Source organism: Cnephaeus nilssonii (assembly GCF_951640355.1).
Source record: "Cnephaeus nilssonii genome assembly, chromosome: 6".
Lineage (NCBI taxonomy): Eukaryota > Metazoa > Chordata > Mammalia > Chiroptera > Vespertilionidae > Cnephaeus > Cnephaeus nilssonii.
The window spans coordinates 46,011,853-46,083,209 of record NC_137077.1 but is presented as its reverse complement, the minus strand read 5'-3'; the positions used below and the strand labels follow the sequence as shown (position 1 = coordinate 46,083,209).

The 71,357-nt window shown below is 43.8% G+C and overlaps 2 protein-coding genes across 2 annotated transcripts; both read left to right on the top strand.

The window, feature by feature from the left end:
* The first annotated feature begins 17,255 nt into the window (after window positions 1–17,255).
* Window positions 17,256–25,703, top strand: ENDOU (endonuclease, poly(U) specific). Its single transcript, XM_079775428.1, has 8 exons — window positions 17,256–17,281; window positions 17,771–17,905; window positions 18,376–18,547; window positions 18,929–19,128; window positions 22,257–22,370; window positions 22,966–23,072; window positions 23,802–23,944; window positions 24,657–25,703. The coding sequence occupies exons 1-8, from the start codon at window positions 17,260–17,262 to the stop codon at window positions 24,775–24,777; spliced, it is 1,014 nt and encodes a 337-aa protein (XP_079631554.1). The 5' UTR covers window positions 17,256–17,259; the 3' UTR covers window positions 24,778–25,703.
* Window positions 25,704–28,153: 2,450 nt separating this feature from the next.
* On the top strand, window positions 28,154–67,201 carry RPAP3 (RNA polymerase II associated protein 3). The gene is made up of 17 exons (XM_079775712.1): window positions 28,154–28,237; window positions 31,914–32,072; window positions 32,820–32,960; window positions 38,654–38,776; window positions 39,617–39,744; window positions 43,404–43,525; window positions 44,219–44,289; window positions 45,333–45,458; window positions 46,401–46,528; window positions 51,833–51,954; window positions 53,283–53,353; window positions 53,471–53,572; window positions 58,593–58,831; window positions 60,519–60,705; window positions 62,509–62,606; window positions 63,075–63,175; window positions 65,560–67,201. Exons 2-17 carry the CDS (start codon window positions 31,920–31,922, stop codon window positions 65,643–65,645), a joined length of 1,998 nt encoding a protein of 665 aa, XP_079631838.1. The 5' UTR covers window positions 28,154–28,237; window positions 31,914–31,919; the 3' UTR covers window positions 65,646–67,201.
* Window positions 67,202–71,357: the final 4,156 nt, after the last annotated feature.

Sequence of the window (71,357 nt, the reverse complement as noted above, 5' to 3'; positions counted from 1 at the left end):
ACCGCCCCCTCCCTTACCTCTTATCCTTAGCCTCCCTGTGCAGGCCTGAGGCAGGCTGGGGACCAGGCCAGGACTCTAATTGTGGGGTGCACACCAGGGAGGGGCACGTCTCCAGCAGGCTGAGCAGGATCCGGTGAAGGGGTAGGGCAGGATGGGGAGCCACGCCTCCAGCTGCTGCAGCTCCTTTCCCTGGGAGGGAGTCCTCCCCTCTCTCCTAGTCCTGCCTTGGGTCTCTGGCTGCTCTGTTTTTTTGTATTTTATTTTGTTTCTTTGAGGGAAAGAGAGGGAGAGGGAGGGGCATGGATGTGAGAGATAGAAACTGATCAGTTGCCTCCTGCACACACCCAGACTGGGGATCAAACCCACAACCTGGGTATAATGCCCTGACTCAGAATTGAACCCACGAACCTTCAGTGCACAGGACGATGCTCCAATCAACTGAGCCACACTGGCCAGGGCAAAATTAACTTTCTTAATATAGCTGTCGTTCCCAGTACTTAGCATGCTAATCAACTTGGATTGTTTTCATCCTTTCTAGCACACTTTCACTTCTATTATCTTTTTACCCTGATGACAGGGCGGTATTTTTACCCCTGTTTACAGTCAGAGAAGTTGAGGCCCAGGAAGATTTGCCTGAGGTCACCTTACTGGTTAATAACAGGTGGGCTGGTGAAAGGGCTGGGTGTGTTTCCGCCATGCCTATGCCATGGGCCTTGTGCCTCCCGGAACTCTAGCATTTCATAGGCCCAGGTATATAAATTCCCCTTTCCCGTCCTCCCTTCATTGTGGAACCCTTACTACAGGCCTGGTAGAGGCTCTGTGAATGACACAGGCAGTCCTGGCTCCTCAGGGAGCAGACCAGCCAGCCGGGCAGATGGATGCAGAACAAGGCCAGCAGAGGGGACAGGATGCCTCAGAGGGCAAGTCCAGAGAGTGGGGGATGCCTCATTTGCAGGGCTCACCCCAAGCAATCAGGCCCACCACTGCTCCACGTTGGAATGCAGGTGCACAGCCCCAGTCACTGCCCACCCCCGCTCCCAGAGCCCTGCACACCAGTGTGCGATCCTCTGCCTCCCAGAGTTGGGGGCACTCTCAGCTCCCCACTGGTACAGACCACCAGAGTGGCCTGAGTGTCAGATATAGGGCTGGTGGCTCAGGCAAAAGCTCTTACCTGGCCGTTGCTCTTGATCCCTCCCTCCCTTCCATGGACGGATAGGCCAGAAAGTAGGTGCATTTCCAAATGTGTCCTTATACCCTGCCCCGTACACAGCATTCTGGGCTTCTCACATCTGCCAGGGCCACGGGCTTGAGCTACGTGGGTGTCTACTCAGGCCTGTCCAGTTGCCCCAGGCCCCCCTCTCCGAGGTTCTGGACTCTACCAGACCTGAGCCTCGCCCTCCTGCTGCCCAGCCTGACGGGGCACCTGAGGGCGAAGGGGCTTTCTTCCCCCGGGGGACCGGTGGCTGCCGTCCCTCACAGGGACGATGCTGACAGCAGCTCACTCTGGGAGCTGTGCTTGGAGAGCTGGGAGTCTGACTCAGCTCTGTGCTTGGAGAGCGTCTTCTCTCCCATGCCCGGGGCCTTCGGGCAGGCGGCCCATCTCCCACTGATGGAGCCGGAGGAGGCTGCTCTGCTGGTGGCGGCGGGTGGAACACGGAGGCAGGAGCCTGGGCCCAGGGACGCCCCGGGAGGAGGAAGAAGGCCAGACTCAGAGCCCAGGCCCACTTAGTTTTACAAGCAAGTGAGATTCTGGTGGCTCATATCTGTTTAGACTGACCAGCGTGGACCCCGGGCCAGGAGCCTGGACATGTAGGGCCTTGCCTGACTGTCACGCGCTAGGCTCTGGGGCAGCGCTCGGGGCCTCGGTGCTCCGGCTGGGGTGTGAGCTGTGGGCAGACCGATGTTTCCAGGCTGCTGAGTGGAGGAGAGGGCAGGCTTTCCTGGCACTCCGAGGACTCTGGGTCGCAGAGGGGTTGACAGAGGGTGACACTTTGCTAGGGCCACGGCAGCAGGACATGCTAGGCTCTTTCTGCCTTCCGGAAAAGTGCCCTGTGAGCCAGAGCGTGAGGCAGCACAGGCAGGTGTCCGGCGGTCCTCCCACGGCGAGCAGCGTGGGGGGAGAGGAGCTTGGACACAGTGGCCACGTGGCTTTGGGCAAGTCCCTTTCTCTCCCTGGGCCTTCGCTTCCTTGCTTACAAACAGGGATTTGGACTAGGTGGGTGAGGGGATGTGTTCCTGCATTTAGTGTCTATGACTTAGGCAGCCCAAGGCATCAAACGGGGTGAGGGGACACAGACCTCTCTTGGTCATGATGCTGGCGACTCCTCCAAGCATCTTCCCAGCAGTGGCCTCGGGGCAGATGGCCCTGGAGAGGGAGAGCCAGCTGCAAGCACGGTTTTATTAGAAGGCTTCTCAGAGAGTGTTCCCTGTGCCTAAATAAAACTTCCTGCAGCTTGCCCGAGTCTTTCTTGTCTGCCGAAGGCCTCTGTTGTGTAGATATATAACTTGGGAGACTTCTAATGGTCACTTTAAGGGGGAGAAAAGGAAAGGCAGAGCCTTGAGGCAATGGCACTGAGGGAGTTGTTATAACATGGGGCAACGGGCAAGGCCTGGAGTATTCCTTAGGGCCGTGGTCAGCAAACTGCGGCTCATGAACCACATGCGGCTCTTTGGCCCCTTGAGTGTGGCTCTTCCACAAAATACCACAGCCTGGGCGAGTCTATTTTGAAGAAGTGGCATTAGAAGAAGTTTAAGTTTAAAAAATTTGGCTCTCAAAAGAAATTTCAATCGTTGTACTGTTGATATTTGGCTCTGTTGGCTAATGAGTTTGCCGACCACTGCCTTAGGGCATGTTGCAGTGGCTCTGGGGAGCCACAGGGCCCCCAAAGGAGAGAGTTAGCGGAAGAGGTAGGTGGTCAGCCTTCTCCGTTTCTCCTCTCTCTTGGTTCTTGGATCCTGCACCCTATAGCTGCTGGTGATCTCATCAAAAAAGCCCAAGGTGCCAGAGGCTGGAGCTGTGGGCTTGCTCCCCATGGATGGCAGAGCAAGGCTCAGCTCCCCAGGCTGCAGCCACACCCCCAGAAAATGGGTGCTCACCTTTGCCATCCAAACCTGGTGAGCTAGGCAGTGTACATCATCAAAGACTGAGCCACAGGACTCGAAAAAAATTTAAAATGTACATTTATTTTTTGAATTAAAAAAACAATCACAGTATGGAGAAGTTGCAGAAGCTGCCACTTTCTGTGTCTGTTTTAAATGCCATTTTTCCAGGGAGTGCGTCCCTAATCATTCTATCTAACTTAGGTTTTCTGTGGCCCTATTTTTTTGTTTTTTTTGTTTAATACACACTTATCTTGTCTTATTAGGTGCTAAGCACTGTTTTAAGAGTTTTGTAAATATTAACTCATTTGGTCCTCAAATGAGCCTGTGAAGTACTCTTACTTGCTCTATTTTAAGTGGCAGGGGAAACTGAGGCATGGAGGTCAGGAAGATTGCCTGGGGTTGAGATAAACAGCTGGTGAGTGGTGGAGCTAGGATTCGAACCCAGGCCCTCTGTCTTTAGAACCAGTGGACTCAGCATTTATGTATTGCTGCCCCAATCATAGATTTAAAAAAAAAATTTTTTTATTGATTTCAGAGAGGAAGGGAGAGGGAGAGAGAGATAGAAACATCAATGATGAGAATCATTGATTGGCTGCCTCCTGCACGGCCCCCACTGGGGATCGAGCCAGCAACCGGGCACGTGCCCTTGACCAGAATAAAACTAGGGATCCTTCAGTCCACAAGCTGACACTCTATCCACAGATCCACACCGGCCAGGGCCCAATCACAGATTTGAATGTACTTTTTCCATCGTCTCCCTCCTCCTTCAGACGCTGAGCTCCTTGCCCAGCATCCACTTGGCTTCGCACAGCCCGAGAATGAACGAGTGAATGAGAAAGGGGGAAATGCCCACAATCCCACTACCTTAGCACTAAGTATGATCATTTTATTGCAGATCTACAGACCCTGGGTCAGGAAGGGCTCCTGCCAGTCCTGTCATCATCTTTGTGAGGACAGAGCAGCTGGCTGTGCCAACACACCTGGGCGAGCAGCCAGGGAGGTGGCCCATGGCAGCGCCCAGCTTTGGTTGGCCTCTGCCAGGCTCTCTGTCTTGATCTTCCCTCGCTCACACCCTTCCCGTCTCTCTGAGCCTCCTTGTCGCTGTCTGCCTGTCTCATCCTCTTCTCTTTGTTCCCGTCTGTGCCTCCAGACCCTCTCCAAAGCCGCTGGGGTTTGAGGACACGAGATAGAAATTTTATTTTCAATCACTGTTAGAAATGTGAAACAAACATTAGCATAGCTGGCAAAACATGGAGGCAGGTGGTTACGCTGGGATCCTAGAAAGCTAGATCAAGTCGAGTTATATGTTACATTGTGGATTCGGAACCTCCTGGAATCCCAGGTTCACTCTGATCCCTGTGATGGCTGCCCTTTGCAGTGGTGGTGCCAAGGGGTGGTATGGGGGCTTAGGTCCCCCAAAGTTTCCATTACTCCCAAATAAACATATAACATAGCTTAAAATCATGTGTTTGTTATGGAAGCACAACTACACATTAATCCCCAGACCCCATTACACCCACTGCCCTTGAAGCTCCCCTCCCGCCATGAACAAATTCTGGAACCTCCAAATCTCATAGAGGGATCCACCTGCTCTGTTTTGCTCATCATCTTTTCTTTATAACAAATGGGGGCTGGGGCTGAGATAAACAGCTGGTGAGTGGTGGAGTTAGGCTCTGAACCCATTCATTCATTCATTCATTCATTCATTCATTCATTCATTCCTGGTCCCAGGCACATGTTGCCGCTATCTAACACATATTAGATGATAATACAAAGCAGTAGAAGGGTCTGGCCAACATGGCTCAGTGATTGAGCATAGACCTATGAACCAGGAGGTCATGGTTCAATTCCCAGTCAGGGCATATGCCTGGGTTGTAGGCTTAATCCCCAATGGGGGGCATACAGGAGGCAGCCAACCAATGGTTTTCTCTCATCATTGATGTTTCTATCTCTCCCTCCCTCTCCTTTTCTCTCTGAAATCAATAATATATATAAAATCAATAAAAAATATATACTTTCTTTTTTTATTATTGGCTGGGAATCAAACCTGGGCCTCCCGCGTGGAAGTGCCCTTGGCCGGAATCGAACCTGGGACCCTTCAGTCCACAGGCCGACGCTCTATCCACTGAGCCAAACCAGCTAGGGCAATAAAAAAAATATTTTTTAAAAAAGATTCAAAGCAGTAGAAGGGACCTGTGAGGCAGGGTATCAGTTTCAAGGAATTTCAGAGGCGAGCTGAACAAACATCTATATGGATGAAAAGTTAGATGGCAGTGCATGGGTTAACTGCCAGCACATTGGCAGTATCTATCAGAGGCAGCTGAGATGTGTCAAAGGCAAACACAGGACAAACAAATATCAAGAACTGAGTCCATAGGCAGAAGGGATCGTGTGGGAGGAAGTCCGGCTTCGTGGAAGGTGGATTTGCCCTGGGGCTGAGGGATGAGCAGCAGGCAGACAGCTGGCTGTCTGTGGGGGAGGGCATTTCAGGCAGAGGACTGGCATGGGGCTTGGCCAGCAGAACCAGAAGCACAGCCTGGCACTCTGTGATGAATGGCTCGGCAGCCTGTCTGACTAATGTGCCCAGGGCTGGCCATGAGTGTGATGCTGAATGTCAGGGCTGCCCACAAACTTAAAAATAAATGCCTGGAAACCCACATGTGGTGCACAGTATACAAGCTAGTGTGGGAGAAAATCACACACGGGACCTGTGTAACACTCACTGAGTAAGAGGACACGACAGACTGATGTGGTTCACAAGCGATCAGATGCGGGTGACTGTCCTGGGCCTCTATCCAGGGCACTCACATGCCACAGTGGGATGGAGGCTGGAGACACAGGATCTTCAGGGAGGGGTCCCTGTGGGAGTGACTCCAGGCCTCACCTGAGCTGCGTCGGCTGCAGGGTCCCTCCAGCCTCTGGTCCTGTGCTGGAGTGACTCGGTCCTGGTTTTACAGAGGGCAAGGGTGGTGCAATAGGCTGGCCTGGGCCTGTGTCCCCTGTGCCAGTCTCTCTCACAGCCCGTTGGTCCTGACAGACCCCTGACCACTTCGGTAGCCCAGAGATGAGTGGGGTCTCCTTCAAACAGCGACCAAGTGCCTCGGCTTCCCTGTCCTCCGTCCCACCAGAAACCAACCAGTTCCAAGAATAGTGTTCCAGCCCAGCCTGAACCCTGCCAGTCCAGTAACAGCATGGACCAGGCACATAGTCAGCACCCAGGAAACATTTACTGCTGGCACCCCCACTCCTCACAGGGCTTGCAACTGACTGCCTCCTAGAGCCTGGCCTAGACAGCTTCACCCTCTTCCCCACCCTCCACCCTCCACAGAGGCAGCAGCTGCACCCTCCCCCCCGCCCCCCTCCCCCGGCCCAGGTGTCCGGGACCCCGCCTCCTGGGACTCTCACCTTGCTGGCTGCCTCCCATGGTGGCTCCTGGGGAAGAGCCTACAATGAAGGTGGAAAGTGGATGTGAGGACTAACTAACCGGTGGCGGGGGGGGGGGGGGGGGGGGGGAGAACTTAGAAGGACGAGCCGCAGAGTTTTCTGTCCAGACCAAGCTGGCCGAGAAGAGAAACTGTCCGCAATACAATTTAATGTGTCTGCCTCTCTGTACATACAGGGGTGAGCAAAAGCAGGTTTACAGTTGTTCATGTGGAAAAAGACATGCAGGTTAATAAATAATAACACAAGATTAAAATCTGTGTTTTGTGTGCTCACAACTGTAAACCTACTTATTTGGTCCACTCCAGTATATACATATATAGTGTGCCCCCCCCCAAAAGGTATATACACTTTAACATCCGATAAGTCATTTAATTTTCACTCCTTTTCAGGTTTAACTGGTTTGAAATCATGGGTGAAGCCAGACTAAGCTTTAAACAAAGAACATTTATCCTAAAGTGCCCCTAGACTTCTTTTTTTTTGGGGGGGAGGGGGATAAATAAAAGATAAAGTTTATGGTACAAAACCGCAACAGTCGATGAATTGAGGGCACACAAATACTGAACAAAATGATTCTTGATGTTCACAATTCCATTGCTTCGTGTTATCAGCGGTGCCTGGACCAGAATGATTATCAGTTTGAAAACAGGCTTGACAAAAAAAGAAATTATTCATTTCTGAGGATTCTTTTAAATTTTGAAAATGAACTGTACGTTAATAAACATTGACTTTATAATCATTCACAGTGTGTATCCACTTTTGGGGGACACCCTATATATGTGCATCCAAGTTTTCTGTGAGGCATCTTTGCACGAATGTATGGATGTATGCTCATATATCGGCTGAGTGGATTTTTTTTTTTCTGTTATTCTACCTGTTTTCATCCAGGCCAGCATGGCTTGGGTTGCAAAGTCCTGAGGTTTTCAAATAAGATCTGGGGACGTGGTATGAGCAGCCCTGAAGGGTGGGATCCCTCAGCACCACAAGTATTCAAGTGCAGGCAGAACACCCATGTAGGATTGTTTAGGGCGTTGCACCATCACATAAGAAGTGAAACTGGGTGACCTCTGAGGTCCCCAATTCCAGTGAATCTGATTTCAGGGCACTTTGCATAGGAATGCAGGCATAATGGAATGGCTGCTGCTGTACTTGAAGGCGTGATGTTTGGGGCTATGTGGCCTCGGTGTTTGCTAGGGTGGACTCTGGTCAGAAACTTGACTGCATAACTTAAAAATTGCATGCTTCTGGGCACATCTCCCTACCTTTCTGTGCCTCCATTTCCTCATCTGTAAAATGAGATGACAAGAGTCCCTGGAAAGGGCTGTAGTGAGAATGAAGGTGAGAGCACACTGGATGGTCTTTGTGTGTGACACATGGAAAGGGCTCCATCAGTGCTGGTGATGGGTGTTAAGTCGACATTGTGGTTCTCGTTGGAGGACCCCGTCTGAAACACACGGGTCCTCAGGGGATCATCTGGCTCTCTGGGGTCCGTCTGTCTGCCCATCGTTCAGCCTTGCTCTTGACCTAACATTCACCTAACGGAGGTCAACGCACCCACCGCAAAGCTCCGTCCCACAGTCAGTTCAGCTGGATAGCAGGGCAATGCTGGCCAGAACCCACACCCCCTCTGATAGCTTTGGCCTCAGCCAGGGTCCAGCCAGCCAGCTGGGCCCTTGAGAGGGACAGACCATCCAATCCCAGATCCCGAGGTGTCATTGCTTCCTGGCCCAGCAGTGACACTCTCCTTTATTCCCTAAACTAACTGGCATCTGAGAAGGAGAAGTCCGGCTGGCAGCCGCTCAGCAGTCGGCTTTCAGGTTGTGCAAATGAAACGTACAAACAAGCAGCCATTTCTGCTCCTACTCCCTGTAACCAGCTTCCTTCCTAACAGGGCCAGGCTTTCTCTTCAAGGTGGCTTGCCCAGGCTGGCCTCTCACTCCTGACCACGACATATTCGATCTCATCTCCACACAGCAAGGGGGTGGGAGGCTCTCCTTAACCCACTGACAACTGCCTGGCCTGGGACGTGGGCAGGAAGCTTCAAAATAAAGTCTGAGAACTTGGAAGGGAATTGTCTGATTCAACCCTATTCTTTCAAAGAGGAGAAAACTGAGGACAAGAGGGAAAAAGTTTCACTGTTAAACTACACTGGCTGAGGAGGACATGCTACCCACCCCCCAAAAAACACACACCCCAAAACAGAAAACTGTGGAGTAGTCTCAATTGTTCATAAGCTTTGCCTTTAAAAAAAAAGTTTTTATTGATTTCAGAGAGGAAAGGAGAGAGAGAGATAGATAGAAACATCAATGATGAGAGAGAATCATTGATCGGCTACCTCCTGCACGCCCCACAATGGGATCAAGCCCGCAACCCGGGCATGTGCCCTTGACTGGGATCGAACCTGGGGCCCTTCAGTCCGCAGGCTGACGCTCTATCCACTGAGCCAAACCGGCTAGGGCAGCTTTGCCTTTTTATATGAGAGTTTTCTTTTTCGAGGGAGCTGAGAACTCCCATGCAGTGCTCTTTCTGGAAAGGGCGTTTTACTTAGCAGATTTAACCTTCAGCAGGAGGAGAAAGCGTGGCAGCCCAAGCGGCTACTCCTGTTCTCAGACTTGGGAGGAAAGGAGCCCTGAGCGGCCTCGTCTCTCTGGGGATGGTCTTCGGGGGCGAGGAGACTGAGTAGGGGATAAAGGGAGTGAGGCCCTGGGCTCCCAGAAGAGGAAGGGTGTGTCCTTTAAGAGGCCTCTCAACCTTCCCTGGCCTCATAAACCTGAAATCCATGAGGACCTGAAACGTGTAAGAGCTGAGATGCTGACTCAGTAAGAGTTAGAGGCCAATTTGCATGATATTTATAAGGTGATTTAGCTACATGCGGCTTGATAGTAGTAAGAACAGCCTTTGTTTCCAACCCATGCCTCTTTTATCTCTCCTTCCACTAACCCCAACGCTTGCCTGAGCACTTGTTAGTCAAACTTGTAATGATCATCTTGTTCCTTATGCTGTGTACCAGTAACTCAACGATGAAGCCAGCCTGTAGCCCCTTCCCCGTAGAAAAGTCAGGCCTGTGGCTTGCAGGTAGGTGGGTGTTTGGAAGACATCACCCAAAGATGAGCCATGGCTGCCCCCGATTTGGACAGAACGTCCTCAACATAGGCCCATCTGCCTTGCCTGCTTGTATGACCTATTTCCTAGCTACAAATGGCTAGCATTACCTGTTCTAAACATCTGGCATTACCTGCCTGCTTAGTCACCTTCCCTCTGGCTTCAAACAGCTGGAGAACTCCACCCCCATCCACCTCCGATCCATCTGGGATCCCTCCCCATTTTTTGGGAAGGATCTGGAGGTACCAGATCTACAAGTTCTGATGTCTTTAAAAGGATGAGCCTGGGAAATAAGGCGCACTTGAGAGCTGTGACATTCATCTTGACTCTAGTGGAAGTCCGACAGCCAATCCCATTTTGGCCTCCAGCTGGGCACCATGAAGGCCTGTGTCCCCCTGATACTGGCCATGCTCTGCGGCCTGGCCTGGGCAGGTAAGTCATTATCTGGTGGAGGTAGAAGAGGTCCTGCATAAAGAAGCAGAGATTTGGGGAACTTGGTAGAAGATGAGAGTAGTGGGACAAGGGAGGGTCAGCTCCGTCCTAAATTCACAGAGCACCTTAGACCGGTCCTGGTCTGAGGTGCAGGAGTTGCCTCTGGAGAGGAGTGGACTGTGTGAAGGGAGTTTCAGGGCTGATGGACTAATGTCCTGGGAGACACTTCTTGACAGCTTGGAAGACCAGCCCCAAACAATCCTTAGTCCAATTTGACTTTTGATCTCACCCAAGGTTTGTTTTTTGTGGTCATTGTATGGTATAAAGCTGGGGCGGGGGTCTGCTGGGTTTGAGTGGCCTGCTGCCCTTGGTTACCCCCTCCGCTGCCTGGGAATAAATGAGGTTGTCTGGGGTGGGACCTTTCTCTGAGATGGGCAAGCTCAGGGGGAAACTGGAAGGAAGAGCCCCTGACCAGGAAGTGGGCCACGTGCTACCTGGGGCTATGCAAGTGGTCAGGGGAATCGGTCTCGCCCCAGTGTTAGGGGGGATTAACACATAGAGAAGGGTCCTGGCCCACAGCTACAGCGGTGCAGGGGATGGGATGGGACCAGCAGAGGAACGGGAGCCCTTTCCTGTTTAGTAGCTATGCAAACCTGGGGCCCTGTATTAATTGTGGCTAATGAGTGAGTGAAACCAAGTGCCAAGGGAGGGGGCTGAGCTGAGGTGTGTGGGGAGAACCTTTGTCTGCCTAGAGGAGAAAGAATCAGAGCTTGATACCCATCCCACCCAACCCAGGCGGGTCCTGTATAGGACTGTTGTAAGGACTAAATAAGATAATGTATTAAAAGCACTCTATATGGGGTGAGATCCGAATGAACTGGGGCTTTGATTATGACTATAGATATTCCTGTGAGAAGCTTACTCTTGGAGTCATTTCCAAGTAAGTGGTGGATAAGGGGACCCCTGGCAGGATTCCTAAGTGGAGAGCCTTTGGAGGGGAAACTGCTCCCAGGCGTCCAACCCTGGATGGGATCATGTACCTCCACCCCGGCGCTCATTGCAGAGCAGCCGGGAATCAGCTCTGGCTGGGCCCTGCCTGGCAGAGAGCCAGTGGTAGAGAGTGAGGGAGGACAGGAAAACTTCTAGCTTAGTGTGAAGGAGTGGCCGCAGGGTTGATACATCCCAGTCTCAGGAGAGGACAGCAGCTCAAGACTTTTGGTCTCTGCCCTCGTTGGTTTGGCTCAGTGGATAGAGTGTTGGCCTGCGGACTGAAGGGTCCCAGGTTCGATTCCGGCCAAGGGCACATGCCCGTGTTGCGCCTGGGTTATGGGCTCGATCCCCCCCAGTAGGGGGCGTGCGGGAGGCAGCCAATCAATGATTCTCTCTCATTGATGTTTCTATCTCTCTATCCCTCTTCCTTCCTCTCTGAAATCAATTTAAAAAATAAAATAAAAAAATACTTTTGGTCTCTGGTGAGGAGGGGGGCAGAGGCAACAGTGGTTTCGGACATGCAGGTGGAGCCTGAGGGTGGTGATCAGATCTGGCTGTGGGATTGCTGGGGAAGTGAGGGTGGAGTGGCTGATGCCACCTTCTTTCCTCAGGTGGGAGGGAAGAGGCGCTGCTCTTGTCTGTCCTATTTCAACATCTCAGAACTTTGATGCAAGAATGTGAATCATACTGGGGAGCCTTTGGCTGAAGTAGGAAGCTGGTCCTGGAAATGAATTTTCTTAGTTGACTAGGTCTCCATGGAAACAGCATCTGGGCCCCTGTAGAGGCACAGATGTAGGTTGCCCCAACCATCAGAGGGGCACAACACTAGCATATGGGGACGCCCAGGCTCTGTTGGTGGGCAGAATGGATAGGGAGTGAGCATTCATACTAGCATCTTGACATCTTGGAGGGTGCAGAGAAATTTAGTACTTTATTGGGGGTGGGGTGGGGTGGTCATGGCTAAGCTCTTCATGGGGAATGGAGGAAGAATCTGAGTCTGAGAAGAAAGGCCAAAACGAAGAAAGGCGGCGTCAGAGAAGGGGCAGAGGGACGAGGGCAGCTGGTGGCTGGAGCAGGGACTCAGGTGCCTGGCCGGTGAGCGAGGCCCACACAGCACTGGTGTAAGCAGTAGGCATCGGGTGGTGCCCTGGTGTGAGGAGTCAGGGTGAGTGTCCCCAGAGCAGCACAGCAGGAAAAGTCCCTTTGAGGAACAGCTCCTCCCACCCCTCCCCTCCACCCCCAAATCCCAAGGTCGTCCTGAAGCCTAAGCTTACTGAAAGCGTGCAGGATCCCGGGCCAGGCTTCTTGCTGGGGACACAGCTCTTGAACGGAGATGAAGACGTCCACTCAGCTGGGGCCGGGGGTGGGGGTGTTCTCCTGAGCACCACAGAGCTGCCTATTCACGCGCAGCCCGTCTCAACGGGTGCCAGCTGCTGGAACGAAGCGAATTCTTTCCTCGGACTCTGCTGATCTGGCCCATTAGACGCTGCCCTGTTTTGTCTGAATTCTCTCCTTCGGATTCTGGGTGTACTGCCAGGCTGACCGGGCAGGCAGCTGACTGAGCCTTCCTCCTGGGCTGAACATCTCTCCTTAAGGTCTTCCCATTCAGGCTCTAAGGGAGCATCGCTTAAGATTCAAGAGGAGTTCCCTTGGCCTGAAGGTACAGGGGCCTGGGGCCTGCTCTTTTTTTAGGGGCAATTCACTGGATCCAGGCCTACCTTCCCAGCCACACAGGAGGCCCTGTACAGAAGGTGAAGTTGCCTCAGGCCCTGGGTAACCTTGACCTGACACCTCTTTGATGTAAGGAAAACAGACTTATAGTGGGGATGTCAGCTGGGAGACTGCCAGCAACATTCATCGTGGGCACCCCGGCCAAAGGGGAGGCCTAGCTGAAACCCAGGGAGGGAGTAGCCGGTTAGGCATGTCGGTGGGAGGGAAGACGGCTCCAGCCAGTCTGAATTCCTGTCACCTTGAAGACAAGCATAAAACTTTGCCACTGTTTATTTATCTCACAAACACTTGCATGGCGCTAATCCGTCATGCACTATCCTAAGTGCTTTACAAATACTAACTCATTTAGTTCTTGTAAATATTCTATGAGATAGGCTCATTATCATTTACAGATAAGGAAACCGAGGCACAGAAGGTCAAATAACCTGTCCACGATTGCATAGCCAGAAAGCAGCAGAACCAGAATCCCAGCCCCAAGCAGTTGGGTGCCAGACTCCAGGTTCTTCCACCTCCCTGCTGTGTCACCCTCATTAGCACAATATAACCCCTAATCCCAGAATCCAAAGCAGTAACTTAACCCATATCCTAATATTCACCTCTGCCCTAAACCCCGGCTAAATTGAGGTGCTATACCTGCATGGGATCATAATTAGAACCAAAATCCCAAATCTAGTCTAAGGCAAAACTGGGCTAATTTCTTCTCTCCCAGTCCTGACACATTCCACAGCCCTGAATGTGGTCTTAAAGCTATCCCCAATGCTTTACCCAAACATGACGACAAAATTGTTATTTTATCAATAAATTTAACTCAAGCCCAAATCCTAACTGTAGCACTTAATCTAAACCTAACTAACCCCAACCCTGGCCCAAATTAGGTTTCCGTTTCCTCATCCACACAAATTCCGGCACCGACAGTAACTCTGACTCTGATCTTGACATTCTCTAACCCACAGCCTGACCCTAACCCCAGCACTCGCTGAATCCAAACCTCAGGAACCTCAAATGGAAAGAAAGGCTCTGTTATCCCCCTTAAAGCCCCGAGGGGAAGGAAGGGCCCGACAGCCAGCTTCACCCCGGCTTGCACCCTCCACTGTCTTTGCTGCGGTGGGCGTGGTGGGACTTGTTTTCTTAGGAGTGGTGGTGGGTTTGTACCATTTCTTTTAAAATTTCTTGTCCTTATGCCCCTGTGACCAAAAGCTTGTTTCTGCAAGCCCTTTGGCTGGAGTACGGGATGTGGTCTGTGGTTACATAACGGCTTATTCCAAAGGCCAATTCTCACCCACACCCGCCTCATTCCCCACCCTGAGATAAACGAATCTGAGTGCATTCCAAAGATTCAAGAAACAGAAAGATGTGACTGTGGGGGGAGTAGGATGCAGAGAAGACCAGATGAAGGGGAGGAAAGAACAAAGAAGCAGAAAAGGGACAGGATGAGAGGAAGGGGATGGGTCAGGGGCAGGGGGCCGGGGGATCCCTTTCATCTACAGGACAGGTGAATAGTGGCCTCGGGGCCGCGCCCAGCCCACAGACCTCTTTATCTGGTCTGCCTGAATTTTTTTTAAAATTGGAAAATTTCACAGAAAAATGAAGGCTTCTCTTGAAGAACTAGAGGTTGTGGCAACACTGAGCCTGTATCCCAACATGGCAGCAGGTGGTTAGAGCTGACGGAGGCTGCCAGTTTCAGGCTGGGCATTAGTCCCAAATTTGTCACAGTCCCCACCTCTTCCTACTGCCTTCCTGCTTCTTCACTCATTTATGTCACAGGCCTAGCCCCATAGGCATTTGAGTGTGTGATCCTGCAGTATTGGGTGGGTGCTGGGCATAGTGCATTTGGGGCTGTGGAAGTACTTCTCCCTTGCAGACAGCAATGACCTTCCTTGCCAGGTGGGGTCCCAGCCCTTGTCTGTGAACCCTCCAGCTAGGGGTGCCTTGATGAGGAGAAGAGGATCCTCAAAGGGCTGAGTTTGTGACCCTTACCGCCCATAGGAGAAATGGAGTCATGCGCATCGCGCTGTAATGAGAAATTTAACCAAGATGCTGCCTGCCAGTGTGACCGAGAGTGTCCCTGGTACTGGGACTGCTGTGACGACTACCAGCACCTGTGTACTGGTGAGGCTCCTTGGGGGGGACTGGCGCGGGGTAAAGGGTCTGGAAAGCACAGTGGGTTGAGCCACGTCCATGCCAAGCCTGCCCCAGGGGCTGCTGGCTTGGATGGCCAGCAGTCTAGAACGGGATTCAGGACTGATGCCGGCGCTCAGGGGGCCCGGGATGAGGATACTTGGGCATGCAGCAGGGATCAGCAATTTAGACACCACTTGTCCCAGGTATTCTAAGATGTCCCCAGTGTAAAACCCCAACTTAAAATAAAACAGATTTTTTTTTTAATTTAATAACCTGATGGGTGGTTCTGATGGTAATCACACAGTATTACCCATTTACCTGGATTATCTGTCTGAACTATCAGGATTAATGATGTTTTGAAAGTTTAAGTAATTCCCCAAAAAGTAAAATGATAAACATTTCATTTTATTATGTATTCCAATACCAATGGTTACTCAACACTTTAAATAGCAAAAGTATAAAAAACGGCAGCATACTTTTCCCACGTGCATGCCCCCAGGGAGACTGGGCGACACAGTGAGGGTCATAGTTCACACCACTCTTCCTGTAGTGAGTAGGCCGAGTGGCCGCAACATCTCCAACCCTCATTCCCAGTCCAGCGATTAAATGGGACACGCACTGCCCTCAAGAGCCAGTCATTCTTCTGTTACTTCAATGGCACAGTCTTAAGTGAGTCATTTAAAAAAAAAGCACATCATTTTGAATAACCACCTGGTTTGCATGCTGCCGATGTTTCAGACTTTCAGGTAAACGATCGTCCGCTTCAGGACACAACGCCTAGCTAGGTTCACTGCCAAACCATGTGTCCTGACTCCCAATTTGGAAAACACGGTCCCTGGAGCCATGGTAGATCATGGCCCGCAAGATCACTGCATACGGCTGTGCGCATTGTGCACCGTGCGAGGGCACCTGGTGAGAAGGCAAATCGGATCAACATTGAATCTGTATCTTTCTTGCTAAGCCATGTGCTTGGGCAGATCTGTGCCTGCTGAAAGGAAGGGGTGACTTCTCCTAATTTGCCCAAAGGTGGTGTCTGCTGACCCAGTCCTGTGCCCACAGAGCTGCTTCTACCTTCTTCAATTTACACAAAAACACCACATTACTCGCAGGAATTCTGCTGATTGGGCGCAGGCGGGAGCACAGGCCCAGCGCTCACTGTCAGAAGCTGAGCCGCTCCTTTCTGCTGCTGCTGCTGTGCCCCACTCAGCAGACCCGGGAAGGCCCGTTAGACCATCACACTCGCATGTCTAGATAGAGACAACACTCAGCCAGGAGCCGTTGAATCTCTCTCTCTCTCTCTCTCTCTCTCTCTCTCTCTCTCTCTCTGATGTGCAACTCAAAATGTTACCAATGATGGTTGAGACCCTAGATCAGCTCACAAAAGTCTGTTAGCATAAAATGTAACTGAGTTTAGCACCCTGTGAATCGTCAGCACTCAGAACACAGCCTGGCACAGGGTACGTGGTCAGAAGATTCCTGGTGACTGAATGAATAACCTGACGGGTGGTTCTGATGGTAATCACACAGTATTACCCAGCGAACTCACGAATGGATTCCCAGTCACTTTGTCAGAGCGTCGTTTCTTTGGGGGAAAGTATTCCGCCGTGTGATGAGCAAGGAGCTCAGGGTCCCAGGAACATCCCTCCTCTTCCTCCCCACCCCAGCTCACCCGACTCAGCCCAGGGCAGAGGCTGCAGTCACGCAGCTTGCAAGCCAAGGGGATGGAGCAGCAAGAGGAATGGGCTTTTCTGAACACACACTCCCCCAAACGCAGGTGGCCATTGTCAAGTGTTGCAAAGAAAGAAGGGAAGGTGGTTACTCAGGAAGCAGTCCTTATTCCTGGAGGCCCTGGGCGGAGCTCCCTCTTGACTCCGATGGGGAGTTAGGACAGGTCTGGCATGTTCCTAAGTAAGGGCCTTGTCATTTGGAGAAGGTCAAGCCTGTCCACCTATCATAACCAAATCAGAGTTTCCAATCCAGAAGGGACCACCTCCTGCCTCCCACTCCCCTTTGTGTAGATGAGCATACGGAGACCAGAAGGTAAAGTGGTAAGGAGGGCTGCCACCTGGGGAGATTCTTTTCAATAATGGGTCCCCCTCTGGCTTCCATTTTCAGTTTTTCTCCTCCTTCCCTTGGTATTTGTTCATTGTTCCCTAGCGCCTGTTCCGTATTTTCTTCTACTACACGTGCTTGTCCCTGAGGCTGGGGGGAACTGAGAACCAGAGATAAAGGGAGGGGTCCCTCGGGGATGGCTGGTGACTTTACTTCTCTGTTTCAATGGAAGAGGACCCCAAAGAGCCAAAGCCGTTCCTGGAGCTGGAGGAAGAGATGGAGGAAGAGATGGAGGAGGCCCCGGCTAGCAGTGAGTCTAAGGGGACCTTCAGGATAAAGAAGGGACATGAGAGGGTGACAGGGGAGGGGCAGCCATATCAGCGGCAACAGGCCGAGGCCTACGTCAGACAGACCCCAAGTCCAGCACCTGGAGGTGGTAAGAGGGGCTCGCTGGACTCAGGATCTGGGCAGGAAGAAGCCTGAGGCCCTCAGCAGCCTGGGGGTGGGGGCTCTGGCAGGAAAGAGGGCCTGAGGCCCGCGGAGAGGCCGGAGAGGGAAGTGGAAGAGATTTTATTTTTAGAGTGGGGAGATTATAAAAACACAGGCCAGAAAGGAGAGTTGGGCATCAGAAAGGACTTCCTGACTGGGAAGGGTGTGGACCAATGAAGCTTGTTTGTTTCCCTTCCCCGGAGATCTTTAATAGAGTCAGGAGAGCCAACAAAGCTAAGTGTGGGGAACTAGCCGTGACCCAGCGACCTCTAGAGGTCCTCGGGGCACACACCTCCCTCTGCTCTCTCAGCCCTGTACTCAGCACCCGACTCCTGCCGGGGCCGCTGCCATGAGTCCTTCGACAAGCACCACCCATGCCACTGCAATGCCCGCTGCCCAGAGTTTGGGAACTGCTGCGAGGATTTCGAGAGCCAGTGTGGCCACGGTGAGTCTCCTGCTCCCTTTAGCCTCGCCCCAGGGACAGGGGGACCATCCAGAGCAATAGTTCTCCCAGTGGGGTCCCTGGGCCGGCAGCATCAGCATCCTCTGGGAATGTATTAGAAACGCTTCACCCTGGACCTACTGAATCAGAACCTCTGGGGGTGGGGGGGTGGGGGCACGAACCTGTTTCAACAAGCCCTCCAGGTGATTCTGATGCATGTCAAAGTTTGAGAACCTTCCTAGAGGAAGGGGCCAGTGTGGACATTGTCTGGACATTCTGTGGGCAAGGCCAGGTGCTGATTTTAAGGATCCTTAAGGTTCGATGCCCCTGTCCTCTGGCCACTAGGGGGCCTGACTGCAGCCCCTCTCCCTTGCTGCCAGCTTGTGGAAGGCGCCTGAAGGGGATGCATCAGACAGATGCCTCCTTCTGTCTACCCTCTGGCTCTGAGACACCCTTCCCCCAATCCCTCCCAGAGGGCTTCTCCCACAGCAGTGACGCCATAACCAACGAGGAGCTGCAGGCCATCTCTGAGAAGATCTACAGGGCGGACACCAACAAAGCACAGAAGGAAGACATCATTCTCAACAGCCAAAATGCCATCTCGCCCTCGGAGACCAGAGACCAAGTGGACCACTGCCCGGAGCCGTGCGTTCCTGTCATTCCTCTCCTGCAAAGTCTCCCCCTAGCTTGCTTCTTTTGATGCCTCAGCTCTTTTATCCTCCAGGCAGGAGGATCAAAGGGAGAGCAAAGAAATAGGTCTCCAGAGGCAGACAAAGCTACCTTGAGGGACTGTGGGCATCCAGGGGGGAGGGTTTCTGTGACTGGCCAGGCTGAGAACGTACCTAACCTTCCAGGAGCTGAAGTGTAAGGAAAGAGCGACCTCATGCAGGCCCTCAAGAGCATCTGAGGTCCCCATGCTGCTCCTGAACCCAACCCTCCCAGGCCTGCCCCGGCCCATCTAGCAGTCCTGGAGGGGTTTCTGCGCTACCTTCAGGCCTCTTACTGGGCCACCCTCCGCCTCCCTAGGCTCTTCACATATGTCAACGAAGAGCTGCTCTCCAAGCCGACCTACGCAGCCTTCATCAACCTCCTCAACAACTACCAGCGGGCGACGGGCCAGGGGGAGCACTTCAGTGCCCAGCAGCTGGCCGAGCAGGACACCTTCCTCAGAGAGGTCATGAAGACGGCTGTCATGAAGGAACTCTACAGCTTCCTCCATCATCAGAGTGAGTGAACCTGCCCCCGGCCCCAAGGCAGTGCTGAGGGCTTGGGTCTGTCTGCAGGAGAGCCAGGAACCTCTGGGGCCTCCACAGTGGGGAGAGTAAGAACATGGGTGGGGACTACATGGAGGCTGGTGTCCATTGTATGATGATGATGATGATGATTATTGTTTTAGTCCTCACCTGAGGATTTTCATTTATCTTTAGAGAGAGAGTAGAAGGGAGGGAGGGGGGGAGAGAGAGAGAAAGAATGTCAGCGTGAGAGAGTCACATCAACTGGTTGCCTCCCACACTCGCTCTGACCGGGGCTATAGATCAAGCTTGCATCTGAGGTACATGCCCTTGACTGGGAATCAAACCTGATACCATTTGGTCCAAGGGCTGATGCTCTAACCACTGAGAAAACTGGTCAGGGCTGGGTGTCCATTTTTTAAGGGAGAAGGGAGAGAGGGCCAGAGAGAAGCCCAAAAAGATCATGGACCCCAGCAGGACCCAAGACAGAATCTTCTGTCTGGCCAGGAAGTCACCCCATCTTTTGATTTACTCTCAGCTGCCTTGTTTACCTCCCACTCACTGCTTCAGTCTCAGGGTTCTCTGCAAGGTTGTGAGCCAGCCCGCTCCACCCAGGGCATGGTCAGCCACCTCAGCCGATCCCAGCTCAGCACCACTTTCCAGGCTTACAGCATCCCTGATTCTACTCCTTGCTCCTGCTAAGTCCAGGAAGGAGGTCGGCCCACTCCACTTTGGTTGTTGTTGGGGAAACAGCAACAGAAAATCAACAAAGGTTCAGAGGGGAAGGTTCTACCAGGAAGGGTTCTGATTGGAGTGACTCCAGAAACATGTGAATCAGACCAAAAAAGGTCAGGGCTGCGGAACTTCTTGGCACGGGTTGTGTTTGTTAGTGTCCTCCAGATTCCTTTCCTGCAATCCAGGCAGTTGGGCTTTGCCTCAGAGCGGCTCTGTCCAGGTCTTCCCTCCCTGGCCCTCTGGTCTCGGCTATGCATTCGGTCCAAGGGCTTCTGCCTTGACTTAGTAACATGCAGTTTTTTAGGTGAAGTCCAAGGCACATTTGTAATCCCTATGAAGAGGAGCAATCCTTCAACGCCCCCTGGTGTTCTCTTTGTAGTAAACACTCGAGAGAATTGGAGGTCCAGGCTGAGCCCTTCAACTTTTCAAGGTGGACATAACTGTAACTGGTGGAGGAAGTGGAAATGGGGAACAGTGCGGTAAAAAGATGGAGGCCCAGACAGACTAGGTGACTTGGCTGAGGCCACAAAGGAAGTTGTAAGCAGAGCCAGGCTGAAACCTAGGGTTCCCATACCGAGGCCAGGCTTTTGCATTGCTCACCCTGTCTTCATCCCTCTCCCTGTCCAAATTCCACTTGTCTTTAAAGTTCTAGCTCACATCCCACTGCATGTCTGAAGCTGTGCTTGCTGCAGCTCCCAGCTAGCTGGCTTTCATCATCTCTTCAGAGGTCAAGGGTTTGGGGTCTGGCCCCAAATAGCCTTGGTCCAGAGAGACTGGATTAGAGTTCGGCTCTGCCACTTACTAGTGGAGTGACCTTGGACATGTTATCCTACTTGTCTGAGCCTTATCTGTGAAATGGGGTCTTGGAGGACTTACGCTTATAAAGCACTCAGTGGAAAGCCTGGCACCAAGAAAGTGGTTGCCATTCAGATTGTGAAACCATTCTGTTATTCTGTGCAATTTAGTCTTGTTTTCCAATTGTGTTTTAAGTCCTTGAAAGAAGGGACTATGTCTGGTATCATGTTTGTATCCCCTACACACAATTCTGGGCACTAAACAGTTGGTATTTGATGGCTCCTTCATTTAGACCACCAGCCATGACCTTTTCCTTGGGTCCCAACTGCCTTTTCGACATCCCTACCTGCCTATCTAATGGTATCTCTTTGGAACTTAGTGTAAAGAGGTTCCTGCTTCTTTCTCAGTTTTCCCCATCCCATAAATGACACTGCAGACAGACCCAGTTGCTCAGGTGAGCAGTCCAGGAGTTATATTTGACTCTTCTTTTTACCTCACTGTTCCCCATTTCCACTTCCTTCACCAGTAACCTCTATTATGTCCACCTTCAAAATCTATCCCTGGCCCTCGCTGGAGTCACTCAGTTCGGAGCATTGTCCCATGCACCGAGAGGTCAGGTTGCTGGTTTCCAGTCAGGGTGCATGTCCAGGTTGAGGGCTCAGTCCTCAGTAGGCAGCCAATTAATGGTTCTCTCCCATTGATGTTTCTCCCTCTTTCTCCCTTCCCCTTCCCCTCTTTCTCTAAAATCAGTAAAAACATATTTATTTAAACAAATCTATCCCTGATCTGCCCACTTCTCACCCCTCCTCCATGGCTTCCACCACAGTGTAAGCCACTACCACTTGTAACCTGGACAAAGTGTTAGCCTCAAAACTGGTCTCTCTGATGCTCATATGCCCTGCTGACTTTTTTACACACACAACCAGAGTGATTTAAAAAAATGTTTTTATTGACTTCAGAGAGAGGAAGGGAGAAGGAGAGAGAGATAGAAACATAGATGATGAGAGAGAATCATTGATCAGCTGCTTCCTACATGCCCCCTACTGGGAATCGAGCCCATAATCAGGGCATCTGCCCTGATCGGGAATCGAACTGGCAACCCCTGGTGCATGGAATGATGCTCAACCAACTGAGCCACACCAGCCAATCGAGGAGTGATTTTGTTAAAATCCTTTGTCTCTGATTAGTGTTATCTTCTCAGAGAAGCCTTTCTGATCTTCTTTTCTGGAAGAGCTCCTACCACCATCCCCACCTTCAGTCATCATGGGATAATCTTCTTTATTTCCTTCATAGCACTTATCTGAAACCATATTGTTTACTTATTGTTTATTTGTTTATTATTTGTCTCTACTGGAATGCAAACTGTAAAGACAGTGCTCTAGTCCTGTGATTCCCTGCTGAATCTTTCACCTTTAGATCTGGGCCTCGCACAAAACAGTTGCCCCATAGATCACTGTTGAATGAACAATTGAATACATTTGTTGGTTGAACCCATGTGTCTCTTGACATGATGGAGCAGGTGGCCCTTCCTTCCTCCCCAGGATCTGGTCCTGCCTTCCCCTCTCTTAAATCCTCTATGTTTCTCTCCCCAGACCGCTACAGCTCTGAACAAGAGTTTGTCAATGACTTGAAGAACATGTGGTTTGGGCTCTATTCAAGAGGCAATGAAGAGGGGGACTCAAGTGGCTTTGAACACGTCTTCTCAGGTAGGATCACTCTCCTTGGAAAGAAAGAGATGGAGAGATAGCTTCCCTCAGGATTGGACATTGATGAACCCGCAGCTGCACCAGCTAGCAGGGAGGGACACGTCTACACCAAGGCTGAGAGGGTGGGGTCTGAGGAGTCACTGTTGAGGAACCGTCTAAGGGCGAAAGAGGACTAGATGCCGGGCTCACAAGGGGCACATGTAGGAAGGGAGACATGTTGGAGGCCATGGCTGTCTACCTCTGAATGGTCCTCTGCTTCCAGGGCTTTGTCAGCGGCTTCCCAAGAGGGCCTTGGTCTTTCTGCCCACTGCACTGACCCATAAAGCTCCCAGCAAGTCTGGTTTGCTCTTTGAGGAATGTATCTCAGACTGGTTACCAGAGTCAGCCAGGAATTTCCCCAAGGGCTTGAGCTGAAAGGGGGGCTTTCTGGAGGTAAAAGTTAGGAATGCAAGGGACTCTGAGCAGTCTGGGCAAGGGGCTGAGCAGGTGGAAAGTCTAGGAGCCAGAGACTTGAAAAGTGAGACAGCCTTGGCATGGGAGGGACAGAGGGGCTAGAGGGGAGGCCCAATCACCCACGCTGCACTCTTTATTACAGGTGAAATAAAAAAAGGCAAGGTCACTGGCTTCCATAACTGGATCCGCTTCTACATGCAAGAGAAGGAGGGCCTGGTTGACTATTACAGTCACATCTATGATGGGCCTGTGAGTACTGAGCGCTGACCCCGTGGACGCCTTGTTTAGTAGCCAGACTTTCTGACCTCGTTCTGCATTCCGAGCAGTCAGACTTGTCTCTCACCCTGACCTTCATTGGTAGCTAATGGGGATTACGAACTTGACTTCCACATCTGCTGGACAGTGGGTTTAGCCAGCCAGGACACTGGGATTCCTTTCCAAACCATGAAGGCTCCCCAACTGCAGCGGCAGGAGGCAGAGGGCACCATCTCTGGATGGGGCTGCGGGCAGGGCAGGGATCTCAGAGGGGAGAACCAGTCATGCAATTACTTCCTGCCTGAATTTTCTTAGAATGTGGTGTCAGCTGGAAGTTTCATCAGGTTAGTCTGAGTTAAACTTTTTATAAAAATGAAACCTTTACCGCCCGGTGCCAGAAAATAATTTGGGAGTGATAAACGATCCTTTTCTTCCACGTGTGAGGGCCATAGGGAACAGATATGTCCCTGTTCCCCAGGCATCGATCATATGGATGCTGACTCTGGCCTCCCTGGGAGATATGCACTGGCAGCTCCAGACACAGGGTCGGAGAGGGGCTTACACACTGTAGTAGGAGGGACTGTTTATTTGAAGAATCCAGCCTCCCCCGAAAGTTCACACAGACACCCGTTGGCCTTCAACAAAATCTGGCAGACTGCTGCTGTTTGCTTCCACTCAGTCAGCCTCCACTCTGTGGCATTCATACCCCTTCTCTGTCCGCAGTGGGAGTCTTACCCTGACGTGTTAGCCATGCAGTTCAACTGGGACGGCTACTATAAGGAAGTGGGCTCAGCTTTCATCGGCAGCAGCCCCGAGTTTGAGTTTGCACTCTACTCCCTGTGCTTCATCGCCAGGCCAGGCAAAACGTAAGTACTGGGCCAGCCAGGCCAGGGGGGCAGGCTGGGGCCGCAGGCTGGCCTCAGCCAGGACTGTTGGGAGACCTGGATTCTGCCACTCGGTGGCTCAGAGGGTATGGACTGGGCCTCAGGGTTCTCACTTGGGAAATGAATCTATCAGATTGGAGGCTGCCAAACCTCATCTTAGCCGAAGAACTGCCGCCCCTCTTTCCTCCAAGTGAAATCTTATGAGGACCTTAATGTATGCAACAGTGAGAAATGGAGTTGCCCTGGTGTTCCAAGCCTCTTTGATTGCCCCTGAGGCTGCTTGGGGGAACCCTGGAGCCCCAGAGAGTACTGTTGAAACCACTGGGCCTCATGTGCTCTAACATTTGAGGACTGGGTCCTGTTACCTCTGAAACCCTACGCAGACATTTAATTTCTGGGGGTTCAGCTCTAGAGTCTGGGATTTTAGAGTACTGCTCTGGGAAAGATGAAAAGCGTTGTTGTTTTTTTTTGTGTGTGTGTGTGTGTGTTTAAGAAGATAGGAAATAGGCATAGATTTTGAAAGGGCTCCATGCACGTGGGGAGCTGGAGGCAGTGGCTGAAGTAAGCGGTGGCAGCCTCTTAGAGGCCTGTTAAGAGAGTCTGGAGTTCTGCATGAACTGGGCTTGTTCCTTCCTGTCTGGGGACAGGGGTGGAGTGAAGCAGGAACCCATGATTTGATGATCTTTCTCCACAGGTGCCAGTTAAGCCTGGGTGGATATCCCTTGGCCATCCAGACCTACACCTGGGACAAGTCCACCTACGGAAATGGCAAGAAGTACATCGCCACAGCCTACGTGGTGTCTTCTACCCGATAGAGCTTGGGGCCAGAAAGGGGCAAGAGGGCAGTGAGAGCTTTTGCGGGACGGAGATGCTATCCGCTCTGGGCTGGAGGGGGGATGGAGGAGACTGGGAGGGATTCCCAAATCCAGACATGTCCATATGGGAAAGAGAGAAAAGATACAAATTAGAAAAATGCAGGGAAACAGTCAAGGCTTTGTCCTCCAGCATTTTGGAAATGGCATCCAGACACAGAAGGTGGGGCCCTCCATAGCTCTTTGCCCTGACGGAAGTTGGAACTGTGAGCAAGTCCTTGACCTCTCCAGGCCTCAGGTTTCCTTTTAATGTAAGGGAAGGGGTTTGCCCCCTCTCCTCTTTTTTGGGGTTGGGGAGAGGGCAAACCTGATGAATTATTACTGTGAAAGTGTTACCAATTGTTCTTAGGAAGAACGGCTGATAGACATTCAAGATTACTATAATGGCTGTTATTGTACACAGCTCTGCAAACAGCAATTCAGCCCTATGTTGGGGCCGCAAAGAAATCAGGCCATGGAAATCAAGCATGGGTATTTGGTCTTTTCTAGGGTTACATCCTCTCAGAGGAGGGTCTGGGAGAACTCCAATGCTAGACAGAGAGGATCATGGGTTGACACAGTGAGTGGGCTGGCAGGGAGTGGACTTCTCCAGGCCTGGCAGTTTTGACAGCCAGCTCAGTAAATGCATCAAGAACGTTCCTGCTTATAGCTCTTTAGTGCAGTTACAGAACTGTATTTTGATCCCAAATAATCTGTGAAAGAGTTCCCCCATCGGAGGATTTTGCATCAGAAGAAGAAAGGAGCCTATAGCTTGGTGTCATAAACAATTATTTTAAGGCTTAAGCAGCAACAAACTCTAGAAGGGAAGACCAGGGAGACTGCATTTCAACCTCAATTATGCATTTCTCCCCTAACTCCACTGAGAACCAGATGCTGTTCCACAGAGCCAGGCTTGAACTACAGTTTAGAGGGTTTGAGTCTCCAATTAAAGGCATTTAAGAAAATTTGAAATGTGTCTCTTCTTTGCAACTGGCCTTCCTCAAATGTCTGTCTCCCTGCTTTTGCCCAGGAACTGGGCCGGGAGTGGTACTTCTGCTTTCAGTGTTTCTTCAGGATGGCTTGGAGAACTGGTATCTCGGTGAAGTCCCTGAGGACTCACCAAGTCCCTCTAGCAGAGATGGGGAGAGAATTCTTCCTGGTGGACTTGTAATGTGAAGAATGGGAGGAGTGTACTTCTGGCTTCTGGTTCCACATATAGGAGCTTGGAAGTTGCCACTCCATCCCAACAAGTGAAAACAGAACAGACTGGAAAACCAACAACTCTCCTTGGATTCGTAAGAGAAGAGAGGACACAGTGAAACCCCTGCCCCCAAGATTGGAAAGACAGGAGACTGTAGACAGGGCTTGCTGGAGAAGAGATTCTGGAGCAGAAACCAGTGCTTTCCCCCAACACAGGCAGGAGAAAAGGACCCATTTTGAAATATTCCAGAGCACTGTCTTTCTTAAAGCCTACTGTCAGGGGAAACTAATTAGTCAGAGCTTAACCTGAGAGTGCGGGGGGAGCAATAACATTTGTTAAAGCTCTTACCATGTCCCAAGTTGTGCTAAATAGGCGTTTTACATTCATTTTCTCTCTCCGGTATGTATTTTTTTATCTTCACTATTTTAATTATACCTAAACAACTGGGATTCAGATTATGCCTCATTTTACAGATTACATTCTCAGTAAGTAGCAGAATCAGGGTTACAAAATTCAACCCTTTTCCTCAGGTTATAGTGAGCCTGGGTTTCTAGCAGTACTGATTCATTCATCCTTCTTTCAAAGGATACTTACTAAGGCCTGGGACAGAGGTTACTGGTTGCCCCTCAATATTTGCTCTCCTCTTCTTCCTTATTTATTGGATTCTTAGTTTTTAGATGAGCACATGACTGCCCAAAACTAAAAATGCTCAAACTCCCTTGAAGAGAGAAGGCTGCCATTATAGGCATAGTTTTTTGTAGGCCAATGGAAGCCTCAGAATTAGGTGCTGATGGCCATGGAGACCATTGGACTCACTCCTCTCGCTTTGATTCTGTTCTCAATAAACAACTGTCTTGATTATTGTGAGCTGAGAGAGAAAGAGAATTCACCCAAGGGTCTATGAGGTGTTACCAGACCAGCCAGGTGGCTCTTTCCTCTCCCATCTCAATTGACTCTGCCAGAATTAATTTTAAAAATACAGTTGCTTTTGTTAAGAACATCTATACATCAATATCTGCTTTAAGTTTTTTACTATTAATTTTTAAAACAAAAATCTCTTAGTTATCTATTCTCTTAACACAAAAACCAAAGTAAATTTACTAAATTTCATTAGTAAATATTTTAATGAGATTAATGATTTGACCACTATGATTTTAAAATACAAAGATACCAAATAATTATACAGTGGGAAAGATGTGCTAATAATATGACCTTGTAAGGGAGGGCCCGAGGGAGGTTTTTCATTGACCATTACCTGGCTTAGTGGTTCCCAACCTCAACTGTACAGCTATATCCTGTGACTTAAAAAATCATGATGCCCAGGTTGTATAAATTAAATAAGAATCTCTGAGATCAAATAAGATCTCTAGAAATCAAACACCTTTTCATACTCCCTAGGTAATTCCAAAGTCTAATCAAATTTTTGAGAGCCACTGATCTGAATTTTTGGGCTAATGTTTAAGATCATAGAGCTGTTTCAAATGAAAAGTTTTGCTTATTTGTTTGTTTTCGTGGAATTTAAAAATTATTTTTGTTTTATTTATTTATTTTTGGAGTTGTCATAAAAATAAAAGAGAAATCACTCATATAAGAAGTAGAAGCAAGAAATGTTACAAGCTTCGTATTCTTTCTGCTTTGCAAGCCAGGCCACATCTACAGACAGACCTTAATACTCACACATGTTATAGAAGGACTCAAAGATAGACAACAGAAAAGGAGTTTACTTGCAAAGGTGGACTGAAGAACTGGTTTACCAAAAATAAGCATTTAAGGTGGGGAGGGGAGGAGGAGAAACCTTGCAAAATTGCCAGAGTTACAAGTTTACATCGTCTGTTCGCGGTAGAGAAACAGTAACTCTCTCACTTGATTATCATCCTCACAAAGATCCAAGGCAAATATATTCGGGATTACGTAGTGTGAGGGAAGTCCAAGGAAATATTCAAGGCATTACAATTTGGGAAACAAGTCAGGATGACCCTGAAGGTTTTGGGTAACCTCCCGTGAAGTTCAGTCCTATTGGAAGCAGGCAAAACTTTCCCACTTTGCTTCCACACACCTGCCAACTCCCTCTGCAGGTTTTACCTTCTGCGCACGCTCCTGGGGGCGGGGCGGGGCGGGGCGGGGGCGCGCGGGGACTTGTGGGAAAGCCCAGGGAGGCGGGGTGCGGCGTGAGCGGCTGTGGGCTGGAAGCGGCGGCGGTGCGGGCCCTAACGGCCTGGTGAGGTGAGCCGGCTGTGCAGTTATCGCCGAGGAAGCTCGTGGGGTCGCCTGGCGGGTGGAGGGGGCGCGGCCGCGGGTGCTGGGTAGGCGGAGCGGGCGAGGGCGGGCGCGGTTTGGCGCAGCGGTGTCCCGGGTAGCGGCGCCCCGGGGGGCGCGCTCCGGGAGGGGGTCGCCCCGCGCCGCCCGGCCCTGGACGTTCTGCTCGGCTGACGGCCCCTCCACCCGGGCGATTTGCGGTGGTCAGGACCGTAGGTCCACACTCCGGAGAAGTCCGCGGTGGGGCCTGCCCCCTTTCCGCGTGGGTGCGCGGTGCTCGCCTGGATACGGGGCGTGAAGTGACCCCCCGCAAGCACTGGAAGTTTCCGGTTGCCTGCCTGGACCTCACTCGGTCCACCGCAGGTTCCGTGGGAGCAGCTGGGCCTGCAGGGGTAGCAGAGGTGATGGGCACAATGGAGAGGCTGTTGACCCCCCTACAGCATCTCACTGGCTTGCTGCATTTTTATTCAGATTTTTGAGTCCCCAGCAAAGCATTGTACTTGTTTTGTTTCTTAATGAGATAGACACATGTGATCAAACATGGGCACTGCCCGAAAGGAGCTTAAACTTAGTTTAGTGTCTGGGTCTAGGCTGGGAGTTAGAAGACCTATCTGCATTTGCAACATCTCTTTCCCGAATCCCGTTTTGTTTTTGTTTTAAATATACTTTTTAAAAAATATTATTATTGGTTTCAGAGAGGAAGGAAGAGGGAGGGAGAGAGAGAAACATCAATGATGAGAGTGAATCATTGATTGGCTGCCTCCTGCACACCCCACAATGGGATCAAGCCCGCAACCCCGGCTTGTGCCCTTGACCGGAATCGAACCCCGGACCCTTCAGTCCATAGGCCAACACTCTATCCACTGAGCTAAACTGGCCAGGACCCGAATCCCGTTTTTATTCACTTCTCTCTCGCATTCTACTTCCCCTTTCCCCTCCTCCTTTAAACTTTGAATCCCCTCTCACCCTTTGGTGACCTTGCACCATCACTTACCTCTTTCTCATGTTTTCACCGTGTTTCTCCCAAACCCCTCCAGCAGTCATGCACCGCTTCACGATGAAGATACGTTCTGGGGAAAGTTATGAGAAATGCATGGTTAGGTGATTTGTAGTTGTGTGGAAGTCATAGAGTGCGCTTATAGAAACGTGGTACAGCCGACTGCACACCCAGGCTACATAGTATAGCTTAGTGGTCCTAGGCTAGGAGCCTGTACAGCAGGTTACTGTACAAAACAACTTAGATTAAATCAAGCACGAGAGAAAATGATGGAATGAAGAGACTTGGTAAACAGGAGATGGATGAGGCTGCTAGTGTAACACAGCATACTTTAAAAAAAATAAGTATAAAGCATACACTCTTACCATAATGATAAAAAGTGTATAGTAAATTATAAACCATTAATATAGTCTTTTATTATCAAGTATTATGTACTGTATAATTATATGTGCTTTACTTTTTTTATGTGACTGGCAGTGCAGTAGGTTTGTTTGCACCAGCATCACCACAAACACTTGAGTAATGCATGTGTTACATGGCCATGATGTCACTAGGTGATGGAAATTTTTCAGCTCCTTTATTATCTTGCTAGAGGCCTGGTGCACGAATTCATGCACTGGTGGGGTCCCTTGGCCTGGCCGGTGGTTGAGGCCTATCGAGGGGCCAGCTGGCTGTGGGGAAGGGCTGGTCAGGGAGAGGAGCCACGGGAGGTTGGCCGGCTGGCCCCCCCAATCAGAGCTGATGGGGAGGTGGGGGTGTGTGCGGGGGAGGGGCTGCAGGAGTTTGGCTGGTGGGGGTGGGTAGGGGACGCGGGAGGTTGGTTGGCTGTGGGAGTGCACTGATCATCCTGCGTTGAGCGTCTGCCCGCTGGTGGTCAGTGCGCATCATAGCGAATGGTCGACTGGTCATTCCGGATTCCGGTCGTTCAGTTGTAACTGTCGCTTAGGCTTTTATTATATAGATTATATAGATGGAACCATGGTTGTATGTGTGATGCCTTGTCAACTCAAACGTGGTTATATGGCACAGGAGCTATCTTACAATATCAAAGACAAAATTATGTTAATCTCCTTATGGTAATCTCATTTACTCACCTCGCTTTATTTCCATTCTTCTTAAAAATCCCATTAAAACTCTCAATAATCTTTGTATGACTAAATATAGAGATGATATTTTAATCTTTAAAATTTTCTTTCCCCCATACAACCTCTACAGCATTTGGCACTGCTAACCTATCTCACCTTGTTGAACTCTTGAAAATACTCATCTGTGATGGTGCTCTCCAAGTTTTCCTCCCAGCTCCCTAGATGCTACTGCCTAGTATTTCTATATGGGCATCTCTTCCTGGGTTCGTTTAAATATTAGTGTTCTCTAATCTCCATCCCCACCCCATAGTCACAGTTTCTACCTTTATGCCAATGATGCCCAAATTTAGAACTACCCTCTGTAACTACCTACCATGTCCTCCTGATGTCCCATAAGCACTCAAATAAAACATATCCCAAACTGAAATATCTGTCTTTTCATTTGTCCTCCAATCCTGAAGCCTCTTATCCTTTTAAAATTGTGATCCCTGACTCAGAATGTCACCACTAATCTTACCAGGCTCCCAAACAGGAAACCTAAGACACTGATGGAGTCCTCTGCACTCTGCAGTTCCTCAGTCTAATCAGTCACCATTTATTTTACCACCTTAATACTTCCACATAGCTCTCTGGCATTTTAAGATCTGTTTCATTTCCACTTTCTCTTCCATGAAGAGTCCTTCATAGTCCCTCACTGTGTCTGCTCACTCCTTCATGTAAGTCACTTGGATGGCCTCTTTTGAAACTCCGCTGAAGTTGCAGCACCTATGGGGACTCTTCTTGAACCTACCATCCTACCATCTGATTTATGCCTGTCCTTTGTGGTCAGACCCATAGCATTTATATGTTTCTCTATAGCACAATGCTTCTCAACCAGGGGTTATTGTGCCTCTCAGGGAGACATTTTTGATTGTCACAGTCTAGTGGGGAGGTGGTCATACGGGCACCTAGGCGGTAGAGGCCAAGGATATTGCCAACCATCCTACAATGCACAAGACAGTCTCCCTCCAATAAAGAATGGTTTGGCCCACAATGTCAATAGTCCCAAGGTTGAGAAACAAGTAAATAATTCAGTTTAACATAATATTTTGTTACTTAGTATTTCATTGTTTTGTTTTCTTCTACACTAGACAAGGGACTTTGTCTTATTTATTTTTGCATCCTTCAGTCTTGATACAGGACACCTATCACATAGCAGAAGGTCAGTAAATGTTGAAAGAAAAAGGAGGAAAGGAGTTAATTAGTATAAATTTATTAACTCTAGAGATGAGCAACCAATCTGCTACCATGGGTACTTGCTAATTTCAGTGATTCCCTCCCGATTGCCTTTCAAAGTTTGGGGCTGTCCAAACTTGTTTTTTTAATTTTTTGTTTATTTAGCAAATGCTGATTGACCTATTTTAAAAATAATATACTGATATTTTCTTCATTATCACTTCTATCCATATATCTAGGCCATTTATGACAAGGTAAAAAGCAGTTAATTAGCTAGATTTCAAAAAAAATAAAACCAGTAAGTAATTTAATTCTTATTAGAGGTTGGTTGTTCAAAACTCTGCAGGCCATAATGACTTCAACTAATAAAGCAATTGAATTGCAACTACAAGTGAAACAAAATGCAGAAGAATTACAAGACTTTATGAGAGATTTAGAAAACTGGGAAGAAGATATTAAACAAAAGGATATGGAACTAAGAAGACAGAACGGTGTCCCTGAAGAGGTAAATTTCTTAATTAAATTCCTACTTCAGAATCCAGCAGAACTATTTACTTTAAAATAAAGCACCTTTTAAAATGGTTTGTGAAAATATTGAAATAGAAGTGATTTGCTTTCTCTCAACATTTTGGAAAATTCTGCTTTTAAAGTCTTTGTAATAATTGTATTAACTATAGTAACACATTTCTAAGGCTTAGTGAGAGAAAGATCATATGATAATTCTTAAAGTAAATGAATAGCAGTATGGCTGGTGTGAGTATATATATCATGTATATCATATATAATTTTGTAATGACACTAACATACACTGTTGTCATAAAAATGTAGATAGTACCTAGGTTTAATCACATGTTTCTCTAAAGACTGCATTTTTTATGCTAGATGTAATGATGTGGAGCAGTTCAATTTGCCATTGTATCACTGCTAATTAATTGTACTAAGGCTGAAGATCAGGTAGTTTTTGAAGTTTGAATTTAGGATTACAAATTAAGTGTATGATTAAAATTTTTGGGCAGTACTTTTCGTGTGACTGAACAATGTTTGACATTTGTCAAAGGATGAATTAAACTTTTTAAGCATAAATTATCATTATAAGTGGAGGTGGTAAGTTGGTATTTTTAAGCTCTTGAAAATTAAATTTAAAAATACTTTTTACATGGAATATAATTTAGTGAGAATTTTAAACATCGCTAGTTATACAAAAAATTAATAATAGAGTGGTGCTCAAAACATGGTTTTTTTTCCTCCCTAGAATTTACCTCCAGTTCGAAATAGGAATTTTAGGAAAAAGAAAAAAGGTAAAGCTAAAGAGTCTTCTAAGAAAACCAAAGATGAAAATACAAAAAACAGGATAAAGTCTTATGATTATGAGGCATGGGCAAAACTTGATGTGGTAAGTTAATCTAATTATGTGTTTCTTAGTATTTGAGTAAAATTTCATGGCATTAGCTGAGAGTCAAGGATTAAATGAAAAATAATGTTGAATTCTTACAACCTGTTTCTTTCTCTTATAAACTTGTATGTCGAATAAAAATAGCACATAGAGCCCGAACCGGTTTGGGTCAGTGGATAGAGCGTCGGCCTGTGGACTGTGGACTGAAAGGTCCCAGGTTTGATTCCGGTCAAGGGCAAGTACCTTGGTTGCGGGCACTTCCCTAGTAGGAGGTGTGCAGGAGGCAACTGATCAATGTTTCTCTCTCATCGATGTTTCTAACTCTCTATCCCTTTCTCTTCCTCTCTGTAAAAAATCAATAAAATATATTTTTTAAAAAATAGCACATAGAGGTCCAGTGTACTTTTCACTCAGTTTTCCCCAATGGCTACATTTTAATTATAGTATAGTATCAAAACCAGGAAGTTAACATTGGTACAATGTATGTATAGTTCTGTGCCATTTTATCACATGTGTAGATTTGGGTAACCACCATTGCAATAAAGATACAGAAATATTGCATTACCACAAAGGTCTCCTTTGTGTTACCCATTTGTAGTTGCATCCTCTTCCCTTCTCCCACCATCTCTAATCCCTAAACAGCCTGAATTCTAAGGTAGTAATACTCCCAGAAAAGAGTGAATCTACCAATACTTTTTTTTTTTTAAATTTCTTTATTGATTAAGGTGTCACATATTTGTCCTCATCCCCCCATTCCCATCCCACACCCCTCCCCATGGATGCCCCAACCCTCTGTTGAACTTAAGCATTGGTTAGGCTCATATGCAAGCACACAAGACCTTTGGTTGATCTCTCCCCCCTCCCCCCACCCTCCCCTATCCTCCCTCTGAGGCCCGATAGTCCGATCGATGCCTCCTTGTTTCTGGTTCTGTTCTTGTTCATCAGTCTATGTTGTTCATCATTTCCCCTAGATGAGCGAAATCATGTGTCACTAGAGATATACTTATAAGAATTGAATGTGCGACGAGCAATAATAGTTATGCTGACAGGCAAATGAATCAGTCTGTAGTGAGTTTCTTTCTGGTCCAACAGTTCTTTTGAGACCCAATATCAATGTCCACCAGTTCCTTATGAGTACATGTCGGCACTGACCCCTCAGCTCTGGATGGTGGACAAATGGTGGTAATGCAGGTCCGACTCCCTCTGGTTTGGTCTCGGCCGGATCCAGGGGCACGGCTTCACCCGGATCCAGGGGCCCACGGCCTCACCCGGACCCGGGATCCAGCCTCACCCGGATCTAGGGGCACACGGCCTCGCCCAGACCCAGGATTCAGCTTCATCCGGACCCAGGGGCGCATGGCCTCACCCGGACCCAGGGGCGCGTGGCCTCTCCCAGACCCAGGGTCGCGTGGCCTCACCCGGATCCAGGGGCCCACGGCCTCACCCGGACCCGGGGCCCAGGCTCACCCGGATCCAGGGGCCCACGGCCTCACCCGGACCCGGGGCCCAGGCTCACCCGGATCCAGGGGCCCACGGCCTCACCCGGACCCGGGGCCCAGGCTCACCCGGATCCAGGGGCCCACGGCCTCACCCGGACCCGGGGCCCAGGCTCACCCGGATCCAGGGCCCACGGCCTCACCCGGACCCGGGGCCCAGGCTCACCCGGATCCAGGGGCCCACGGCCTCACCCGGACCCGGGGCCAGGCTCACCCGGATCCAGGGGCCCACGGCCTCACCCGGACCCGGGTACCAATACTTTTTTAAAAAATCTTTATTGTTCATATTATTACAGATGTTCTTTTTCCCCCCCCCATAGCTCCCCTCCACCCGGTTCCCACCCCCCCATGCCCTCCCCCCCACTGTCCTCGTAGGTATAAGATTTTTGTCCAATCTCTTTCTGCACCCTCCGCACCCCCTTCCCCCCGAGAATTGTCAGTCTGCTCCCTTTCCATGCCCCTGATTCTGTTACATTCACCAGTTTATTCTGTTCATCAGATTTTTTATTCACTTGATTTTTAGATTCACTTGTTGATAGATATGTATTTGTTGTCACTTTGTTGATCATAATTTTTTATCTTTACCTTTTTCTTCTTCTTCCTCTTCTTAGAGAATACCCTTCAGCATTTCATATAATACTGGTTTGGTGGTGATGAACTCCTTTAGCTTTTTCTTGACTGTGAAGCTCTTTATCTGAAACTTCAATTCTAAATGATAGCTTTGCTGGGTAGAGTAATCTTGGTTGTAGGTTCTTGCTATTCATCACTGAAATTTCTTGCCACTCCCTTCTGGCCTGCATAGTTTCTGTTGAGAAATCAGCTGACAGTTGTATGGGTACTCCCTTGTAGGTAACTAACTGTTTTTCTCTTGCTGCTTTTAATATTCTCTCTTGTTTTTTGCCCTTGACATTTTAATTATGATGTGTGTTGGTGTAGTCCTCTTTGGATTCCTCTTTTTTGGGGTTCTCTGCGCTTCTTGGATTTGTAAGTCTATTTCTTTCACCAGGTAGGGGACGTTTTCTGTCATTATTTCTTAAATAGGTTTTCAATATCTTGCTCTCTCTCTTCTTCTGGCACCCCCATAATTTGGATGTTTGTACGCTTGAAGTTGTCCCAGAGGCTCCTTACACTATCTTCATATTTTTGGATCTTTTTTCTTTTTGCTCTTCCGGTTGGGTGTTTTTTGCTTCCTCATATTTCAAATCTTTGATTTGATTCTTGGGACCCTCTAGTCTACTGTTGAATCTCTGTATATTATTCTTTATTTCAGTCAGTGTATGCTTAATTTCTGACTGGTCCTTTTTCATTTTTTTGGCATTCTCACTAAGATCCTTAAAGGTCTCATTAAGTTCCTCAGAGGTCTCACTAAGTTCCTTGAAGATTTTTAGAAGATTCTTGAGTAACCTTATAACTGTGGTTTTGAACTCTATATCCAGAGGTTTGCTTTCCTCCATTTCTTTCATTGGTGACATGTTTCTTTGTCTCCACATTTTGACTGCTTCCCTGTGTTGATAGGGTGGCCTTGTGTGGTAGGTGTCTTATAGGGCCCAATGGCTCAGCCTCCCCAATCACCTGAGGTGGACTCTCTTGGTGCACTGCTTTGTGGGCTGTGTGCACAGTCTTGTTGTAGTTAAGCCTTCATTGCTGTTGGTATCACTGGGAGGAATTGACCTCTAGGCCAATTGGCTGTGAGGACCAGATGTGTCTACAATGGGAGAACTTCTGTGCTGGAGACACCCTTATGGGGCAAGACTTGCTTCAGTGGGGCTTTGGTGCTCACTGAGTCTGCCCCTTGAGTGTGTCGCTTATGGATGTGAAGAGTTGTAATCCGGTATGGTCTCACACTGACCACTGGGTACACTGGCTCTTGGATCTCCAAGGAGGTGCAAAGTCAGCCACTGCCTGAGGCCACCCAGCAGGAGCTACAGAGAGATCTGCAGATTCCTACTCTTTGTATGGGGTTTGGAAGTGCCCAGATGAGGCCCAGCTGTGAAGCAAGGCAGGCTGCTGCTGCCGGCCTTGGGCCTTCTTTTGGAAGCTCTGAGGCTCTCTGACCCAGCTGCAGTTTGACAGGTTTTAGGCGGAGAAAGGACTGGCCATTCATATGCAAAAGCCACCTTGCACAGCTTGGGTGGAGTTGTAAATTGGGTGGGACAAGGTCTCAGGGAATCACTAGGTGGGAGCATACAGCAATGGCTACCATTCAGCCCTGCAGTGGAGAGGTCCCTGCACAGGAACAATGATCACTGCGAGCACCTCTGAGAGAAAGCTGCCCTCGCGTTCCTATCCCGATGCCAGATAGTCCAGTTTCTCTCTGAATGAGTCTCGGTCCCCAGAGTCTCGCCCGTAACTGGAGTTCAGAGCAATCAGGAGCTTGTATCTCCCTCCTGATTGAAAAAACAACAATAGCGCACCTGGTTGCCAGCCTGTTCTGTGCGCACCTCTGCACCTCCTACTCCTCTTGGTTTACCTATGCCACCATCTTGGTTCTTTCCCACCAATACCTTTTTTAATAGACTGAAGGACCTGTTGAATACTGGCTAAAAGAGAATGCCTTTGTGTCTAGTCTTAGGGCTCGGGCTGTCTGATAATAAAAACAGGTCTGCTTTGATCCCAGGAAGGTGAGAGACCAGGAATAACAAAAGTGTAGTGTGTGCTTCCCATCTCCCATGATATGCAGTGTAACTGGAGAACCAGTATTCCTCCTCAGAATCCTCTACTCAGTGCTCCAAGCAGCCACTGTCAAGTCAGGGAACCTGTGAAAGGAAACCTGTTGGCCAGCCTATTTTAGTCTTAAGGGTTGATTTGGTTAGGTTGATTTGGAATATACAGTCCCTTTTAGTCTTTTTAAAAAGACTGCCTGGAGTGGCTCAGTGGTTGAGAGTCTACCTATGTACCAGGAGGTCATGGTTTCATTCCTATCAGGGCACATGCCTGGGTTGTGGGCTCAATCCCTAGTGTGGAGTGTGTAGGAGGAAGCCAATCAATGATTCTCTCTCATCATTGAAGTTTTTCTCTCTCCCACTTCCTTCCTCTCTGAAATTAAGAAAAATGTATTTAGAAAAAAGTGTTTATTATGTAATATTTGATTCATACAAAAGAGCATGTGGAGATACATGTTCTAAATCATAATAAAATAAATACAGGCTGGAACAAAAGTAGGTTCCAGTTGTTCGTATAATTAATAATAACTCAAAAATAAACTTTTGTGTACTCAGCTATGAATCTACTTTTGTCCCACCCTGTAAAGAAACAAACCTGGTGCTGGGAAAGAAGCTGAAAGGCAGAAGAGAAACCAGTCAGACTTTTGTTGATGAAGAGTCAGCTGATGGTGGCTTAGAAAATTATTGCACTTTGATTTTCTGCCCCCTCCATGTCTAAACCAGAAGTTCTTTTGGTGAATGTATGAACTGTAGCAATAATGTAGGCATCAACATTACACTGGTCAAGAACAAGTGCTGTCTTAGTTAAGTTCTGTTGAGTGTACTTTTTTTTAATGTTCATGTAATTACTAGAGGCCTGGTGCACAAAATTCATGCATGGAGGGGTGTGTCCCTCAGCCCAGCCTGCACCCTCTCCAATATGGGACCCCTTGAGGGATGTCCAACTGTTCTCTCACAATCCAGGACTGCTGGCTTCCAACCGCTCGCCTGCCTGCCTGCCTGCCTGATTGCCCCTAACCACTTCTGCCTGCCAGTCTGATCACCCCCTAACCACTCCTCTGCCAGCCTGATGGACGCCTAACTGCTCCCCTGGTGGCTGGATTGCCCCTAACTGCCCTCCCCTGCGAGCCTGGTCACCTCTAACTGCCCTCCCCTGCAGGCCAGATCACCCCCAACTCCCCTCCCCTGCAGGACTGGTCACCCCTAACTGTCCTCCCCTGCTGGCCTGGTCACCCCCAACAGCCCTCCCCTGCAGGCCTGGTTCCCCCTAACTGCCCTCCCCTATAGGCCTTGTTCCCCCCAACTGCCCTCCTCTGCCAGCCCGGTCAACCCTAACTGTCCTTCTCTGCTGGCCTGATCTCCCACAACTGCCCTCCCCTGCAGGCCATCTTGTGGCGGCCATCTTGTGTCCACATGGGAGCAGCCATCTTTGACCACATGGGGGCGGCCATCTTGTGTGTTGGAGTGATGGTCAATTTGCATACCACTATTTTATTAGATAGGATGAGCACTTTTCCTCTACTTATAATTTCAGGAAAGTATCCTTGATGAACTTGACAAAGAAGAGAGTACCCATGATTCTGTGTCTCAAGAATCAGAGTCAGAAGAAGATGGAATTCATGTAGATTCACAAAAGGCCCTTGCTCTAAAAGAAAAGGTACTCTTTGGGATAGCTTTAGGTTTCTTCAGGTGGGTAGGACATATAGAAAATCATGTGGATCCCAGGATTTCTTCAACATAGTTTAGGGGTGTTCACTCTTTAAGTTGTTATCGGCTGTATCGTTATCGGCTGTACCCTTATCGGAAGGCAGTATAATTTAGTGATTAGGAGTGTGTGTTCTGAAATCAGATTGCCTGGGTTCAAATCCTGTGATAAGTTCTTTAAATTCCTTGTAGTATTAAGTTTTCTCAGCTGTAAAATAAGATTAATATTATTAATAAACCTCAATGGGTTGTTGTGAATATTAAATTAATTCTTATATGTAAAAGTGCTTAGACCATACAGAGAGTTGTTCTGGGATTTTAGTAGTAGACTGAAGTAACTTAAAATTAGTGTGTGACTTTTGACGTGAATATTATATTCCACTTCTCCATATCACAGGCCATCTGTGGTTACTTTTAGGAAAGTTCATCTTTCTAAGGAGTGCCTCATTATTATAAAATTAGGTATATTGCTTTTCAAAAAGGTGGCACTCTTCAGATTAAACTTCATTTTGATACCTTTTTTGTTTACATTTTTGTGGGTTATTATTGTCAATAAAAGTATATAAGGCTAAGTATTTTATTCATTTTTCTGCCAGAACCCTCAGATTGTGACCAAACTATGACTCTATAGTGAATTTCAACACTTGTAAAAAGACCATTTTGTTTTATTTTCATTTCTTTATTGTTGACCTTGATCACACAGCTCATAAATTATAAAGAGCTGGATAATATTGGGGAAAAATGGCTCTGTAATTCTGTGCCAGTATATATCTGACTTGTATGCTTTTTTCAGGGCAATAAGTATTTCAAACAAGGAAAATATGATGAAGCAATTGAATGCTACACAAAAGGCATGAATGCCGATCCATATAATCCCGTGTTGCCAACAAACAGAGCATCGGCATACTTTAGAATGAAAAAGTAAGGAATTTTTATAATGTGTGCATATTTTGTGTGTATATGGAGACTGATATTTTAAAATAATTTTTATGACAAAATGTGTGAGAAGAGCTGAAAAAGTACTACATTTATTTCAGCTGTAAATTCTTATAGCTCACTCCCTTTTACTGAGTTATTTTATTTAAGCCATTTTATTTAAAACATTCAGGTGCTCAAACCATGCCCCGTAGTTCACTTTACTGAAGTGTTCCTTCTCCAGAAATCAAATAATGATGTTCTATACCTAATTCACAAAAGAAAAAGGAAGTTAGCTGGGTGATTTCCTTTTTAGAAATTAATTTTTCTCCATTATTTTGAAAAATTGTTTATCTACTACTTAACCTAGAGAACTTTTATTATGGTGAACTTAAAATATATTCCAACATTTATTTTAAGTCATAATGACTCTAAATACATTCTTACTGTTGAAGAACATAAATGTGTTATGGTCTTATCATATGCAGGGAATTTTTAAAAGATAAACACCATCAAGGAAGACATTCTTACTGTTTTAATTATCATTTGGAAATATGAATTATATTGGTGTCTGAGTTTTTACTATTTTAAATAGCATATTTATATTTATTTATTTTTAATCCTCACCCGAGGATATATTTTTATTGATTTTAAAAGTGGGGCAGCGGGGTGAAAGAGAGAGACATCAGTGTCAGAGAGAAACATTGATCCATGTCCTCCCATACATGCCCCAGCCGGGGATCAAACCCACAACCTAAGTATGTGCCTTGACTAGGAATTGAACCTGCAACCTTTTTGGTGCACGGGATGATGCTCCAACCTACTGTGCCACCTGGCCAAGGCTACGTAACGTATTTTTAGATCTTTGAAATGTATGTTATTAATATCCTGACAAATTAGGGAAATATTTATATTTTATAATATTTGATATCTACAGTATATGTAAGTGCTGAAGAATAATTTTAAATAATTTCACATGAACCCATCACACAATTTAAGAACCAGAACGTTATTACTTTTGAAGCTATCTTGCTACACCTCTCCATATGCTGACCCTTTTCCCTTTTAGTTAACCACTACCTTCGGTTGTATATCAGTTTTGATTAAAAAAATGTTTATTAGCCCTAACCGGTTTGGCTCAGTGGATAGAGCGTCAGCCTGCGGACTAAAAGGTTCCAGGTTCGATTCCGGTCAAGGGCATGTACCTTGGTTGCGGGCACATCCCCAGTATGGGGTGTGCAGGAGGCAGCTGATCGATGCAGCTCTCTCATCGATGTTTCTAACTCTCTATCCCTCTCCCTTCCTCTGTGTAAAAAAGCAATAAAATATATTTTTAAAAAGTGTTTATTATATATATAATATAGTGTATAACTTTGCTTATTTTTGAACTATAAAAGTATATTATACTGAATGTAATCTTAAATTTCTCTGAACATTACATTTCTCAGATTCCTCATGTTTGCATGTAGCTGTAGACTTCTTCACCGTTACGTACAATTTCTTTTTAGGAATACACCATGATGTATCCATTCTCCTGTTGCTGAATTGTTGGTTTATTTATTTCTTCCTCTCCTTCTCCTCACTCTCTCTACCTCCCATTCTACTTTTCTGCCTTATTTAAAAACATTGATACTATGAACACTTTTCTACATGTTTCTTGGTGCTGGGTGGTAGGGTGTGCACATGTTCAACTTTAAATGGTGATGACCAGTTGTTATAAAGGTAGTTGTACAAGGTTACAGTTCCCATTAGCAGTATATAAGAATGCCTGTTCCGTGTCTTTTTTTTTAACTTTTTTTAATTGAATTTATTGGAATGACATTGGTTAATAAAAATACAGATTTCAGGTGTACAATATTATAAGACATCATCTCTATGTTGTTGTATTGTGTGTTCACCACCTCAAGTCCTGTTCTATATCTTTACCACTATATAATAAAAGCCTAAGTGACCATTATGGTGGAACGACCAGAACGACCAGTTGCTATGAGGTGCACTGACCACCAGGGGGCAGATGCTCAACACAGGAGCTGTCCCCTGGTGGTCAGTGAGCTACCACAGAGCTCACTGAAGCCAGGCTCACGGCTGGCAAGCACAGCCGCGGTGGCAGGAGCTTCTCCCACCTCCGTGGCAGCACTAAGGAGCAGCAAACCGAGTGGTAAGGAGCAGTGAGCAGGTGGGCAGTAAGGAGCAAGGAGTCCTGGACTGCAAGAGGGCACAGGCCGGGCTGAGGGACCCCCCCCCCTTCCAGTGCACGAATTTCATGCACCGGGCCTCTAGTACTGATATAATAGGGCTTCTTAATTGCTTTCAGTCAAGGGGTTGTAAAATGGTAATTCATTGTGGTCTTAATTTGCATTTCCCCAGTTTCTAATGAGGCTGAGCATCTTATATGATCATTCACCACTTGTATTTTCTATGAAATGCTTGTTTTGTCTTTGGCCATTTTTCTGTTAGGCTGTTTTGCTATTAATTTTTACTTTATTCTAGATACTGATTCTCTAGTGCTTGATTATAGTAATTAATTATCTTCTAATTTGTAGCTTATGTCCTTTATGGAGTCTTGATAAACGGAAATTCATAATTTTAATGTATTTTTAAAAAAATGTTAGCATTTTTAAAAATATGATTTGTTAAAATAGTTTCCTTCCCTGAGTTTATAATCTCCTGTATTCTAAAAGTTTTTACGTCTTATGTTTCACATTTAAACATTTTTATATACGCTGAAGATAGAATTCCAATTTCATATCTTTTCATATGAATATCCCAATTGTTCCAGCCCTATTTATTGAATATCCATGCTTTCCCCATGGATCTGCAGTGCTACCATGTCATATCTCAAGTTTGCATGGATCTCTTTCTCATCCCTCTATTCTTACATTGATCTGTTGCCTCTTACTAAATCCATTCCATACTATCTTTAATTACTATAGCATTATAATTTTAAGTCTTGGTGGTATTTGGTGTAGGGCATGTTATCCTGCCTTATTCTTCAGGAAGGTGTTGGATGTTCTTGGACTTTTGCTTCTCAATATAAATTTATGATCATCTTGTCAAATTCCTTGAAAAATTGTTGGGATTTTTCTTACAATTGCTTTGTATTTATAGACTATTTTGGAGTGAATTATAGTTATGTTTTTGTGCCTTATAGGTGAATGTGAAATGCCTCCACTTAAGTCGTTTTTGATATTTTTTAAGACAGTCTTGTAGTGTTCTGCGTATGGCACTTGCACATCTTTAGTTAGATTTATTTTTTGTTGCTGATCTCTACTAAAGTAGCCACCTTGCTAAACTTTGTTATTTCTAACAATGTCTCTAGATTATTTTGAGTTTTTTAGGTATCCTATCGTGTCATCTAAGAATATCAGTTTTGTTCCTTCCTTTTCAGTCTTTTTAGCTGTCTTTCTTATGGAACTATATTGACCAGGACCTATAATACAATACTGAGAAAAAAGCAGTGTTCTTTGCCTTAAAGGTACTGCTACTTAACATTTTACTATAAAAAATTATTGCTTTTAATAGGCTTAACTAAGTAAAAGGAGATGAGAAATATCCCTTCAGTTGGGAAATTAACCCCTTTTTTGGGGATTTCAGAAATAAATTTTGAAGTTTTAGTTTAACAAGTGATTTTTATTAATGTCACTTTAATTTTTTTTTAATTGCAGGTTTGCTGTTGCTGAGTCTGATTGTAGTTTAGCAATTGCCTTGAATAGGAGTTATACAAAGGCTTATGCAAGACGAGGTGCTGCTCGATTTGCTTTGCAAAAATTAGAGGATGCCAAAAAAGGTATTAATATTTTCCAGATCATCATTATCTAAAACAAAACCTTTAATAATTTAATTTAATAGATGTTATACAAAGAATATTGGATAATCAGAGTTATTACCTTCAGAGAGTTTTCTGTATTTGAATCAAGTTCATTTTTGTAATTTAAAAAGTTATCTTGATATTTTTGGAAAGAATGCATTATTTGCCACCAATGAAATTTTGGTTCAAATTCTCATTCCACCATGTATTAGCTCTGTGACCAGGGGAAGGTTATGTATCGTCTCTGATTTTCAGTTTCTCATCTGTAGACTAGATGTTGGCTATTGTGAGGTTATAAGTAATGATTGTAAAGCTCTTAATACATTTTTATTTATTTGTAATTTGTCAGCATTTTATTATTCCATAAAATTGGTATGTGTAATATAAATTATAGTCTGAATAAAGATGATAGCTAAAAGATTCTTAAGCTTTTTGGTTTTATGATATACGAATTATGATAGCAAGAATCCTTCCTGGTGGAAGAAACAGATCTGTCAGGGTTTTGTCTGTCTTGGGAGAGAATGGAGAGAGCCCAGTAGTCTAATATTAGTATTTCTTAGTTTCTCTTAATTTTGCTATAGGACAGTTGCCTATTTGTCACCTGTTGCAGCAAGTAGTTACTGTTTTTAAATATGTACCTTTCAAGTATTCTTTATCTTCTCTTTTATTCAGATTATGAAAAAGTATTAGAACTGGAACCAAATAACTTTGAAGCAACAAATGAACTCAAGAAAATTGATCAGGTAAACTAGTTATTTAAATTAACTGCATTACTTACTAGCTTTATTTGATGAAGTAAGGGTTTTAGCATAGACTTTGTACTATAGATTATTTAGTATAGGCATTTTTCTAATTTTAATTTTTTGTACTATAGACTTTTTACCAAACAATTTTCAAATAAGAGGTAGTATAATGGTATTTAAAGATCCTTAATCATCATTTTAGAAAGTTGTCTGAGATCTTTAGAACTACTGTTGCTTTACTATTTTTCCCCAGGTGACAGAATTATTTTTCATTACCCTACTAATTTTGTTTTGTTTTGCATTGTTTTGGCTTGTGCTTTAATTTCTGTACTAAACTTTTGCATATTTCATTGATTTTGTAATTTTTAAGTTGTTGCATCTTTGTAGTTAATATCATAGCATACATATATATACTAATTTTTTTAATAGTAAGAAAATAGTTATGTAAATGTAAAATTTGCTTCAAATGATACTGAGCAGTTACATATTCCTTTCATTTTGCTGTTGAATTAGTTATAATTATTTGCCATCTATTGAAACTATGAGAAAAAAGTGACAATGATTGGGTAAAATCTGCTTCTAAATATGGCCATTATTTATTGCACATAAAAACCTGTTGGTAAATATATCTACTTGATTATAATTGTGAACTGTGCTGTATATTTTGCATTTTGTCCTAAATAGAATAATGACTATGAAAATTAAATTTGAGAATTTGGTTATGTGGTCATAATTACCTATTTTCTTTATGAAAATAGTTCCTTGAACTGGCCTGTGTGGAAATTCAATAAATATTTGTTGAATAAATAAACAAGCACCTACCTTTAGTGGATACTACTTATTTTAATTGGAATAAGATGCACATTAAATTTATTATAGTCTTTTGCCTTTTATTTAATAAGTAGAAAGACTTTGAATTAGTAAAAGTATTATTTTGTGAAATGTAGCAGAAATTCTAATATAGTTGAGTAATTTATTATTTTAGAGTCAAATATGTATGCATCTTGCATTACCTGTTTTAGTTTAGCTGCTATGTCTCCTAGGCTTTAACATCCAAAGAAAACTCACACCCAAAGGAAGCTGACACAGTGATTAAGTCAACTGAAGGAGAGAAAAAACAAATTGAAGAGCAGCAGCATAAGCAGCAGGCAATTTCAGAGAAAGATCGGGTAATCCAGAGGAAATCCACCATATATGTGTTACTCTTAGTTTCTTATATATCAGTTACGTTTTTGTCTTTTCTAATATTACATTAAAATTCTTTTTTCAGTAGAAACTGAAAATTAAATAAATATAATAAAACTTCTGAAGCCTACTAATTCATAATTTAAGTAATTGATGACTTATTACATAATTTTTAAAAAACATTTAATTTTAGGGAACAAATTACTTTTGAGCATTTTAACATATTTACATGTAGTTATAAATTTAACAGAAATAAATTACAATTTGTTCTTATAATTTTTTTCATTAGTTCACACTAGACTATCTGATAAAAAATTCCAGTAGAAATCCTGAGTTGAGTTTTAATTTAATATATTTACAGCTTTTCGTGGACCCATAGAAGACTCCTAGTAAATGCTTATGGAATGATCATTGATTGTGATATACCTGACTTTGATTATAAGTAAACGTTATAATAAAATCTAGTATACACATTTCAATACAGCTTAATTTATCCTATGTTTAGGTTTATTAACATCACTGAAGAGTGAGTTGTTCAGTTCTGTACTCTGTTCTTTCACAAAAATTATGTGAATTACGAACATCTTTTGTACAGCTTCTAAATAACTAAAGAGTATACTATTTGGGCCTCTTTATTAAAATGTGTTTAAAGTTGAGCTTTGTGTAATACTTAATTAGTAAAATAATGGTTAATGCTACAGAGTAATAGAGTAGTGTACTTTTTTGGAGGGAAGCTGAAGAGAATAATAACATTCTATAAAATAACCCAAACTAACAAATTCTAAAACATGTGTCATGGACTAGATTTTTAACAAAGTATATTTTAATTGTTTATATAATAAACTGATGAGTGGTGTCCTTGTAGTGAATTCAACTAATTTTATTGCATATGTTTTCATTCTTTTTCATGCTTTCCAAAATGATAGGGGAATGGATTTTTCAAAGAGGGAAAGTATGAAAGAGCAATTGAGTGCTATACTCGAGGAATAGCAGCAGATGGCGCTAATGCCCTTCTTCCAGCTAACAGAGCAATGGCCTATCTGAAGATTCAGAAGTAAGTATTGGTTACATTTAATGCTTTTCAGGTTGAAAATGAAATTTACCTTAAATTGGCATATTGGCTAAATAAATTAAAATTTATTTACTCTTAAGCATTAAAATTAAAATGAGAGAATGTCGTAGTACATATTAAGTAAATTTAGCTCTCATAAATGTTTTTCCACTTTAATAGTCTGGCATCACACAGTTGAACACTTTTAAATTGCTTTATGCATGTTATTCTGAATTAGTGATTTGAAAATTATTTTTAACTTTAGAATCCTTTGGGAAAAATCTTATCTGGAAGTGTTTTTTGTATATATACTTTTATGTGTATTTATACATACACATATATAACAAACGGGAATTGCTATCATTGAAACTGCTAATTGATTATGCCTGCAACTAAAACTTGGTTTCCGGATATTCTCAGGGGCTCCAGGTTAGGCAATCAGCAGGGTAACATCTGATGGCAGAATCTGTGTCTTACATTTCTTTGTATCTTTTGTAATAATATTGTACACACTAGTGACAGAATTTTTTTAAAATGCTATAAGTATTATAAATAGGGATTTTAAATTTTTTTGTGCCATGGACTCCTTTGGCTGCAAAGTGCAGATAAGGAATACTCAGAAATCAGTATTGATGATTATGTTACTAGTGTGATAACATATGACTTCACTCTTTGCCATTTGAGTGACTCCTAGTGATAAAATTGCCCAGTTGTTGGCTAGCTATGACATAGGAGTGTCTATAAACAGGGATACTACTAGGGGCCCAGTGCATGAATTCATGCACCTTGAAAGGAACTGTGGGCCGCGAGGCTGTGGTGGGCACAGGGGTGGGTCTCAGCCCACTCTCTGCCCTCCTGTCCGGCCCCTCCCGCCACGGACCCTGTCTGCCAGCAGCCCCGCTCCCACCACCGCTGCTCCCATGTGCTGATGGCGCCGGCCCCACTTGCACCCACTGATGGTGTGGAGCGATTGGGGCCGGTGCCAGCAGTGGGTGCGAGCAGCGGCTGCTGCCCTGGTCGCCCCTCAGGAGCAGGGGGAGGTGGAGAAGCCCTCAGGGGTGATCAGGGTCGGCAGCCACTGCTTGCACCTGCTGACAGCACCGAGCAATTGGGACCGGCGCCAGCGCCGTCAGCGGGTGCGAGCGGGGGCTCCAGCGCCGTCAGTGGGTGCGAGCGGGCCATCACCAGTAGCGGGTGCGAGAGGCGGCTGCCAGCCCCAATCGCCCCTCAGGAGCAGGGGGATGTGGAGAAGCCCTCAGGGACAATCAGGGCCGGCAGCCGCCGCTCTCACCTGCTGATGGCACTGAGCGATTGGGGCTAGCGCTGGGTGCTGGCAGCGGGTGCGAGTGGGGCTGGCACTAGCAGCAGGTGTGAGCACCAGGCGGGACTGCGGCGTGCGGGAGCAAAGAATTTTCAGTAACCACCAAAGGCTCACTCTGATGACAGCGATTGGCGCCCCACTTTGGTCTCACGCCCCCGCTTACCTGCTTCACCATCTTGACCGCAGCCAACGCATACCATGTTCTGCACTCTGCCGCCTGCTGCAGACACCTGTCATGTTCTGTGCATGCCCCCTGGTGGTCAGCGTAGAGCAATGGCCTATCTGACCACCAGCTACCGGTTGTTCAGTTGTTTGGTTATTCCACCGTTTGGTCTGTTTGCATATTAGCCTTTTATTATATAGGATTATATAGGACTAGAAGCCCGTTGCACGAAGATTCGTGCAATAGACCTTCATTTACCTGGCTGCCAGCACCAGTTTTCCTCTGGCACCTGGGACCCAGGCCTTGGCCCTGGCCACCCGCCTATCAGAGCGCCTCCCGCCGACCACGCCTTCCGCTGGCCCCATCGGTCCCGCCTCAGCGTTGGCTGGTGGGGCCGTCGGGGGGAGCGGGGGGCGAGTCCCCGCTCCCCGCTCCTCCCGCCAGCGTGAACAGCCACCCTGAGTCCCTGCCGCCCGCGCCTTCCGCCGGCCCCATCAGTCCCCCCTCAGCGGCGGCCGTTGAGGCCGGCCCAGTCGGCCACCCCGAGCCCCGCCCACCGTGCCTCCCACTGGCCCAGTCGTGGGCATAGCGAAGGTACGGTCAATTTGCATATTACCCTTTTATTAGGTAGGATAGGATGATCACATGCAGACAAGTAGCAGGTTAAGTTGCTATTATAATTCTGAAAGGGTGATATCTCAAAACAATTTGTGAGATATCTGTCACAAATATAATGTTATATGAAAATATCTGTAATTTTTATTGGTGACAAAGGCATAGGTACTGCTTTTACTACTGTGGTTTGTTATCTGTAGTTATAATAGAAAGAAAAACGAAAGTTTATTTGAAAGTTAGTAAAAATAAGGATGTAATGTTTTTTCCCATCTAAGTTTTCAGATTTCTCAAAGGGCCTCAAGTTAGGAACCCCTATCATAGAAGTAAATTTTGGTTATGTATTTAACCTTATTGAATCTAAAAGACATAACTAGAGATATATTATTTTGATTAGTCAGAGTAAAGATCATTGCATGTCTTGTTAGCTTATGAAAATTTTGTTTTTTGCTATTTAGGAATTGTGCATGATTTAAAAATTGTAAGACTTGGATTCCTAGGTTTGACTAATGCCAAGAATAATAACTTCTAATAGGTGACAAATTATATCTACATTTATGAGCGCTGTAGTTTATTGTATTATTATATTGTTTTAGTTGATAATCACATTAGTATGTTATAGTAAGTTAATGGTATATTTTAAATTAAATATGACTCTGATTTGTATTTTTTTCTAGTGTATCTTTTAGATTAACACTTAATACAGAAGTTTTCTCCACCACATGGTGACTGTTGTCAGACATTACAGACTAGATGAGGAATATAAAGAGGGACAACTTTTCAAACAGGAATTTGAGCTGAAATGAGATCTAAAGGGTTAATCTGCATTAGTGAGGTGAAAAAAACAGGTGTCCCAGTGGAGTTCACAGGCTCAGGAATTGGAAATTTCATGGTAATTTCTAGAAAGGGCAGGTAGTCCATATTATTGCTGTTATGCTGGGGATAATGGCAAGGATAAGGCTGGAGAGTCAGACAGGCCCCTGACTTTGTGTTCTGCACAGGAGCTTGACTTTATCCTGAACAGTATGGGGGCTATGCAAGTATCATGGTTGGGAGAATGATATAATCAGTCAGGTAGAAAACATATTGGTAAGGGAATGGACACACACACACACACACACACACAGAAAGATCTTCTTTCTCTCTTGTTGAAAAACGAATTCAAGAATTCAGAAATTTTTAAGTTCATTAGAAGATCTGATTTTGTTCAGAGTAGATCTTGTTTTGAGGGTATAATGATATTCACTTAGGCCAGTGATGGGCAAATACAAAATACAAATCAGAGTCATACTTAATGTGAAATATACCATTAACTTACTATAACATACTAATGTGATTATCAACTAAAACAATATAATAATACAATAAACTACAGCGCTCATAAATGTAGATATAATTTGTCACCTATTAGAAGTTATTATTCTTGGCATTAGTCAAACCTTGGAATCCATGTCTGACAACAGTCACCATGTGGTGGAGAAAACTTCTGTATTAAGTGTTAATCTAAAAGATACACTAGAAAAAAATACAAATCAGAGTCATATTTAATTCGCCAGACTTCGCCAAAAAACTGAGCATAACTCGGGTAGTGTGTCACTTTGAGGAAAAAACATTATTTCGCAAATGTTTCATCCTCAGGAGCAGCAAATGTTTCATCCTCATGCGGCTGCCTCAGCGGCCGCGTGTCATCAGAAATGGCTACGCGTGTCAGTGCTGACACGCATGTCATAGGTTCGCCATCATTGACTTAGGCCTTGGGGAGAATGTAATCACAGGAGATTCTTTTTAAAAAGTATTTTTATTATGAAACTTTTCAAACTTTCATGAAAGTGGTATAAAAAGCTCCATGTTTTAAATCATCTAGTTTAAAAAAGCCATAGCTTTTTTTATCATATTTGTCTCAGCTTTTTTTTTCTCCTGAATTGTAAATAGTTGCAGACATTATGACATTTTATCCCTAAAGGATACTTCAGGTGTAACCACAATACTGTTATCATGCCATATAAATTAAAAATAATTTATTAATGTTATTTTAACATACTGCGGACTAGTAGTTTTATTGCTATCTTTACCCAGTGGCCAAAAAACGTTGAGTACAAAAAACGTTTTACATAAATGTTAAAGGCACTCTTTAAAATTAAATACCCATTGCATTTTGAAGTTATTTATTACATGTTCTTACAAGATAATATCTTTTTAAAGAATTCTTGTGATCTGTCTGCAATGTGTTAATATATAGAGTCTCAAGTTTTTGTGTTTTAGCTCTTAGTGCCTTGTTATCATAGAGCAGTACCCAGTTAGACTGAATTGATTGTTGGTTGCATGGCTGAGTAGGATTTATGAAGTGTCAGATGATATACTTACAAATATATAATGTTTTCTGGGTTGTTTTTCCTTGGGCGATGTGTACTATAAGTAAAAATGGAATCCTATATAATAAAAGCCTAATATGCTAAGTGTCCAGTCGTCTGATTGGCCATTCAACCAATCAAAGCATAATATGCTAATGATATGCTAAGGCTGCTCAACTGCTCTATGATGTGCACTGACCGCCAGGGGGCAGATGGTCTGATTGGTAGGTTAGCTTGCTGCTGGGATCCCACCGATCGGGGACTGGAGTGAGACAGACTGGACATGCCCTGGAGCCCTCCCGTGGTCCTTCCCCAGCTGGCCAACCTTCCATGTCTCTCCCCGGCTCCAGTTGTGCACCAGTGGGGTCCCTCGGCCTGGCCTGCGCTCTCTCACAATCTGGGACCCCTAGGGGATGTCAGAGAGCCGGTTTCAGCTTGATCCCGCAGGCCAGGCTGAGGGACTGCACTGGTGCATGAATTCATGCACCGGGCCTCTAGTTTTATTAGAAAATGAATGCCAGTTATAATTGTTAATGCAGTGTGTGCATATTGAAGGTGGACGGGGAGGGGGGGGGGCAGACTTCCAGCAGTACTATTCTTTTGTCTGCTCTACTCATATTTGCCATCCTAATTCCATCCTTTTCTGACTTTCCTTTAATCTGGTACCTTCTCCCTCCTTAGCAGATGATCTCAAGATTTGGTGAGAATATAAAATTTTATAATTGTCTTTTCCCTCAAACACAGATATGGGGCTGATATTTGAAATTATGTGCATGCTTTTTTATATTAGAAACTCAGCTTATATAAAGTTTTTCTATAGGCTGCATTTTTCCAGTTGGTAATTGTATTATGTTTAATAGATATGAAGAGGCTGAAAAGGACTGCACACGAGCTATTTTATTAGATGGCTCGTATTCTAAAGCTTATGCCAGAAGAGGAACTGCAAGAACATTTTTGGGAAAGCTAAATGAGGCCAAACAAGGTATGACTATTTTTATAACAACTGCCACTCACTCATTCTGACGAGACTCCCAAGTTGTAGAAGCAGAGATTTGTGTAGCCTTCCCATGGTTCAAGGATACAGAATTTAGAGAAAGACATATTTTGTTTCTCAGTGTAAATCATGAATATGTATGCAGATTTGAAGGAATGCAGCTTCAATAGTAGACCTGATTATCTTTTGATAACATACAGTACAATCTGGCTAGTTGCCAATCAAAATTAGTAAAGATTTGAATTATAGGTGAGAAGGAAAAAAACAAGACAAAGGCAAGAATGAAAAGGAAGGGAATCCGCAGCTGGAGGTAGAGGATAATGTAAAGTCTGTAGTGATGCCCAGCCCCCCTTTTTTCTTGATACTAGTTACTCTTTTATTTTTCCTTGATCTGTCTTTTAAGTATGTATTAGTGTTTTTGAAGAACCAACTTGTTTCTATTGTGTATGTTTTCTATTTCATTTATTTCTACTCTTTATTGCCTTCCTTGAACTGTCTTTTGATTTAATTGGCTGTTTCTTAATATTTTAATATCAATACCTAGATAATTGATTTTCAGTCTTTTTTCCTGATCCATGCATTTAATTCTGTCAGTTTTTCTCTAAACCTGGCTTCAGCTGTAACCCATGCATTTTTTTCATTATGGTAAAAGACACATAACATAAAACTTACTGTTCTAACCATTTTTAAGTCCATTGGCATTGAGTCCATTCACCTTGTGTAACCATCACCATTATTCATCTCCAGAACTTCTTCATCATTTCATTCTGAAAACTCTACGCATTAAACAGTAACTCTCCATTCCCCTCTTTCTCCAGCTCCTCGGAACCACCATTCTACTTTCTATCCCTGAATATGACTATTCTAGGTGTTTTATATAAGTAGAATGATAATACAATATTTTGTCCTTTTGTGTCTGGCTTATTTTAATTAGCATAATTTCTTCAAGGTTCATCCATGTTGTAGCATGTATCACAATCCAACTCCTTTTTAAGGCTGAATAATACTAGACTCTATCTACATTTAGTGAGTTACCTTGTCATTTATTAGTAGTGTGGGCTTTGGTAAGTTAGGTGACCTGAAGGCCTCAATCGTATCATCTGTAAAATGGGGTTGTAGTGAGGAATACATCAGAATTCATATAAAGAATAGCACTCAGTAAATGTTAGTCCTTGTTGTTGCTTACATGTTTCCTAGCATCCTGAGTAAAACTTCCTGAGATAAACATGGGGTTACTAAACCAATAAATATATCATGTCTTGAACTTGATAACGTGTTTTCACTAATTTATTATATTTCTTAAAAATTTGCTTTAGATTTTGAAACTGTTTTGCTTCTGGAACCTGGAAATAAGCAAGCAATAACTGAACTTTCCAAAATTAAAAAGGTAATATATTATTTTCACCAATATATACTTTTATTTTCTGCAACTTAAACACAATTATTTGTTGCATAATTAACTTGAGAATATTTTTATAGTCATGATTACAAATCTATTTTTAAGGAATTAATTGAGAAAGGACACTGGGATGATGTGTTTCTCGATTCTACTGAAAGGCAGAATGTGATAAAACCCATTGATAATCCACCTCATCCTGGATCAGCTGTAAGTGAAACACTTGTCTTTCTTGGTATGTAAATATCGGTGTGGTATGAATAAGAGTAGGAAACAAACTGTTGAATTAAAATCTCTTAAAGGAAATGTTGAAGTCTCTTCCTAGGGTCAATAAAAAATACTTTTTAGGATTATTGATGTGGGGAAAAATGAGCTATTTAGAGTTAAGTGCCTTTAGTTTTTAACACCATAAATTTAAATATTTCTACATGTTTTCTGATATTAAAGAAATTTGAAGCAGTTTTACATTTTTGAAATAATTAAGAATTTTTATTACTATTCTTATTTGAGATTGGGATTGTTTTAAAATACTCTTACATCTTGTATGGTGTAAGATCTAAAATCAGCAGTTAACGCAAAATCTTATATAGCCAAGATTATATTTTACAATATGTACTGCATGTTGTTTTTGGTATACCATATTGTTTTTAATTAAGTTAAACAAAGCCAAGTTTTTTTTTTCCTGCACTATAGGAACAAAAAGAATTCAGTAGTTTGTTTTGTGCTAAGTTTTTAAAATTAAATTCATTTAAGGCAAATATATAATGTGACTCTAAGGTAGTTTCCAACATTGACATAGTTTTTATAATATATGTATATATAAATTTTTGAAAGATAAAATACATGTAGAAAAGTACACAAGATAAGTTAAGATTTAAAGAATAATTATAAAGTGAGCACCTATGAAACCACCAACCAGGATCACCCTCACCTCCCCACTAAATTTCCCTGCATGCCCCTCATGGATGATGATTCTCTCTCTTGCCCCCTGTTACTTATGGATGTTACTTTGAGAATAATAACAAATTTACAAGAAGTCAGAGTGGATATTTGTATCTTCTTTTTTACTAAAGAAAGAATGAGCTGAAACCGGTTTGGCTCAGTGGATAGAGCGTTGGTCTGCGGACTGAAGGGTCCCAGGTTCGATTCCGGTCAAGGGCATGTACATTGGTTGTGAGCACATCCCCGGTGGGGGGTGTGCAGGAGGCAGCTGGTCGATGTTTCTCTCTCATCAATGTTTCTAGCTCTCTATCCCTCTCCCTTCCTCTCTGTAAAAAATCAATAAAATATATTTTAAAAGAAAAAGAAAGAAAGAAGGAAGGAAGGAAGGAAGGAAGGAAGGAAGGAAGGAAGGAAGGAAGGAAGGAAGGAAGGAAGGAAGGAAGGAAGGAAGGAAAGGAAAGGAAAGGAAAGGAAAGGAAGGAAGGAAGGATAAGGCAAAGGATGTTTAATTGTTTTGCCAAGTTCACATTTCAGATTAGTAGCAGATAGAGGAATTTTTAGTTTAGTGCTTTTCCAGTGTTCTTATTGTGACTTTACTCTTGAATTTTCTGAGATAATACTTGTTTCATGTGCCAGGCATAAAGCTAGTTGCTTTCATACATTATATTAATTTTCATTCATTATATTCATTTACTATTTTATTCTTTTCAATAAAGGTGATTGAGTGTTGAATTACATGTGATTTAAACTTCTACATCTTTGTAAGACTTCTTCACAAAAACTAAGTCACAGGTTTTTAAGAAGCCATTGTCAGACTTTGCTGTCCATAATTATAAAGACACTAGAGGCCCAGCGCACAAAATTCCTGCACAGGTAGGGTCCCTAGATCTGGCCTGCGATCAGGGCCGATCTTCCCTGGCTGCTGGCAGCTGGCCCCACCACCGCCACTGCTGGTCGCCCTTTGTGTGTGGGGCAACTGGCAGAGCAATTGGGGTCCTGGCACCGCCACCCACCCCCAGTTCCAGGTTCCCCATCATGATCGGAGCCTGCTGGCCAGCGGGAGGAACCAAGAGGTTGGCTGGCAGGCTCCAATCGAGCGATCGGGGTTTGCAGGCTGGGGGCAGCTCCTGCGTTGAGCGTCCGCCCCCTAGTGGCCAGTGTGCATCATAGCCAACCGGTTGTTCTGCTGTCCGGTTGATTTGCATATTATGCTTTTTAAAAAAAATATATATGTATATGTATATATATATATATGCAATGTCCCATGGCCAAGATACCCTCAGCAAGTTTTTATAAATCTTTTTGGTTCTCTTCTCTCTCACTTTAAAAATCAATTTATGTTAATAGTTGTGAAAATTCAATGTGAATTTAAGTCTCTTGTGGCACAATCTCAAAACAAAACACCTCTGCAATGAGAGATCTAGGGTAAACTATTCTATAAATGATCCATCACAAACAAAATTATTATCCTAGTAGGCAAGGGGGGGAAAGGCTGTTTATTTTATAATAGGTTTCCATAATAAAAATGTGGGCATTTATTTGAAAAATAGAAGGTGTAGTTGGTATAATGCTTTTTAGAGTTGATTTGAGCCCATAATACTTTTTAGAGTTGATTTGAGCCCCACTTTATAAACTTTGAAATCTTAGGCAAGTTACCCAATTCCTGTGGGATCCTCACTTTTTCTCAAGTTGAGATTAACTCACAGATTAGTTGAGATCAAAGGAATAATGTCCATTAATACAAAGGCATTGTCAGGTGAAATAAATGTTAGTTTTTTTTCAGTTACATATTTGTGAGTCTACCTGGTCACTGAGTAAGTTGGTCAGGAAAGGAAGAAAGTCTAAGAAGTGAAGAGAGAATTCTGGGGTGGGTTACTTTATTCAAGTGAGAGGGTAGGCCAGGGTAGCCTGTGTCTCAAGGGCTGGTAGCCCGGGAGTACTTTAGGCAAATCTCCAGAGAGAGCATGGGAGACCAGTGATGTAGATCAGCTAAGCAAGGGCCTGGTGTTCCCTGATAGGGTGGTAGTAAATGAAAGTTTTCCCTGATCTCTTAGTCTCTGCTAAAATACTTATTTTCATTTTTCTGTTTTCCCATATCAAAACTTCACCTTTCTTTTTGGTCCTTAGCCTTTTCTTTCTCCCTTTCTATTTATTCTTCTTTCTTTTTTTTTTTCTTGAATTGGCCATTATAGAGAACTAAATAAAATGTCACGTTTCTAACTTTTAATTTTTAAAAAGTAATGGATTGAACCGTTCATATCTTTCCATAAATCTTTCTGTAGTGGTATATTTTGAGTTTTACTTCTGTTCCTACTGTCATTCCTCCATCCCTGGTCTACAGTTAACAGAGACTATTTATTTGGAAATTTGTTAATTAGGATTATGCTTACACATCTAATGTCAATGAAAGTATTTGTTTTGAAATAATACTGTATTGATATAATTCAATAATTATTGCCTGTCAAATTATAGTCTATTTTTTAAACACTAATATATGTTCATTCTTGATCAATATTTTGATAGTTATCTATTGCTGATGATAGTTCTCAGCAAAGCAAAGGCCTTAGCTTAACATGATTATCTTTTAAAATAGAACTGCTAACAGGATTCTTTTAACAAATTTGCTAACAGCTTTCTTATTTATGTGCATTTATCCAGTAACAATTTTTCCCATTAGGTCTTAGCTTAGCAATGCTAATAGAATGTCTGGTTTTAACATTGAATTTAGTATATATGTCAAAAGTGTTTATCTTTATAACTTCTTTATTTAAAATTTAACTATACAATTGAATTAAACACATTATACTGAAAAGTGTTTTTTTTTGTTAAAAATAAGAGTACAATATGTAAACTTTAGAAGAAATTGAAAATGTTTGATACTTGTAATGTTTGAAATAGTGAATACAATTTATTTTATTAAATTAAAAACCACTATTATGGTCAAGAACTTACCAAGTTTGTGAATATTATTTGGCAAACTTTTAATCCTGAGCTGGCTTTATCTAGCATCTTATATAGAAATAGTATTCAGGTTTTATTTATTACTAGAGGCCCGGTGCACGAAATTCATTCACTCGGGGCAGGGGAGTGTCCCTCAGCCCAGCCTGTGCCCTCTTGCAGTCCAGGAGCCCTCGGAAGATGTCCAACTGACAGCTTAGGCCCGCTTCCCGGACATCGTTAGCACTGCTGCCTCTGTGGGAGAGGCTCCTGCCACTGCCGCTGCACTCACCAGCCATGAGCCCAGCTCAGGGCTTCTGGCTGAGCGGCGCTCCCCCTGTGGGAGCACACTGACCACCAGGGGGAAGTTCCTGCATTGAGTGTCTGCCAACTGGTGGTCAGTGCGTGTTACAGCAACTGGTCTTTCTGCCATTTGGTCGATTTGCATATTAGCCTTTTATTATATAGGATTATTATTAAAATGTACTTTTATTGATTTCAGAGAGGAAAGGAGAGGGAGAGAAGATAGAAACATCAATGATAAGAGATAATCATTGATTGGCTGCCTCTTGCATGCCCATTTCTGGGGATTGAGCCTACAACCCAGGCATGTGTCCTAACCCGGAATCAAACTGTGACCTCCAGGTTCATAAATCTTTCTATAGTGGTTGACGCTCAACCACTGAGCTACACCAACCAGATGTATTCAGGTTTTAATGTTGGTCTGTTTCATACAGAATGCTGGTTATTGCCTAGCCTTGTTGTTTTTTTTTGCTTTCAGTTAGCCCACAATACTGCTGTCAGTTTGGTAATATTTTTTCTTGGCTTTCTTGCCTCTGAAATAAAGTCCAAACTCCTTGACATGGCACACAGTCCCTTTATAAGCTATTTTTAATGAGCCTTTCAAGCTTTGTCTCCATCACTTAGCCCCTTGCACCAGTACCATTGGACTTACCACCTTTTCACTGACCATACATTACCATAGTTAATCTTCCACATAGCCATTCTTGTGTACTTTTTCTAAGAAGTCTCTGCTAATGCCAATGTTTTTCTACCTTCCTCTGTGTTGTCATAGGTTTGTGCTTTCACTTTTTATGGTTTGTATCCCATTGCCTAGTAATTATTTATATATACATCTTCTTTCCCCATTTAGACCTACGTATGGCAGGTGCTATGAATCTTTTTATTTGTGTTCTCAGAGTGTGACTCCTAAGTCTGCCTAGCCATCAAATTGAATTTTTTTTTTATAACTGGGATATTATGTGTAAGAACACAGCAATCTTTTAATTTGTAATTCTAAAATAGAAAAACTTTATGGGTTGATTTAAGGAATTGATTTTAATTGTTTTAGAAACCACTGAAGAAGGTGATTATTGAAGAAACTGGTAATTTGATACAGACTATTGACATGCCAGAGAGCACTGCTGCTGCTGCTCCAGAGAGTAATCCTGTTAATGTAGCAGATGTAACAGCAACCACAGGCACTGCAAGTAAGAAGAATTCAAGCCAAGATGACCTTTTGCCCACGAGTGATATTCCAAAAGCAAAAGTATTGAAAATAGAAGAAACCAGTGAGACTTCAGCCCTCCAGTAAGTAGAACTATTATTATTTGACTAGAGGCCCAATGCACGAAATTCGTGCAAGGGGCTCAGCCCTTGCAGCCCCAGCCAGCCCCTCGAAGCCCCTCGAAGCCCCAGCTTCGTCCAGAAGGTCGTCCGGACGGTCGTTCTGCTGCTGTTTGGTCTAATTAGCATATTGCTCGTTATTATATAGGATAATCTCTAGAATGGTAAAGCCAGACCCAGGATTTAATTCCACTAGAAAATTTATATTACCAATGAGCGTTTTGTTTTATACTCATCACTGTAATTTTTTGAACTACCCAACTTCATGTTCTAGTTTTTCTTTTTTATTTGTTCTGACTCTTCAGAGATGTTTTGCACAAGGAATGATCACTGTTCCTTTATCATAGTGGGGAATTTAGAGATAATAAGAAACTGTCTTTAACAAGTTGGTTGTGTTCATTTTTTACCTCAAACTTCATTCAGTATATTGTTTTCCTTCTTAATTCAGCATCAAATTTAATTTTTTAAAAGACAGCTTCTGAAAAATGTAGAATTTAAACATTTACATTATTCTAGCCATTCATATTTAAGATTATTTGTGGGTTGTTTTAAATTTTGTTTGGAAAAAAATTTTTTAATGTATTTTTATTGATTTCAGAGAGGAAGGAAGAGGGAGAGATAGAAACATCAATGACGAGAGAGAATCATTGATCAGCTTCCTCCTGCACGCCTCCTACTGGGGTTCAAACCACAACCCGGGCATGTGCCCCTGACTGGAATCGAACCTGGGGCCCTTCAGTCTGCAAGCTGACACTCTATGCACTGAGCCAGACCAGCCAGGGCTTGTTTGGAATTTTTAAAAGTAGTGATGTGTTTCCTTGATCTATATATATAAAAACCTAATATGCTAAGGGTCTGACCATTCGACCAGTTGCTATGACGCACACTGACCACCAGGGGGCAGATTAGCTTGCTGCTGGGGTCCGGCTGATGGGGACTGGGCGAGACAGGTCAGACACACACTGGAGCCCTCCCGCAGCCCTTTCCCACCCCCAATTTTGCACCAGTGGGGTCCCTGCACCCTCTCGCAATCTGGGGCCCCTCGGGGGATGTCAGAGAGCCGGTTTTGGCTGGATCCCCACAGGCCTCTAGTGAGAATATAAAAGATATAGACTAGGTTTGTTTTAGGGTCTTGACATTTTATTCATATATTATTGCATTGCACTCAACAATTCTATTGGAATTTTTTTTAACTTTGAATTTTAGTAGTAATTCAATTTAAAGTGATAGTATGGATTGTGGGAAAACACTAAGTAGGTAGTTTTGTTTGTTTTTTAAGGAGAAAGCATTTTTTCCTTCTCAGAATATCTTTCTTAAAACTTATAATTCAGACTTCTGAAAGGCTGAGTTGTAAGTATATATGATGTAGTAGTGTGGTATGTAGAAATGGTGTGCTCAAAATGTGGCCAGGCTGATAGCCCAACAAATGAGAATAGTCATTGTGTAGCATGTGAAAATTTGAAGAGGCATGTCTTGCAAAAAAATATACATATGTTATCAGCTGAAACAATTTAGTATTTTTAGAATGTAAATAGATAATGTAATAGTTAAATCAGAAATTTTAAAATCTCTATTGATGCTTTCTTATAATAAGCTTTGACTAATTTTGTTTCTTTTCAATTGTTTGACTGATGTCTCTGCAATATTGCAGACCTCAAGTTAATATGAAGCAGGATGTATGTCAGTCTTCCCGTGAGAAGATTTCTATAGAGGGAGACAAATTGCCTGCTCAGTTTATCACAACTGTTCTTCCTCCAGTTCCTGCAAACTCATTCCAGCTTGAATCTGATTTTAGACAACTGAAAAGTTCTCCAGATATGTTATATCAATATTTGACGGTAAGAAAGAGGAAGCTAGTAGTTCTGTTGTAAATAAAAGGTCAAAGAATGTCTTTGTCACTCACTATCTACCTAATAAAAGAGTAACATGCTAATTGACCATACCTTCACAACACCCACCAGCCAATCAGGAGTGAGTATGCAAATTAATCCAACAAAGATGGTGGGTTAATTTGCATACGCAGGCACCGAGTGGCCGCAGATGGGGCAGGACGCTTGTGTTGTCACCATGGAGACGACGCAGGCATTCCGCACCACCCCAGCAGCTCTGGGCCTCTGGGCAGCATGGGAAGGCAGAAAGGCGGCTCCGAGCTGGAGCGGAAAGGCTGCTCTGGCCAGAGCGAAGGCGGTGCCGGCAGCCAGGGAAACAAAAGCCCATTCTTGCATGAATGTTCATTCGTGCATCGGGCCACTAGTATAATAATAGTGTTATATTTGCTCTTTGTATTGTATAATATGATTGTAGAAAATGCTCTTATTATCCCTTACCTGACACATGTATCACCCTGGCCAGACCATTTTATTTTATTTTTTTAATTTTTAATTGATTTCAGAGAGGAAGGGAGAGGGAAAGAGAGATTGAAACATCAGTGATGAGAGAGAATCATTGATTGGCTGCCTCCTGCCCACTGGGGATTGAGCCCCCAACCCAGGTATGTGCCCTTGACCAGAATCGAACCTGGGACCCTTCAGTCCACAGGCCAACGCTCTATCCACTGAGCCAAGCCAGCTAGGGCTGGCCAGACCATTTTAAATATTTGCAACCAGGGAACTGTTGGAAATAGGTTCTGTTTTGAATTCTCTTCTCTAAAAATAACTTAATCTGATTTCATATATCATAACTTGAACTTCTTCATCCTTCAAGATGGGGAAAGAAGCTAAAATACATTAAATGCCTTCTTTGTGACAAGTAATGCTTGCAATATTTAGGTATTCATTCTCCTTCATTTGCTCCAAGCAAAAGAATCAAATCATATGAAATTTACCAAATAATGGGTTATTTTTCTCCAATGTAATCCTATATAATAAAAGCATAATATGCTAAGTGTTCGACCATTCAACCAGTCGCTATGACATGTACTGACCACCAGGGGGCAGATACTCTGACCAGTAGGTTAGCTTGCTGCTGGGGTCCAGCTGATTGGGACTGGGTGAGACTGGCTGGACACACCCGGGAGCCCTCGTGTAATACTACGCTGGCCAGTTGGCCCCGGTCGGCCCTGATTGGGATTGGGCGAGACAGGCCGGACACACCCTGGAGCCATCCCGTGGTCTCTCCCCAGCCTATCGTGCACCAGTGGGGTCCCTTGGCCTGCCTGCGCCCTCTTGAAATCCGAGACCCCTCGGGGGATGTCAGAGAGCCGGTTTCGGCCCAATCCCTGAAGGCCACGCTGAGGGACCCCACTGGTGCACAAATCCATGCACCGGGCCTCTAATTATAATAATAATTCCTTATAATTATGCAACATATAGTTACTTCCAAATACATTATCTCATGTAATTTTATTTTTTAAACTCTCTATCCTTGCTTTTTGAGAGCTCAAAGTTTCCTGTCTCTCTCATGGTGGTATACATTTATCTGTTCATGAGGTTTTTCTCTGATTTGTACAGAGTATCTTACTGTTCCTCTAACCTTCTTTCTTCTATCTTAATTACATTTCACTGTGACAGCCTCCTCTCCCCATTATTATTCATTATGTATTAATGCATAGTAATTCTTTACTATATTCACCTAAGCAATTATTATATAATTTATATGTAAATGTTGTCATAATTTAATTTTCTAACTATTTTTTTTCCAAGAAAATTGAACCATCCTTGTATCCTAAGTTGTTTCAGAAAAATCTAGATCCAGATGTATTCAACCAAATCATTAAAATTCTGCATGACTTTTACATTGAGTAAGTTGAATTTTTTTAGTTATACTTTCATACTGTAGTGCTATGCTATTTCTAGGGGTTTGGGAAATTCATTTGTTTTGATTTTATTACTACCTTCTATGTAGCAATATTAGCACTCTGGTAAATTTTACTATGGCAGAAGTTGTGAAGATGATAAGTGCAAGGAGTAACAAGGGAAATGATTGAGTTTTATTTTTTTTAAAGAGAAAAATAGGGCATGGAAGTGAATAAGTGTTATAGCAGATTAATAACATCTGTGCTATGCCTCACATTTGAGAATATTATTTCTTCAATTGACTTGATAAATTCCTTCACCTGGGCACTTAAAATAAAGACAGTATTCTTTAAGTGCCCAGGGAAAAAGATAAATGAAGACCTTATTTATATATAATTAGAAATATTGTGTTAGTAAAGAATTAAATAAGCTACTTTTAATGGATCATTTGTTTTTTATTTTGTTTATTTCAGGAAAGAAAAGCCATCACTCATCTTGGAAATTTTACAAAGGCTTTCTGAATTAAGAAGGTTTGATATGGCAGTGATGTTCATGTCAGAACCTGAGAAAAAAAGTGAGATCTGTGAACAAAGCTTTTCTATAACTCTTTATTCTTATATTCCTCTTATATTTTTTAAACAAATGATAGCAAATATTTGTTGAATGTTTACTATATCCAAGGTACATACAATTAAATTTAAATAAAACATAATTAAATTAAGTAAAATTAAAAGTTTTAATCCTGACAATAACATCATGAGGTGTTGGTATGATTATTATTCCACTTTTACAAAGGAGGAAACTGAGGCATAGGGAGGTAAGGAACGCCATCAAGGTCATACAGCTAGGAAGTCAGGCCCAGGATTTAAACTTAGGCAGTCCTGCTCTCGAGTCTGAGCTTTTCTATTTGAAAAAGCAGTAATAACAGAATGGTTGAGCTTCTGCCATCATGCAGCATGTGAAGGTTCCCTGCCACAGGGGGCAGGTAACGGTTTGGGTGCACCGAAATCTAACCCGTTCTGTGACAGCTAATTCCCTGAGTTTGTTTCATTTAAGCTGAATTCTCAAAGAAGGGCAGGATTCAGTTAGATGAAGTGGGTAGGGAAGAGTTTTAGACTGAAGGGATGATGTGTTCTGAGACTCTGAGGCAGGAAAGAGCCAATTGAATTTAGAAAATTAAAGGAAGGGCAGTGTGGCTGGATTGACGAGTTGGGGGTAAAGAGTGGCAGGTGATGAGCCTGAATTAGAGCCCTTACTTCTACTTGATATATCTCAGTCTTTGGAGGAAAGTGCTAGTTTGGGAGGCCCTAATTTAAGTAACATCAAATGCTGCAAAAACTTCAAATTACCTAGAGGTTTGGGCTATACTGTATAGTTTTAGGAAAAAGAGAAAAAAAATCATAAGAATACCAGAGTACCAGTGTTTTTAGTTTTAAAGATAGGGAAACCTGGTACCATTTTCAAACCTCTTAGGCTAAATGTACTTTGGGCTCCTTTTCTTTTTTATGTATCTAGCAGTGACATTGAATGAGTCTTAATCAGTAAGAAAAAATACTCCTTATGTTGTACTTAGGGAAGTGAATATGCAACTTAGAGAGATTTTAAAATAGAATTTAAATCAAAAGAAACTTCTGCTTCATCTTCTGTTAATCAAAAACAATTCCTGAAATTCCACGAGAAGTATTGCTTTTACTTACTACTATTCTAACCTCATCTTCTACCACTATTTTCACTCTGCCTCACCACACCGCTTGGTGTTTTTTAATATACCAAACTACCAGACTTAATTTAGCCTCTGGGGCTTTGCATTTGGCTGTTCCCTCAGCCTAGAATATCTCCCCACCAGCTTCCTCACTTTATTTAAGTTTCCATCTAACATTCAGAGATACCTTTCCTCAGCAGCTCTAGTTAAAATAACTGTCTGCCTCCCCTGCCTCCTCACCCTCTGTATTCTTACCCTGCTTTATTTTTCTTCAAAATAACTAGCTGGCAGTATTCCATGTATATGTTTATTATTTCTCTCCCTAATAAAATTAAGCTCCATGAGAGCAGGAACTTTGTCTACTGTTTTCTAGGCATCAGGCATAGAACAGTGTTTAGTACATAATAACTTCTTAGTAGAAGCATGTTGAATGAAATAATTTCTTGCCACTATAATGTGATAAGTTAAAATGTACTCAAAGAATGTGAGTTGGCTCTTCAGACTGGCCTTCCATCCTGGTTAGGTCTCCACTGTCCACTAAGTTAAACATGGGAAGCACTTATAATGGTTCCTGGCATGTAATAAACTTTCAATAAATATTAGCTGCTCTTATCTTCCATTATTGCCATTATTATTAACAATTGTTAGCTAGTTTTAATGTTGAGAAATAGACGAACTATAATAGTATTTTCCAAAATGTAGAGTGTGGACCATTCAGTGGTGTGAAAGATAAAGATTTTACATAGTTTATAGGAAGATCTTTGAACGCTTAATAGTTAGGTATTTTATTTTATTATATAATATATATAATATATATAATATATATAATTGTAGATGTTATCACTAATTTTCAATTAGAGTAGTGATATAAAAGTTTCTTCTAAAATAAAATTATTTAAGTTTGAAAAACAGTTAATTATAATATTAAGTAAAATAGTTAAGTAGAGTAAAAATTTTAGGAAGCTTAGAATGAGTTAAGTTTACTCTGTAAAATTAATGTCATTGAGGGTGTAGAGGAAATTTTTTACTGCTAAAGCAAAATATTTTGGCAAACATTGGATTGCTATATAATTTTCTACTCTCGGATTGGCTTTTTAAATACCTGAATTAGAATTTAGAAATAATCTTTATATTATAACTTTCAAATGTAAAATGTTTTATTTGACAGATCAGATTATTCCCTTTAATTTTCGTTTCACTAAACTTTTTTAAAAATGGAGATTAAAATGGGACACTTTTTTTCTTTTCTTTTTCAGTTGCACATGTATTATTCAGTCACATAGAGAACTCAGGGTTGAAGGATAATTCTGTTGAAGAACTCAAGAAAAGATATGGTGGTTGATTGCCATTTTTACTAAAATTATTGTCTTTGAATTTCACATGTAAATTTTTTTCTACTGAAATAAAGTTTTGTTTCACGTTGAAGAAAATGAAATTTTACAGGAAAGTACTGTCTTTGGATATAAGTTAATTAACTATAAAGTGAATTGTGATTTAACTAGTGAGAAATGTATTCTTTATAAGTGATCTATTTATAAGTCTTTTCTGAAAATAAAAATATAAATAATGAGGTATATTTGTAAAGATCAGTATTTTGTAAGGCATTTAAATGTTAGATATAGATACATTCTCCAGTGCCCTGTAAGTGTAACATTATTTCTACATGACAAGGCTGCTTCATTATCATTTGAGTAAAGTTATATTTGTATAGAGAAAGTTAAGTAGGTAACTGGATTGTTTCTTTATAAGACTTTTTAATATCATTGTGCCAGTTCACTAACATAATTACTTAGCTGCAGGATAAGTATTTTTAGTATTTATGTTGAAAAGAGACTTTTAACTAGACTTTTTATAGCAGTTCATTGAGGAGTCACAGCATCCTTAGATTTAATACTTCAGATTTTTTCTTCATGATATCAACATCATATATATACTAAAGGCACATAATCCAAAGCAAAGTGTAGAAAATTTAAAAACTGGGAATATTTAAGTAGTAATTAGCATATAGCATATGTGTGTATGTGTTGTGTAAGTGTGTATCTATAAAGCCTTTAAAAGCAGGGCTAGAATTTCACTCATCCTTATTTTGTACAGTTCCTGGCACAGTCCTTTGCACCTGGTTAGGTGCTTGATTAATATTTGTACAATCTAATTTAATTTAACAGCAAGAATCAGTTTTAGTAAATTTAAAAGTAGCAACCTAGCAAATTTGGGGCATCCTGTAAATGTTGTTAAAAGCCATTTAATTTTAGAGAGCATTAAGTTGTTAAAAAACATACTAGGTCTCCCTAGCTGGTTTGGCTCAGTGGATAGAGCATTGGCTTGTGGACCAAAGGGTCCTGGGTTCGATTCCAGTCAAGGGCACATACCTTGGTTGCAGGCTCCTCCCTGGCCTGAGCCCTGGTGGGGGCACGTGCAGGAGGCAATCAATCAATGTGTGTGCCAGGCCAGCACATCCAAGGGTTCCGTGAGCCTGAGTGGGGGTGGTGAAGGATTGAAGAAAAGACAGACAAAGAGAAAAAGCTGGGTCTAGGTGGATCTCCTGTGCCTGGCTAAGGCCACAGAGAGAGATCCAGAGGGCAAGCTGAGCCTTTATTTTATAGCCAGAGGTAAACAAGGTAGTGGTCACCATAGTTACAATGTTCTTGTGAGTTTCACTTGTTTTGGCAGCACTTGCTGCACCTCCCACAGCCAATTGGCTACCCAGATAGGATCTAGGGGACGTCATAAGGTCAAGCTTAATTATGCTAAGAGGGCTGTGCCCTCTAAGCTGGGACTTGTTTGTGGCTTTGCCAACAGGTCAGTTCGAGGCTTAACCTTATATCCGCTCCCTACAAATGTGTTTCTCTCACATTGATGTTTTCTCTCTGTCTTTCTTTCTCTCTTCCACTCTCCCTAAAAATCAGTGGAAAAATACTCTCTGGTGAGGATTAACAACAACAAATACTAGGTCACCATCCTATAGCTGTTATCAGCATTAAATTTAAAACTTTATTTTACACTGTTGATAATTTTTGTTGCATCATACATTGTTATCCTTGAGTAATCATAATCTATTTACAAAGATAATTGTCCAGATATAAATTATTGAAATGATCATAGTTTGTATAGTCACAGTGCCCTTAGGTTAGAATTTATTAATGTTATGCATTGCTAAATGTATTATCTTTTTATGGTATATGACAAACAATAAAATTTAGCCTTTTATGTATAGCTTACACATGTGTATTGAATTTTGAATGACTTTAATTTTTTCTCAAGCCATTAGTAAGAAGTTGATTTAGATGAATAGAAAAATATTACAAAGGAAAAAAAGTTATTTCTCATTAGAGGCCTAGTGCATGAAATTTGTGCACTTGGGGGGCGCGTCCTTCAGCCTGGCCTGCGCCCTCTCGCAGTTGGGGACCCCTTGGGGGATGTACACCTGCTGGCTTAGGGCCTAAGCCGGCACTCAGATATCCCTCTTGTAGTCCGAGGCTCTCACAGTCCGGGACCCCTTGCTCCTTACTGCCTGCGTGCAGCGGAGGTGGGAGAGGCTCCTGCCACCGAAGCTGCACTCACAAGCTGTGAGCCTGGCTTCTGGCTGAGCGGTGCTCCCCCTGTGGGAGCACACTGACACCATGGGGAAGCTCCTGCGTTGAGCGTCTGCCCCCTGGTGGTCAGTGCATGTCATAGAGACGGGTCATTCCACCATTTGGTCGATTTACATATTAGCCTTTTATTATATAGGATGGTCTTTGGTTGATTACCTCCTATGTACCCACCCACGGTCGGGGCCAGGGAGGGACAGCAGGAGGGCTCCAGGGCATGTCTGGCCCCTCTTGCTCAATCCCGATCGGCCGGACCCCAGCAGCAAGCTAACGTATAGGTCAGAACGTCTGCCCCCCTGGTGGTCAGTGCACGTCATAGCGACTGGTCAACTGGTTGACTGTATGCCCCCTTGGTGGTCAGTGCACGTCATAGTGAGCGGTTGAGCAGCCTTAGCATATCATTAGCATATTACTCTTTGGTTGAAAGGATAACTGGACGACAGGACACTTAGGCTTTTATTATGTAGGATATTTTCTTATGTGATCCTTAGAAGAAACTTACAAGGTAGTCAGGGCAGGTAGTGTTATTGCCATTTTTAACATAAGAAAAGGAGATTCAGAGTCAGTGTTTCCATGATTACAGAGTTTAAAAATAGCGGAGTGGGTTCAGAACACACTGTCTTCTAATTTAATCTACAGCTATTTGGACTACTCCAGTTGCATTATTTATGTTGTGTTGTCTGGGTAGGCACTAACCTGAAGAAGTATGAATTCTAAGATTTGCTTTTTTACTTTTTTTTAAATTCTCACCTGAATATATTTTTTCTTTTGATTTCTGTAGAGAGTGGAAGGGAGGGAGTAGGGGTAGGGAGAGAGACACACACATGAGAGAGACTCATTAATTGGTTGCCTCCCACATGCACCCCAACCGGGGCTAGGGAACCTGCAATCAAGTTACAATGCCCTTTACTGGGAATTCAACCTGTGACCCTTTTGCCTGCAGGCTGACACTCTAACCACTAAGCAAAACTAGCCTGGGCCAAGATTTGCTTTAGAATTTGCATTAAAAATTGTTTAATGTTAACTTGTTTTCCATTATAATTTAGAATTTGCATTAAAAATTGTTTAATGTTAACTTGTTTTCCATTCAAATGCTCATTATTTAGTTCCTACGCCCTGCCATATTCTTCTGATTGGTCTCCTCTTGGGGGATGCCTTCTTGGATCCCATCAGGTGAGCTTTGTGTCCTGTGTCTAGACTTTTGTCACTGCATTCGTCACTCTTCACTATAGTTGCTATTCTTGCCTGGTTACCCCACTAGCTCTGAGATCCCTGAAGGCAAGAGGCTGTAGCTTTAATTTTTATATTTGTAACAACTCTCACAGTGGCTGGTGTATATATATATTGCTGACTTTAAAATTAAATCCTCAAGTCAAAAAGGCCTTTGTCAAACCATGTGTTCCAAGATTAAGTTAGAAAGACCATCACTGTCTTGCAAGAAGTGAGTTGTCCCAAAGGTTGTATGCATGAATGATTACAAGCATGCAGTGTATTTTTAAGAGATGACTTTCCAAAGCCTATTATCTGGCACATAATATGAAGTTAATAAATATTTGTTGAATACATGAATGAATGACTTCAAGCCCTATAGAAAGTGATGAAGGATCCAGATGAAGAGCCTTTTAAATGTGGCTCAAAAGAAATTGCCTGGGCATTGAAGACCTTTTCATCATCAATGGGGATTAATTTTATTTTCTTTTACAGGATTGTGTTCAGATAGTTCCTTGCCCCATCCTGAAACTGCTTTTAAAGGGAATAGGAATTTTTTATGTGATTTCTCATGTGGAACTCTCTTACTAGTCATAGCAGTTCAAACAGGCTTGGGGATTAATATAGCTGCCATGTATATGCACTCTATTGTGTGCTAGATGCTGTACCAGGGGCTTTGCATTTATCATCTCACTTAATCCTGGAAACAGGCTCCGGGAGATAAGTTGACCTGCGAAGCTGGGAGTCTGGCACTCGTGCTCTTCTGTGCTATAGTCAGTGTTGAACAAGTCAGGACAGCTGGCATTTCTTTTGTATTACTGCCACCCACTGGATCTTTTGAAAATAGCACCTATGTGGCTGAAAGCTTGCTGATAAGAATCAAAGGGAAAGTGAATTTTAATTTCTTAGCAAGGCTGTTCAGTATCTGTAGATGTTCTGCCAGCATGTCTAGCAAACGTGAAGGTGTAATCTTTGATTGTGTTGTCCAATGCTGAAACCTGGGAAGTGAAGATGGTGGGAGGAGGAAGTGTGGCCGACAGTCCTGTATGAGTTCTGTAGTTCAGTCAACCACGGGTAGGTCCTGGAGGCCTCCCTGCCTGGGTGGTTGGATTGGGGAGTTGGCTCATGAGAAAGGAATTCGTGTTTCTTTGGGCCCTGTTCTGAGCCTGATTCACTCTGTCCTGCGTAGTTGCCTGACCCCTGTGTCTTGGTCAAACAGGGAGGGTGTGAGGTCACTGGGGGAGTGTCACCTCAAAGGCAGGGAGGACCCGAAAGGCAGTGCCCAGCCGTGGCCACATCAGAAGCTCCTTCGGCCCTTTCCTGGTGTGTCACAGGGTCTTTCCAGGGACTAGAGTGCATGAGGCACGTTCCTTCAGTGCTTTAGCGCATGGGACCTGCATCCAAAATGAGTATCAGACCGGACTTTGGAGAGGAAGAGATGTCACAAAAGTGCAGTCACAAAGGACTGCAGGTGTTCTTCCTTTGAGAGGGAGGAGGTGTATGGTTATATGTGTGCATGTGCACATAGTGTGTGTGTGTGTGTGTGTGTGTGTGTGTGTGTGTGTGTGTGTGTGTGTGTGTGTTTGGTGGGAAATGTAAGAGTCTGTATAGGATACTTGGTTCTGTTTTAACCACCGGCATACAGATACCTGCTTCTCTTATACTTTCCCTGCCTCCCCATTTCTGTCATCAATACATTGTTTTGATGTTTACTTTAAATAGTTTTGATGGTTACTTTATGGAGTCCATTTAAGTAATACAGTGATTTGGGCATTTATTCTCACTGGAATAATTGAATATGTATGTAACATCAGAGCATAAACTATGAAGTCATGGCAGATCCTGAACTAGGATGCAAAGGTGCGTTTGTAATGACACTAGTACAGGCGAGGGTGAGACCAAGAAGTTGTCATAGTTCTGTGGTCATTGGTTTGCTATTCCAAAGATTATACCATGTTCAACCCTTTCTTTTCTACTGTGCATCGAGCTTTTTGTGAGTGCCAAACATCCTTGAATTCTTTGTGATTAGTTACTGCTCATGGGCAGGTGGTCGCTTATTAGGATGGTGAGAGGATCAAAGGAAAGGAAAGGACTCATCTATTGATTACCCAGCAATAAATTGAGACAACCGGCATGCCAGTCTGGTTCTCTGCTACTGACTTGACTTTAGCCCTAAGAGCCTTCAATTCAAAACCCAGGGCAGTAGTAATATCCTGAAGTCTGGCCTTGGTGAAGCCCTGCTTGGTTATAGACTT

What these genes read in the sequence shown, in the direction of transcription:
- RPAP3 (XM_079775712.1), top strand. Translation starts at nt 31,920, where the DNA reads ATGACTTCAACTAATAAAGCAATTGAATTGCAACTACAAGTGAAACAA. An exon ending in AACTCAAGAAAATTGATCAG is followed by an intron (nt 44,290 to 45,332) that starts GTAAACTAGTTA and finishes TATGTCTCCTAG; the next exon opens with GCTTTAACATCCAAAGAAAA. An exon ending in TGTTATATCAATATTTGACG is followed by an intron (nt 60,706 to 62,508) that starts GTAAGAAAGAGG and finishes TTTTTTTCCAAG; the next exon opens with AAAATTGAACCATCCTTGTA.
- ENDOU (XM_079775428.1), top strand. Translation starts at nt 17,260, where the DNA reads ATGGAGGAGGCCCCGGCTAGCA. An exon ending in CAGCTTCCTCCATCATCAGA is followed by an intron (nt 19,129 to 22,256) that starts GTGAGTGAACCT and finishes TTCTCTCCCCAG; the next exon opens with ACCGCTACAGCTCTGAACAA. An exon ending in CTTTGAACACGTCTTCTCAG is followed by an intron (nt 22,371 to 22,965) that starts GTAGGATCACTC and finishes TCTTTATTACAG; the next exon opens with GTGAAATAAAAAAAGGCAAG.